The sequence below is a fragment of the Solanum dulcamara genome, chromosome 1 (assembly GCF_947179165.1).
Source record: "Solanum dulcamara chromosome 1, daSolDulc1.2, whole genome shotgun sequence".
Lineage (NCBI taxonomy): Eukaryota > Viridiplantae > Streptophyta > Magnoliopsida > Solanales > Solanaceae > Solanum > Solanum dulcamara.
In genome coordinates, this window is record NC_077237.1 from 5,341,130 (window position 1) to 5,412,769 (window position 71,640).

The window sequence follows — 71,640 nt, forward strand, 5'->3', positions numbered from 1 at the left end:
TTAAATCTGTTTTTAAAACCATTTTTTTAAAATATTTTTTTTTAAAAAAAATCTATTTCGTTTTTTTTATCTATTTTTAAATCTGCTTTTTAATTTATTTTTTAAAATCTATTTTTATGTATTTTTTACAATATGTTTATTTTATTTTATTTTAAATTTGTTTTTAAAATAAATTTGCATTCACAGATTTTAAAAAAATATATTTAAAAAGCAGATTTAAAAATAGATTAAAAATGGATTTAAAAAACATATAAAAATAGATTTTAAAAACAAATTTAAAATAAAAATTTTTAAATCTGTTTTTTATGTATTTTTTACAATATGTTTATTTTATTTTATTTTAAATTTGTTTTTAAAATAAATTTGCATTCACAGATTTTTTTTAAAAATAATTTAAAAAGCAGATTTAAAAATAGATTAAAAATGGATTTAAAAACATATAAAAAAACAGATTTTAAAAACAAATTTAAAATAAAATAAAATAAACTGATTTTAAAAAATAGATAAAAAAACAGATTTAATCTCAAGGGCATATTTGGCCCAAAGTATAATGGTAGGGGTATAATTGGCCCTAAAGTAGAACGAAGGGCATAAATAAACTATTTTTTAAAATTCATGGGTAATTTTGACCCTTTTCCGATTAATAAATATAAAACTATCCGACCCATAGACCGCAACTTGTAGGACCAGCCCACTTTTTGAGTCCAGACCATCCATTTGGGCCTAATGAGAGTTTGCAATTTTGTATCTATTTTGTGCTGATATTTAATTTATGTTTTTTCATAACAAATATGTAAATTTTTCACGAGACATAAGTTTATATTTTGTTATCAAATATGTCACAAATTATGTCCGAACATGACTTTAGTTTCTATTTGAAGGGAAAAAATTAAAAATTAATTCATTTGAAGAAAAAAAACGTGTAATTTTTATGCAGTTGAAGTGAGTTGGAAAAAAGTTTTTGTCTTTTTTAAGACATTCTGGTATTTGAAACATATTGGCCTCATTCATTTACATTTGTATTGTATAGTATTCACTAAAGTGAAATTTTTTCTCTATAAGAATTTCTTTCATTGTCAAGAATCGAATCCGAAGTTTATTTGGGAACGAGGGATATCCTAATCACACTATCACATTCTTTAGTGACTGTAATTTTCATAAATTACGTGCATCAAATTTAAATATATTTTTATAGTAATTTACTCTATAATATGACTCACTTTGGCACACCCTATGTTTCCCAAATGAATCATTTAAACCCATCCTCCATATAATAAAAGTCCTAGATTAGCATAAGAGTTTTACGGATTGTTTGATAGGGTATATAAGAAGAGTACTGAATAAAATATATTAGTTATATTGAGATTATCTGATTTGTTATACATAAAAAGCCAAATTAATCAGGGACATTAATTCGTGTACCAATAATCAAATAATAAATAAATAAATAAATATTTTTCTATATTTTAAGGATGATATTACTCGAGGGGCATGGCAACCTCAAATTTGGATCAGTCAAAGGGTAGCAGTGTGATGTTATTACTTTATGTGGCTCCACTAATTAATTAATTAAATTCCACTTTAAGGGGCAAAATATTTTATTTTTTAAAAAAATAATTCTAAAATAGTATATATTTCTCTCTATCCTTCGGGCGGTATGTGGTTTGGATTTGGAATTTTCATATTGAAGGTCTCAAGTTTGAAATTTCTTGTTAGTGAAAGCAAGAAATTTGTCTTTTGGATCAAGCTTGTTATACTAGACTTATCTAATACGTGTTATCTCTCATGTGTGATTTATAAATTATTATATAGGAGCAAAATTTTTACTATATGCGCACCAAAAAAAATAGAAACTACGAATTTTCATGTTGTCATAAAAAAGTATATATATATCTCTACTTGATTGCTTGAGCAAGAAGAGAACCGTGGACAAAAAAAAGTTGCTTATCTAAGATGCTCTTTACTTTGGTGTTGACTAAACTTCTGCCCAAAAAGACCTATATTTCTCTATTATGTTCATTCAAACCCTTTTTTATTTTGCAACCTTTTTTCCTTTTCCTCACCTTTCTCGTTTTCTACTTTGTGCTCCATATTTTTATGCAAATATTTATGACAAAAGTGTTAAATTATCTTTTGATTAATTCATGAAAAGAGAAAATTAAAAAGATTGAAATATGACTAATGTTTATTATATTGAATTTTTCAAATAATATTCAATTTAGGAACGTCAGATAATTATGAAATGTATTTTTTTCATATAGATTAAGGATGGGTATTTTATTAGAGATTTCTAGTCTATTTTTATAAGATTTCTCATGAGTGGATAATGTATAGTGTTTTTTTTTACACTAGCACTATAATTTGTCTATTATTGTAGATTAATTATTATTTTATCAGATCACTAATTAATGTTCAGCGTGATAATATTCATGAAATTATCAAATAAGTAATTTTATTATGTGAATATTTTTTACACAAAAGTTAGATTTCTTTTCATATTCATTTACTTAAATAATATTTTTGGAGTATCTAGAACGTAACGTTAATTAAGGGTTTGTTTGGTTTTATTCTTTTTGAAGCTTTTGATTTCTTTCTTTTGTTGTTTTCCTTGTATTAGATTCTTCTAACTTTTAAAAACTTGTGCTTTTCATGGAAGATTTTGTAAAGTGGTGGGGATATTGTATTTTCGTGTTATCACCTTTCATTGAGAGCAATACTTTGGAAACTTGGCACACCAATTATTATTATATACTTTGGAAACTTGGCACACCAATTATTATTATTTTTAATTTTAATATTAGCCACTTGAAATTAATTACGTCTAGAAATTGAATTTCCTTTTTGAGATTTTAAGGATTTGGAATTATATTTTGTGTTTGACAAGAAACCTTTGTTACTAATAAAATATTGAGACCCCTAGTTATTGCCTTGCTGGTAGATAAATAAATAAAAAAAAATTATTTATTAGTTAAAGAATATATAGTGAAGTGATAAGAAGTCAGTTTGGTACACTAAACTCGTGTTTTGTGTCAGATTCAAGGAAGGATCGAATACAAAGAGTGATTATACGCAATTTTATTCTGTATTTCTGCAAGATATTATTTTTACAACTCGAAGATGAGATCTTCTGATCACATAACAACAGATTTACCAGTTAAGTTAATTATGTAAAAACTTTGCTTCAAAATAGTGAGGTAATAATGTAAAAGAAGATTAATTACACTACTACTACTAGAATATGATTCAGTTTTGAATAAACTACTTGTATTTTAAAGTCAAATCCCATATACTATGGACTATCTTACCTTTAATCCCCTTATGAGGTTTATCCAAAACTATGTATATTAAAATATAATTATCAAAAGATAAATTAGAATTGAATAAAATTTATCTATTTATTTTATAGGTGGTTAGTGTAATTAACTCCCGAGATTTTTTTTTTTGAATATTTAGGTCTTTAATTTGGAGATATTTGATATTCATGGTTCTGGCCAAGATAGATTTAATTGATGGATATATATAATTAAATACATGCAAATAAAATCAAATTAATGTGTTAAAAGTAAAACAAGTCAACTAATTGCTTGTTACGTATTTGTATTTGCATTCTCCTCTTATATTACCAACAAAATATGCATGTGAAGCATCCTATTTAGTCCAAAAATAGCTTAATTATCTTTCTTTTTATAGAAAATTAACTTTCTTACCATTTTTACAGATAACAACACGACGATTAATTGGAATTTGGAAATCATCTCTTAGTTTATATGATATGGTTTAATTTGACATGGAATTTTTAGAAAAGAGAATACAAAAAAGAATTTGAAATTTTGTATTAAAATAAATCATTATATTTGTGTGATCATTACACTTTTGAAACTTACATATGTTAACATTCATGTCACTGTAAGAAGTTTTCATTAAAAATAAAACGAGAAGTATATAGATAATGTTGAAGAGTCTTTTGACTTATGTTTGGATTTTATCGGTAGGTCATTTCTATGTCTTAGACGATCCTCAATTCTTAAGCTAACTTTTGAGTTGAGTTAAGTCCAATATCAACTTCTTTAATATGATATCAGAACATGCATGGGCTATTTCAATTCTCATTTTTCGATATTGGTCTCTCATCTTTAATTACTCATGATCCTAATTTTTATATATCCTTGAGCGTATGTTAAGGTAAAGTGTTTTGAACAGTCCCACATTGACCTGAATGATCTCTTTATATTGTTAGTGTCACTTCTTGAATTAATTTATGGGGTTAAATTAAACTCAATATTCATTTCTTTTACATTAATTAGATATTTTCAAATATAAAAATATAATGTATCATTCCTTTTAGTATGAACTAATAAGAAAATAATTTCACACGAACTAAAATAATGTTACATACAAGGAAATAACAAGGTTCTGAATTAAAAAGGTCAAAACTTGAACGAAATGAAGTAATAAAATTTTTAAGATTTATTTATAATTATAAATTTTATTCAATATAAAAGTCATTGGAGAAAGATAAAAAAGATGATCAATATTTCATATCGAAACATTTTCTTTAATCATATTATACTAAATTACTATACTTTTGAACATGCTTCTCTACGCATAATTTTTTTATCTTGTGATTAATATTCATTCTAATGCCGACTAATATTTCATATCGAAACAACTTTTTTATCATATTATACTAAATTGCTATACTTTTGAATGTGCTTCTCTTATATTATAATTTATTTATCGTATGTTCGATATTTATTTTAAAATTGACTAAAAAAAAGATTTTTTTTAAGAAGCAATGCCTTTTCTTCATGGAAACACCAAGAAGAAAAGAAAAAATATATATTTTAGGGAATTGGGATGTGTAACAATTAATGGAAGAAACACGAGGCTAAAGAAAGAGAGGTTTCTTAACGGATGGGCAAAAAAGGGTTTACGTTACTTGCACTTCTTTACTTTATTATTCACACACATACCAATGCCCTTCATTTTATTCATACTTACACTTTAATATTGGTAGCGTAGCTGTATTGATTCAAGGGTGATTATTCAAATATTTTTAGTAAAAAATATATTATATATATATATATATATAAAATAATATTATATACATATATTAAAATGATTTTAAGAAAATATATACAAAAATTTTGAATGTCCTTAACAAAACTTCTAACTTTGTCAGTATAAACTATTATTCTCTTCGTCTCAAATTATTTATCGTGTTTTTAAAAATAATATCTAAATTATTTGTATTTTAGAAGTTTAAGATAAGATAAGATTAATTATTTTTTTTCAATTTTATATTTCACAGTAATTATTCTTAAAGGCTATTAACATCTCAGTAGAGTAAATACTTAATAAAAATAAATTTGTCTTAATGTATTATGAGGTTCTAATTAATAAAAAAAAATTGCATGCGTTTAAGAAAAACGATAATTAATTTAAGACTGAGGGAGTATCACTGATTGGGTTACATTGATTTTATTCCTATCCTCAAACATTTTAAAATACACATCTGCATTTATTTATTTATTAAAAAATATAAGTTTTTGGTATCTGTGGGTCCTTATGTATTCTTGCTCAAGCCACTTTGACCCAAAAAAAAAAAACAATTGATCATGCAAATGTCCATTTCAGGAAAAATCCAAAAACTCTCTCTTAAATTAGAAGTTTATTATTATTATTTTTTAAAAAATAGCCAGGTATTGTTTGAGACTTGAGTGATAAGAAAATCATGAGTACGATAATCGATAATTTACATTATTAGCTTATCACACCATTCATGTTTTTTTTTTACATTCCAATTTCAATTGTGTATAATTTACATTATTAGATTATCGCACCATTCATGTTTTTTTTTTTTGCTAGATTCCAATTTCAATTGTGTAATGCATATAATTTAAATTAGCCTTTCTACTTTCTTATGATTTTATTCACTTATTATTTAGCGCCTAAAATTAATGATGTTGATAATATAGTATAATACATACTGATTTTAAACCACGTATTTAGAATTGTGGTGGCATGAAAATAATTTCTCCTCCATAACAAGAAAATTTAGGTTTGGATGCATGACAAGTCATATGGTACATGCACTTTTGTGATTGATTTAGCGTAGCCTTAAGTACAACATACCCGGAGAGAGATTTATACAAACAACATTAATTAAGTTTTAATCTAAATTAACTTATTTATTTTGCAGAAACACAACCAACATTAGGTAATGAAATCTTGAAAATAATTATCAAAATCTCATATTGATGGATAAACCTAGCCTTGTTACATAGGTCACTCAGTATTTCTAAGAAAATCTTAACTGCTCATCATTACAATTTGGCCACAAATCTTGACAAGTCTCAATTGATAGGCAAAACTTGTCTTGACACAAATTCTGACTTCTTGAATTTTGAAGAATCACTAATATTTGTAGTCGAATTTTGACGGAGCGACAATGATGGACATAATCGGGCATTCATTGTCCGTCACTCCTAAATCTACCTGGTATGGACTGCTAAATCGACATATTAACAAGAATGGGATAAAGGAGAATGACTAATATACTTCTTGACAAGCATGCTCTAGAAAAAAATGAGACAAACGATACCTCAGAAAAATTGTACATTAAAAAAGAAAAAGTACTTCATAAAATAAAACATGTATTTCCATGTAATACATACTCTTCTTAATTACCCGATGTGATACAGTCTAGTAGACAAATTCACGAGATTTATGGGGCCAAAATTATCTTATACCATAAACTATATTTTTTTAATACCTTTCTAAGATTCCCTCAATGTTAAATGGAAATTAAAAGTAGAAAAAAAAGAGTAGTAGTAGTAGAAATGAATCATGATGCCAGCTGACTGAAAATGGACTATGTGCACCAATTAATTATGACCGTATTCTCACATGATTTTGAACTGAATTGGGCCCTCTAAACTATTTATTTTTTTAATTTTTAGTTGGATTGTCTTCTTCTGATAAATAATTTCATGTATTTTTCTTTGTTTTGTGTTTGTTGAATAACACTTGGTTAACTTTTTAAAGTTGTAGCATAACTTGTCAAAATTGACAAAACATGTCATTCCTTCAAAAGAAAAGAAAAAATTGTCCTAATGAAACCCTGTATATTTGTGTGGAGTATTTATTATTAATGAAAGATAATCTCAACAAAAAGAAAAAGAAAAAAAAAAGAACTAGCTGAAATGATTATTTTCTTATATACATTATAATAACTTGCCATGCAAATCATATACAATCAATCAACTTTATCTAGGTGGGTAATGATTGTATTGTGTTGCACAATAAGTTGCTTCAAAAAATCACACCTATAAAATAACAATAAATTGTGTAATTTTACCAGTGATTTTTTATTAAAAATAAAATATATTATTTTTGATAAGCTCTACTCAATAAAACTCTCAATAAAAGAAAGAAGAATTCAAACCAAACTATAAATTTTTTTGTTGCTCAGTAAAAGAAAGAAGAATTCAAAGCAAACTATAATTTTTTTTGTTATATACTAGTAATATATTCTCTTTAATTATGAATAATTTTATCACTTTTTCCTTTGTTTCTTTCATTTTTTTGTGAAAATCGTTAGCCTAAACATCTCCCAATTTTCTACTTTAATTTCTAGACGAAAGTTTTTAGGGTCCTTTTAAGTAGTTACACATCGGATAGTCGGAGCTGAACTTCTTTAGAAAAAAAACTTGAATAAATTTATTTTTTTAATTTGAAGGAGTCTTTATTTTCTATCAGCAACAATATGTTATTTGCAATTCTAGCATATTTCGGATACTTGAAGGCTCCACCAACACGAAGTGATTTAAAGGATTCTTCTTTATTATCGATAGTGATCGATCATACTATTTATATCCTTGCTTTTTTTGTTCAAATTCTGATTTCATTTTGCTTCTCCCGATTGTCGAGCTTGATCAACTCGACTCTTCTTTCCTACCTCGACCTTTCATTTTATTTCGTTCTTCTTTTGTACCATCGCTTGAATGAAAAAACCCGACATACATAGTCACTCATTAAAAGTGAATTAACATTTATGAAGTTAAATAACTTTTATGTTCTAACTCTAATAAATCATTCCTAAATCATAACTTTTTGTTGGAAAAAGAATCCATAGAAAGGGAAAATAACAATGACTTTGGTGCCATTCTCAAGTAACCTAAAAAGTTTTAACACCGGCAAATACTTACGCGCACTGAATTATTATTACATAGTTTTCATAATTAAAATTGGTGAAAATGTTTTTTTTTTAACTACAACTATAAAATGATACATGGATTATGAATATGTAAGATATTCCAAATGTATATAAAAGTTATGTTGGAATTTATGAGTTTTATTCCTATTGTATTATATAAATAACAGTATTCTAATACGTTGAATATGTGGTTGCTGATTGCTAATTTTAAAAAGGTTGATCCAAATCAATTGTAAGGTTTAAAATTAAATAAATCTAAAAGACACCTCACAAGGTATGCCTTCTTATATGTAGATATCCAAACACAGTAATTTCTAATTTAACGATGATCGCCAAATTAGAAATACATAATATGTGTGAATAAATTTATAAATAAGGTTATGATCTATGAATCAGATGTGATGTTTTCTTTTTAGCATTCCATCATTGAAAATAATAGAATAACTTATGTCTTTACTTGGAACGTCATTAATCCGTTTTAATGAGCTTAATTAGTATGCGTTTTAAATTATTATTTTTTACGAGGGAAACCGACAGACCCTACTCTTTGGGATGCATAGTGTAAAACTTTGACTCATATGCAATAACTCGCAACGCACACATGAGAGATAACCTAATACGTTTTTGTTTTCAATATTACTTTCTTGATTATTTGATATGATATATAAGTCTTGGAAAAGACGACGAATTTTATTTTTTTAAGTTTTGATTCTCTATATAGATCGTATTTATTATAATTGTGCAAATTGTGGATAAATATTTTATTTCCCAAAGTCCAAACCGAGCACAATTAATCTTTAAAACCTAAAAATTCCCAACCAAACTCTTTTAACATATAGTAGTAAAAACCTTAATCTGTCCCTCTCCCAACTAAAAAGGCTTTTGAAAAATGTCAGTTTGTGAAACCACCTAAGAGCATTCTTCCAAAAGTAAACAAAAACAAAAGAAGAAGAAGAAAAAAAAAACAATAGTGGCAAACAAAACAAAATAAAAGTGAAGTTGTCGTGAAGAACTTCACTTCTTTTATTATATATTTCATTTGTGTTAGTATTTTATTTATTTCAATTTATTTGATTTAATTTAGAATATACGAATTAAATTAATTAATATTTAGTATAAATTCAGATATAGTTTATCTTTATTGTTACAATTAAAAGTGTTAACTAAGTAAAATATTTTTTTGATTTTTCATCAAGTATTCGATATCTTCATTAGCACTCAACTAATCAAGATTTGTGTTGAAATTTTTACTTTTAAAAGTAACGTATTTTTATTAAAATTGAATTCTTTTCTAGGAATTAATTAAGTGAAACATCCGAAGAGAAAGGAATACTTTTGATATTTATTTGTCTATTGCAATGCACCAACATATCCCTAAAAAAGTATATTGATCAAATAATATCAATATTATTAAGTTGTTATATATAATCCACAACTAAGTTCCGCTGTAATTGTTTGTTAAATCTATTTCCTAAGTGGTGTGCAAGAACCGTGTAAGATACTATATAATTTCTCCATTTCAGCTCATGTGATACTATGTATTTTGTTATTATAAAGTATCAATTTTTTTTAATTCAGTGGGAAACTTTTATAGTCACACATTAGTAAATTTTAAAATTACGAGCTTTTAAACATTATTTTATGATAAAAATTTTGTGTCGAATCAAATTAAATTACATAAATTGAAGTAAGAAATAATGTACTTCCTTCCCAATCTATATGATAATGGTTAAATTGAGACAAATTAAAAAAAGAAAGATGTCTATAAAACATATAATTTTTAAAAAAGTTATAAATTTTTGTGTGACTATAAATCATTTCATTAAGAGTAACATATATTTAAAACTTAAATTATTACTCAACATAGAAAAATGTTACTCTCTCCATATTTTTCTTAGATGATTAAAAATATTTTTCTTTGATCATAACTTTTCAAATACTTTTTAAATATTCTGAATCATTAATTATTGCGACTTACAATATATTTCAAGTAATTTCTAAATATGTAAAAATAAAAATATTTCAAATTGTTAACTATTGCAACTTATAATACTTTTTATATAATTTTTAGAAATTTATAAAAAAATTTGAATTATTAACTATAATATGTAAACTCACACCAAACATTAATTAATTTAATGTTTTTACTCCGAATCAAACCAAATAAATTCAAACATAATTTTTTTTCAACATAAAAGAAAAGAAAAAGTAAAAAAAAAAACAAAAAACAAAAAACAAAACAGCTAAGCATTTGGTCACACAATAAGTTGCCTATAAGTCATTAATCTTTGCTTTTTTGTGTTTAGCCTTCCCCCCCCCCCCCCCCGCCAGCCTCTTCCCTGGCCCCCTTTGAATGGCTTTTTCTTGGATTTTCGATTTCCGTGTCAAGCAAGCATCCATTTCTATCTTCCCTTGCTTAACCGATGGGCAATAGCCTTTCTTAGCTTACCTTCAATTCTTTTTCTTTTTTTTCCCACTATTATCCAAGTTATCATCAACACCCCCACCCCCGACCCCCCAACCCCACCCCAACCCCTCTTCTCTTTCTTTTTAAGCTTTGCTTCACTTCTAATCTTCTCAAACCTAACACCCTTTTCCCCTTTCTAAGTAAACCTCTCTGGTTTTTTTGTATGTATTTGTTATTTCTGTGGTGGGTTTCTTGAAAGGAATCCTGATTTTCAATTTCTTGGTTTTTAGGTGGGCTTTGGTTGTTTTGTTCTATTGTATTGTATATATGTATATATATTTGTTTATTTAACAAAAAAAACACTCTGGGTGTGTTTGATTTTTGAATTTTTAGGCCGGAAATGGAGCAAGAAGGTGCACTTGTTCTTGTACCGGCGGTGGGGCCGGTGGTGACGCCGAAGAAGGCGGTGGTGGCAGCACCACCGACGTCTTTAGCACCGGGTTTCAGATTTCATCCGACTGATGAGGAGTTGGTGAGGTACTATTTAAGGCGAAAGGCTTGTGGGAAACCATTTCGGTTTGAAGCTGTTTCTGAAATTGATGTTTACAAATCTGAGCCTTGGGACCTTGCAGGTTTGTTATTATTTGTGAATTTGTTTGAACATTTTTATGCTATACTTTTTTGATGATTTTTTGCTTTTGTTTTTTGCAGCTGATATGAATTTTCATTTCTTTGTACAAGCTGTTACAGTTTTCACAGCTTTGCATGTGATTTCTTTGTTTAATTTTTTCCTTTTATGTTATATGCCTTTTGATTTGTTGGATTTTTGATGAGTTGTTTAGTTTTGTAAATTTTACTACATTTTATCACTTAGGATGAGTTAATTTCAATTGACTGCAACAAAATGGAGCTTGGAGTTCTAATTGATTTTTTTGATAAGTAATAAAAATGTAACTTGAAGGTTTGATTTATCATGCAGATTCGTTTGAAGGATGAGTAATTTTCAATTGATTGCAAAAAATGGAGTTCTGAGTGTTAAAGGATTTTTTTTATAAGAAAAATGTTTCTTTAAGGTTGATTTACCATAAAGATTGATTTTTTATGATATGGATACGAATCTTTGGAGTTTTAATGGATTTTTTTTCATAAAAAAGAAAAATGTATCTTTAAGGTTGATTTACCCTAAGGATTTGTTTGAGTTATGAGTGAATTTCAATTGATTGAAAAAAATGGAGCTCGGAGTTCTAATGGAATTCTTTTTAAATAAGAAAAATGTATCTTTAGGGTTGATTTGCCCTAAAGTTTGAGTTTTTAGTATATGGATACAAATTTTTCTTCTTCATTGCTTCTGAAGAAGAAGGGCCGGAGAAGGAATTGCTGACACATTTTTTTTTAACACTCTAATAAGCTTATGTATGGACAAGATTTATACTATTATCAGTTTAAAGACGTCAGAGAAACTCCCAATGTACATGCAAAACCCAATGAAAAAAATATTTTAATTAACAGTCTAGTGCTCTTAGTCTCTAGGAGGATTTGTGCATTTTTGACTTTTGATTGGTGTCCCTAAAAGTTGTAATGCTGCTACATAAGAATTGCATTTCTTCTCTGTCGGTTGTAACCGCTGTGCTGTTTTTGTTTGGATGTGTTATCAATTTATCACGTCACAAGCACATTTTTCACTTGAATTTGGTAGTTATTAAACTTTGATGAATTGACTTTTTTCTTTCTTGTACAGTATATTCATCTCTGAAGACTAGAGATTTAGAGTGGTACTTTTTCAGTCCTGTAGATAGGAAGTATGGGAATGGATCTAGACTTAACAGAGCCACTGGACAGGGCTACTGGAAAGCTACCGGAAAGGATCGGCCTGTTCGCCACAAGTCTGAGACTATTGGAATGAAGAAAACGCTTGTTTTCCATAGTGGTCGAGCTCCTGATGGTAAGAGAACTAATTGGGTAATGCATGAGTACAGACTCGCTGATGAAGAATTGGAAAAAGCTGGAGTTGTGCAGGTACAAATTTGAATTTGGGGAACGCCTCAATTGTGAACCTACTTTCGATTGAAGTTTTGAATTAATATGTTTTGTTTGTTTGCGAGGAAAAAGGATGCCTTTGTACTCTGTAGAATCTTCCAAAAAAGTGGATTAGGGCCTCCTAACGGCGACAGATATGCGCCATTTATTGAGGAGGAATGGGATGACGACACATCTCTCCTGGTTCCCGGAGGAGAGACAGAGGATGACGTGACCAATGGTGATGAAGCGCGAGTCGAGGGAAACGACCTTGACCAGGTTCATATTCTCGTGATCTTCAATGTGCATGAATTGTTGCGTTTAATCCAAATATTGCCTATTGCTGCTCTCTGCGCCGCTGCTATTAATGCGGATAAATACAACTTACTATTATAGGAAATTATGAATGCGGATAAATACAACTTTCGCGCTTTCTGCCGCTGGTATTAATGTGGATAGATACCACTTACTATTACAAGAAATTATGAACGCTCTTGTCGTTACATGTAGATTCGGTGTTTTTTAATTCCTAAGAATATTTTTTGTTCTTTAAGTCTGTCTTCTCTCCCCTCGTACGACTGATTTTTGGAAACTCAATTCCTTTTAGCTTTTAACCGTGAGTCGTTACGTGTAGATGCAGTGTTTTTCTCGATCGTTGTCTTTCTCGTTGTATGATTATTCTTTGGAAACTCAAACCCTTTTAGCTTTTGATTGTGAGTCGTTACATGCAGATGCAGTGTTTTTCTGTTTGTCGTCTTTCTCCTCGTATGATTATTCTTTGGAAACCTAAACCCTTTTAGTTTTTAATTGCAAGAACATCTGCCACGCTTTAATTTCTCTCGATTCTCTTTGTATTATCGTTCTTCAGGAACAACAGTTTCTGTTAGAATGCGGTTGACTGCTCGTTGGAAACCTAAACCCTTGTAGCGTTTAATTGCAAGAACATCTGCCACGTTTTAATTTCTCTTGATCCTCTTTGTATTACCGTTCTTCTTAGAACACGGTAGTTTCTCCATTAACTTATGTTTAGTAGTCTCATAATTTTTTGTTGCCCCAAGTAGAACGTGAAGAAAACTAGTGTTTCTGAGGTTTCATTTTAGCTCACTTTTGTCCGGTGAAAGGCACAAGGTGGCAGAGTGGTTGTTTTCCGTACTCTATATCCGTCTGAACTGGCTCAACATATTTGTGTATCGGGGACATCTCATTGGCACAGAGATCCTATATATGTCCTTAACTTACTAGAGGGACTAATATTCAGTCTCTCTGCTTCTCTGTCTCCAAGTACAATCCTTTAAAATCAAACTTTCATCAATCTACTGGCCTGCCCATTTCATGCATTAACCTAGATACCAAACCTAGATAAAGGCTTGAAGTGTAGTGGCCCGAGGTGGAGCAAACTTTGTAGGGTAGCTCCAATCATCTGAAAAGGAAAGACGACAGATATAGATGACTTGTGGTGGCTAATGGTATAATCAGTCTGGAATTAGATGGATTGATTTCTTATTTTGTTTGTTCATTTCATATAGTCTAGTCCTTATACGGAATAACTGAAACTGCAGATTTATCTCTTTCAGATTATGTGACAATCACAATTAGTTTTGCCAGATTATTTCGTCACAGGTAAGTGCAGTTGTCACATAGGTAATATGGCTACTTGTGGAATAGAGCTAGCCAATTCCTAGTTTTCTATGCCCTACCTTACAAAAGGAACGAAAAAGCTTTTACTGCCTTTTTGGCAAGGGCTACGCTAGATTTACCAATTGAGTTGTGAATGTGTGATGCACTCGCGTATCTTGAATTACTAGATAATAGATTATTTGTTGAGATGTACAGTGTGTGTACTTTATGCTTTTGTTTACTTTCACCCCCTCTTGTTAGGAGAAAAATTCTAGTAGATAAATACCTTGTTACCAATTCATTGGAAGTTCTAATTTGTTCTTCATTTCAACTGTGATGAACTTCAACTTGCAAAACTGTTATTCATTAGTTTTCTAATATGGTTGGATGCAAGTTTGTTTAGGGATGATTGTAGTTGTGGTTGGAATGGTGCTTTGTTTTTGGTGATTTATTCGTTAGAGCTCATACTTTGTTATTCCTTTTCATCTGTATATCTGTCGTAAATTTCAATCGAGAGAATTTGTCCGTCTTTTTTCAGGTAATACAAGTAAATTAGTAACCAAGTTACAGTGGAATATTTTTTGCAGTAATGAGTGAAAGCTTGTATAGTGGAACTGTAGTTTGAAGTTAAATTGATGTGTCCTAAATTAAAAAGATCTCTTAGTGATGCTCATCACTATTTTGCTTTGTTTTCTTGGGAATTTGATCTTTTAAGACTTTTTTTGCAAGTAAAATACTATGTAGAAATTGCATGTATTCATTTTTTTTTTTTTTTTTGCTTCCCATCTTTTGGGCTATTTCTTCCTAGATTTCCAAGAAATGACCATATGTGCAAGCACGTTGGATATTGTATCTTATGCGTAACTTTGGGCTTTTTCTTCTAATGTATGCTTTGGTATGCTTTAATATGTTCTTGGTAATTCTTTCCTTGCCGTTAACTGTTGTATGTTCAAAGCAGGATGTGTTAGGGAAGGCTCCTCGCCAAAGTGAAAACCTGCTTGAGCCTCGAGCTCTTTCTTTTGTTTGCAAGAGGGAAAGGTCTGAAGAACTTGAACCACTCTCTTTAGCTCAAAGCAAAAGATCCAAGCATGATGATCCTAGCTCTAGCCATGCAAATGGTTCGGAGGATTCAACCACTAGCCAACAGGATCCACCAACAATGATGATGACGACAAATTACTCCCCTACTCTCTTAACATTTCCCTTGTTAGAGCCCCTTGAACCAAAAGAAGTTCAACCTTCCAACTCCCTTAATTTTGACTCTTCCAATCTTGAAAAATCTGTTCCTCCAGGTTACTTGAAGTTCATTAGCAATTTAGAGAACGAGATACTAAATGTCTCCATGGAGAGGGAGACGGCAAAGATTGAAGTGATGAGAGCTCAAGCTATGATCAACATTCTTCAATCTCGTATCGATCTCTTGAACAAGGAGAACGAGGACTTGAGAAAACTCGTCCGAGGGGGTTAGTTGGTAACATCATCTCCAATGTAATTCTAGTTTTGCAGTTGTTGGCGGAGCGGAGGGCCCCCTTGTATTGGAGTCCTCCATTCTTGAAATGTCTTAAGTTAGAGGAAAATGGCTGGCTATGTAATAACTTTATTTACATAGTTTTGCTATAAACTTGTATCTATGCACCATTAGCTATCAACATAACGTTGTCTGTTTAACCGGTTTAAATAAAGTTGAGCATCTTTGGTTGTAATCTGTAGCTTCAATATTTTGGAAAGTATAAACTTGTGCCTCTCATAAAAGTTGTTTGCCTTGTGGAGCAAAAATTAAACTAGTGTTCGATCATATATTTATTTTTGATAACGTTTACTTAATTTATCTTCAAGTATCGATTTGGCAATAGATTTTGGATCATATTTTGAGAAGAGAAATTTCACTTTCACTCAAAGGTGTTTAGTATAATGCTAAAAACTATTAACTAATAAAAGATTTTCCAATGTTTATTAGCAAAGCTAAGTGAAGTATTATGCACGTTAAAAGTAGTTTATTTCTGCAATTTAGTGTATGATATGATGTACGTACACAACCATCATAAAATAGTGTAATTAAATATAATGTTTTTTTCAATAGAACGATTTATTTCATATGAAAAACCTGCAACTGCAAGGTTACACAATAAGAGCTGTCACAAAAAAATCATGTATACTTGTTCCACATCTAATTAATTTTTTTTACTAATAATATAAGCTCTTCTTTTTGTTCTTATCTTATCAGTTATCACTATAAAAAATATCTTATTTTATTTTTCTAGAAAACTTGTCAAAGGGGCAAACCAAAATAGTTACGTCACCATCCCAAAATCAATTATACAAACCGTCAGCTTTTTAATTACAAAGTCATCAAAATTCTGCTTTTCAACCAAGTTCAAAAATGGCTTTTTTCGAAGTCCATTAACATGTCAAAAACCCTAAATCTCAAATTTCTTTTTCTCCGTGTTTAGTATAAGGTCTAGATAATTATTTTATTTGTGAATTTTTTGAAATTTTTAGTGTGGTTGTTGATGGAATCGAGAGGATCGTCGAAATTGTTGGCGCCGGGGTTCAGATTTCATCCGACGGATGAAGAATTGGTTCGATATTATCTCCGCCGTAAAATCTATGGAAGGGCTTTTAAGTCTGATCTTATATCTGAGATTGATATTTACAAGGTTGAACCATGGGACCTTCCTGGTTAGTCCCTTTTAATTAATTTTTTTTTTAAGCTTATGATTGATTGGGAAATTCTTGTTTTTTAATTGATTGTTTGTATAGATCTATCGACTTTGAGATCATGTATTGTTAATGGGTTGGGTTAGTTTAGGTAAGGATTATGATTTAAGGGGTTTATTTTTTGCCCAAAATTTATTGGTTACTTGCTAAGAATTCTGTTAGTTGTTAGAACTTTGAGTTTGGGGATAGAGTTACCTGATACTTGTGTTGGTGTGTGAGGTAGTAGGTATCCGGTGTAATTTGTCGAATAAGGTGGCCCGTACACCACCACCAACATATCTGGTGTAATCTCACACGTGGGGTTTGGGAGGATGGAGGTAGCAGGTATTCGATGTAATTTGTCGAGTAAGGTGGCGTGTACACCACCACCAACATACCTGGTGTAGCCCGTTTAGGGAGGATGGAGGTAACAGGTAATCGGTGTAATATGGCGAGTAAATTGGGCCCGTACACCACCACCACCACCATACCTGATGTAATTACGCAAGTGGGGTCTGAGAAGGATGGTTTATAATTTTGTATGAGATGGAGAGGCTGTTTCTGGTGGACCTTCTGCTCAAAAGAACATCCGGGGAGTGGCCAGTACACCATGTCTATATAAAGCAAGAATTTTATGAGTTGTTCTATCCTCCCTTTTTCTTGGGGATATATTGAAATCATATTGGAACTTGTACTAGATGTGTGGTGAATGTGGTTTAGGGTGATTGCTTGTTCTACTTGTTAATTATTAATTTTTTACTTTCCTGATAAAAAAGAACGTATTCTTGTTCCTTTCGTTCGATTTGAGTCACAGTATAGTTCAATTCTTCATCCAGAACTGCGTGTGCAATCGTGTATATGTATATATTCTGACTGCTACCTATTTTATCATAGTTCTTTTATGTTGCCAAAGTTTAAAGCTTATTTCCATTTAGTAAAAATTGCATTGGCTGAGTTGATTGTTAGATACTTGAGTTATATTGTAAGCTTAGTGTAATGTTATGGTTCCTTAGGCATGTCAAGGTTGAAAACAAGAGATTTGGAGTGGTACTTCTTTAGTGTTCTTGATAAGAAGTATGGTAATGGAGCAAGGACCAACCGAGCGACAGAAAAAGGCTACTGGAAGACAACCGGAAAGGATAGGGCTGTCCATCGTAATAAGTCTCAGGTTGTTGGGATGAAGAAGACTCTAGTTTATCACAGTGGTCGTGCTCCGAAGGGTCAGAGGACTAATTGGGTGATGCATGAGTACAGACTGATTGATGAGGCGTTAGATAGAGCTGGAATTCCTCAGGTGAGGGTTCTTATTTTCGTTTTATCTTTTATTCTGTATTCTTATGAAGGGTGTTTGTATATAATCATGTTTGTTTTTGGAGGTTAGTGACTTTTTTTCAATTTGTGTAAAATTTATAAGCATCTCACGTCCTTATCCTGTTCCCTCAAAGCTACTTCTGGAGGGAAATAGAAAGATGCTGAAGGTAAGTGGTCAAATGGAGAGAGTGAATGCAAATTTTCTTTCTACTCCCTTGCCCTTGTTTGTGAGTGCTTGTGGGGTTATTTTTTCCCCTTTTGGGGGCATATTTTCCTGTTCATGTAATTTGCTACATAGTTTTATTACCTTTTCTGATTTTCTTCTCTTTTTTGGTGGAAGGATGCATTCGTTTTATGCAGAGTTTTCCAGAAGAGTGGTGCAGGGCCGAAGAACGGGGAACAGTATGGGGCACCTTTTATAGAGGAGGAATGGGAGGATGATGATTTACAAGTGCTTCCGAAGGATGAGACTGCTGAGGAATTTGTATTTGGTGATGATATTTATTTAGATGCAAAGGAACTTGACCAGGTATTTGTCACAGATGAATATGGTATTACCCTTTTGATTTCTGCATGTCTTGGTGATGTGGAAAGCCAGTTCACTTTCTTTCTGCCCCCAACTCTCTGTGTCTCTCTCTCATGATCTGCATAAACTGTTCTAGCTTGACAACTTCCATAGTCTTCGTAAGTATTGTATTAGCGGCGAAGCCGACTCTCACTTTGCTATATCTCTATATGTTAATAATCGCTTGTAGTTGTCATTTAGAGTAATCACTCTAAGAAGTTAGCATGCAGCCGCAACCAACAGATGACTGTTACTCTACAAATGTACCAAACATTATTATTTGACAAGGTGTACAGTCCTTGTTTGAAATTTAGTCCGGGTGAAATTTTGTAGAATCCTACAAGAAAGGTATAACCTATTTGTTCTGATTTCTGGTAATTCTTCTCTTGCCCCCAGATTCTTGGGACCGGCACAGCTGAGGCTGGTGCTGGTCTTCCTTTGGACTGTTCTTATGGTGAAAATGGAAGTACGGAGGAGACGAATAACTCCTCTGATACACAAAATTGGCTGCAGCAACCTGATGAGATTAAACCAATTGATCTAGCTGTTAAACAGAATTTTGATGCCGATCAAGTCAATCATGAATATATTGGTGAATCAAGCAAGAACATGTACTCTGAAGATGGGGATTACTTGCTGAATGAACCAATTGTAAATGGGACTGATGACCTCCAATTTAATGGCGAAGCTTTCCTCGAAGCTAATGATCTTTCAAATCCGGTTGAGGTTGACAGCTCTAATTTCGACATGCTTGAGGAATACCTGACTTACTTTGATGCAAATGATGACTTCCAGAATATGGGTTTTGATCCTTCAGTTTTCTTTGGAAATGATGATCAAATTCTGGATCAAGCACTGCTGGGTGATAAGGTACTAGCTTTATTTTCCTGCTTTGTTCTCTCTTAGCTGTCCTAGTGGTCATGCTGAGGCTTACATATTATGCTTTCTATTATGTAGAAGGATATTGGCGACGTAACTAAGCAACCTATTGCGCCCAATGAAGGGCTTGGTGAAGATAAGAATGGTTTTGCATCGTCCTCTAAACTGGTACCAACTAAATTTGGATCAGGTAATGATGAGACTATTTTGACTTGTTACCCATTGGATATTTGCTATTTGTCCTTGCACCAGTAATTTAGTCTTAACTTTTCTGGTAATCGGGCTTCTTTTCCCTTAATATTTGTTATTTGCTTTTCAATATTGCAGATTGCCAGTATCCATTTATGAAGAAGGCAAGCCAGATGTTGGGCAATATTCATGCTCCTCCAGCATTTGCTTCAGAGTTCCCTACAAAAGATGCAATTCTCCGTCTGAATTCATTGTCTAGTTCAGTGCAGGTCACTGCTGATTTAATTCAAATTAGAGACATGTCTGCTGCTGGCAAGCATGGGGATTACAACATTATCCTATCTTTTGGCCTGTCACGGGGTAGTAGTGGTGACTCTGCCATGGAATCATTTAATAGCATTCATCCAGGAAAGACTACTTCGACGATTTTCAAAGGCTGGTTCTATTATATATTTTTTTCGTTCCTAATGCTTTTGATGAGCGTCAGAATTGGAACCATAGTCTGTGCTAGTTAGGATTTTCAGCACTATAGTAGACTTGATCATACTGAAGCTCGAGGTGGATGTTATCACACAAATACTCAGGTCTTTTATTTGGATCTCAATTAAGACTTGATACTGCATATGTGTAGGAGAATAGTTCCGCCCTCCCCCCTTTTTTGCCTTTTTTTTTTGGGTGGTTTAGTTATATAAAAGTAGAGTGTTGCAATCAAGTGATTGGATCATAATAAGATTCCAGCTATGAAGCTTTGAACATGCTATTTGCAACTGTTTGTGAAGTTTTATTTGGAAGCATGAAGGGGAAATTTGCTGCGTCTAACCCTCCTTAGACCCTACTTGTGAGATTGTATATTATTGTGATGGACCAAGTTGAAATCATTGAGTAATTCAACTTTACGTCCATCACTACTATATTTTTTTCTCCTTCAAATTTTGAGTCTTATTCTTCTATAAATAGCCATCAGTGGTCCTGACATATTTTGATTGTGCATAAATTCTTTTCCGATCGAGATGTATAAATCCTATTCATGGAATAAAGAAAATGTGCAAAAACTCTATTTGCCTATGCCATTATATGAGTTTCTTTTTGGGCATCGTCACTGACTAGTAACTCTTTTGGTGAAACTTCTTCTGTGGAGTAGTAGTTCATAAAGGAGCCTGTTCATTCTCATAATGAGAATGTATATAACCCTATAATGGACCACTCCAGTAGTATGGAATGAACTTATAATCATTGAATCGACTCGATTGGTGACTTCAAAAGTGTCTCATTTATTTATTTCCCTTGTTAGGCTGATATCAACGGTACATAAATCACAAACACACTCTCAGTGGTAACACACTTACATTATCGTTTTATCTATGCAAGCTCTTAAACATAATCTGTAATAACACATTCTGCAAAATGGTTTCTTTAGTGGTTTCACATCTCTCCGGGAAGCATTGTATCTCCTGGCAGATCACAGACGGCGATACCCTAAATAAACGAAGAAAAAAAAACCTGACTTGGTCCGTTCCGAGATAAAGAAGCAGCAAAAGCTTTCAAGAGTATATATCTCATTGCTGTTTAATACTTACCTCTCCTGTAAGGTGGGCTACACATCTTTTCTCCGCGAGCAACTCATCTTCTGACTGCAAAATTCAGTAAGTGTTATTATGTCTCAACACGTCCTTTCAACCATGTGTTTAATTATGTGATCATCTCATCTAAAAGTTTAAACGCTCAACGAGCAAAAGTCCTCTTTATGCATTTCAAAAATCCGAAATAAGAGAGCCTGAGTACCTTTTTTATACGGCTCCAAAGGTAATCATCAAATATTACTTCTTTAACTAGTTCATAGTCACCATCTCCCTGCAAATAAAAAGTTTTTAGAGTTTATGATAGTATATGCTTAATGTTAGATCAGATAAAGTAGGAATTTAGGGAGAAAAAGACTTACTTTTGATCTACAAGGCATGCTGAAAACTATATCCTCTGCTACCCCATAAGGATTTCCATTTGTATATACCTACACATTTGTAGCAAAATTATACAACAAGAAACTCCCAAAAACTAACATCGACATGTAAGTGGATATAAAAGACATTTAATTGCACGTTTGTGCTTCAAATGAGTTGGTCTGTAATTTTTACTCTTACAAATGAAACTTATGCCTAGTGAGACATATGTTCTTTAAGGGCACGGGGCATAACTTACTCCAGTAGAAAACCAATCTCCTTCAGGTGTAGGAGTAACTAGAGACCTTATTGCATCAACAATTGATACAGCAGTTGATGCAGCTGAAGATCTTCCCCATTTCTGAATGAGTACACCACCTCTCTGAATAATCGACGTTATCATTAGAGACTTTTTAACGAAAAAACAGATGAAAGGTAACTTACGACATTGAAATTGATGACCGAGTTGGTGCAGTAGGTGTGGTATCCCAAAGGGATGTCCGCGGTGGGGGATATACCCCACCTAGTCTTTCTACTAGAAACAAAGTTTTTCTCCACCGCGAATAAATAAGTGGGAAATATGTGCTTAGAACATGATTTTCCCACTCATTTCCCACCGAACAAGCTCACTGGAAAAATGCATGGTGGGAAACGATTCTCACTAAAGTAGTGGGAAACTTCATAATTTTTCCATATGACAAAATATTTATGGGAGTAGCCACTGAACATTTTTCAGTGGAAAATTCAGTGGGAAAATAGTGATTTTTTTAGTAGCGTCCCTTCTCAGTCGAGCTGGTCGCCTGTGTGCTTGCAAAAAACAACAACAACAACATTGAAATTGATAATTTTTACCTTTTGGACTTTCTCAGTGAACTCTTCCTCCAACCATTCAGTGTCCTTAATCACCTCTTTGACTGGCAAACCATTAATTTTCGCATTTAAAAAGTCTGGAACCTAATAACATATAGATTAAACCACGTTGTTAGTAAAACTAATCATGAAGTGATATAGCTTGAAGAAATTAAATATTGATTATGAAACATAATTACTTGAGTGGTTGAGTGATTTCCCCAAATGGTAACATTAGATACTTTGTCATAAAAGACTCCAGCTTTTAGAGCTAGCTGCACAAACCATGAGACGTTGTCTCAATTACTTCTTTGTTCATCATGAAAAAAGGGAGGTTAATTTCATGTATGGTCGCTGAAACTTTACCTACTATATCTATATTGCTTACTCTTTAGAAATGTTGACCGGTGCGTGTCAGATCCTTAAGTAGTGCATTTCGAAAGATCCGAGACGTGTGCGACAACATTTTTGGAGAGTCTAAGCAACATAGCCTACTCTAGTAATAAAGTCGCGATATTTTTTCTCACATTAAAGTAACTGAACTTTTCTCACTGACCTTCCCAGACCCTGTGTGAAAGCGGGATGCTTTGTGCACTCGGCTGCCCTTTTTTGTTTTTATTTTATTAAAGTGACTGAACTTTATCCACGATAACAATAAAGTCATAACTTTACTTACCATAGCAATAATTCACTTTGATTGGTAGGTTTTGCTGTTGTAGTGGGAATTTTTTGTGACTTTACTGTTATAGTGGATAAAGTTCAGTTACTTCAACGTGAGAAAGAATATACAGTTGTGTGATTTTACTGTAATAGTGGGCACAATTTAGTGATTTTTTCTGTTATAGAGGTAAAGTTCAGATACTATCAAAAGTAGTTTTGCGACTTTACTATTATATTGGATAAAGTTCAACGATCATATGCAAAATGAATCATGGAAAGAGATATTTTACTGTAATATACCTGGCATTTGGCTCTATTTTCATCTAACCTAGTCAAGGCATGAAAGTTCTTTGCTGGTATGTTTGGAGCATTTTTCAAACAAATCAATGCACTAGAAAAGGAACAGAAAAAGATACATTAGAAAATTAACAGAATGAAATAGAAAAAAAGAGAGATGGAATTGAGTGAGATTGTTCATTACTTGGTATTACAAGGGTTTCCCACTACTATCACTTTGACATTGCGAGATGCAACCGCATTGAGAGCTTTCCCCTGTAATCATTTGACAAACAATGCAAAATAGTGACTTGAAATTTTCATCTTTTTGACCACTTCAAAAACCATAAAACTTTAGAGAAAATAATAAAAATAGTTGCTTATGTTTGAGCCGATGGTCTATCCATAACGAACTCTCTACCCCACAAAGGTAGGGGTAAAGTTTGTATACATCCTACCCTCCCCACATACCACTACACATTGAGTATGTTGTTGTTGTTGTTGTTATGTTTGGGGTATTAGTCTTTTAATATATCTCGTACTTCTCACGTGAACTGCTTAAACTGAAGAAACAATCAGGACGGACGTTTTCCAATTCATTCACTCAATTTGTACCTTAAGAAAAACCAGGTCAGCAGTAAAAGCATAGTAGACAGACAGCACCAGAAAACCAGCACTGAAAGGAGACAAAAAAAAACAAAAACAAATAACTGGGGGAAATGAATCGGAAGAAATTTGTCTTGATGTCTTTTCACAGTTTGAAAGGCTCGCTTAAGTGCTTCTCAGGAGCCATTTCGAATAAATATAACTATCATCATGTGTTTTAAATGTGACGAAAACCAACATTGCTCAGTTCTTTTTAAACGTCAAGGACTAACGCTGCTAATTTAGACCAACCCCCAACCATAAAGGACAGCTCTTTGTCATTTTCCCGAAAACGTTATATTTTAGGAGAACAAGAAGAAGAAACCTGTTCAGCAAAGATTTGACCGTTAATGTCCAATAAGCCAGCTCGTTCCATACCGGGCCCTCGCGGCTTTGCACCAATGAGAAGTGCCCATTCTGCATCCTGGAACACCTCATAGGGATCTATACCTATATTCACCTCCCTAAGCAAAGGATACAAAGAGTCCTCTAGTTCCATAGCAACTCCTGCAAATAAACAGCTGATAATAAGCCAAAATTGGAACTCCATAATAGACCCTCGACTCAAGTAAATCAAATCAAAGCAGGTTTGAAAAGTAAATATAGTAGTAAAGAAGTCATTTTGATTTTTAAAACTAATGGAATGAAACTTGATAACGATAATGAATATAAGTGAAAGCAAGTCCAGAATTAAAAGTTACAAAGGTCATTAACACTTAATGCCAGACCACAAGCATGTGTATATCTACTAGGCTATGTTACTCGGGTATAGATGCAAATCTAGAGGTCGAATTCAATGTCACATAAATTTTATGATTGTGGGGTACGGACTAGTGCAATATTTGTTGTTGAAATACAATTTATGTCGTCAACAATGTAATCTAACTCGAGTTCTATTTGATCAAGTTAAATGATCAATGATCGTTGCGTAGTACAAAGTTTTTAGATTACTTGTTACTATTCAATTTCATAGATGCGTTTGAGATACGGCTGCATTCTTGGTAGATACAACACTTTGGAAAATCCAAGCAACATAGCTCCTAGGCGATGAACAACAAAGTCACCGGTTAACTTTTATGCTGTATAAAGAAGGATAAACTAATAAGGTCTTATTCACATGGACTAGAACCTTACATAGAGAGACAAAGATCCTGAAGAGAGAGTAAGGTCGACAGAAAGTGGGGATATACCTTCAAGCGCTTGGATTGACCGCTCAGACCCCAATAACCTTAATGCAATAGGCTGATCTGCCCCAAAAACCTCACCAGATGCAAGCTGAGATATCAAAAACAAATGATGTAACCTTTTCAGTTTCACCTACGATGAACTGGTTAAAAGAACAAGCAAAAAGTCAGAGTTAATGGTCAAAAACACACCTGAACAATCGATTTTTTTTTAAGTTTCATACCCAAACTATCAGTTATTCCCTTTTCTTCCTTGAACTATCACCATCTATGCATTAAAACACAACTCAACTATCACCAACGTTCAGGTGGGAAAAAATGGAACATTTGATAGTTGAAGTGACTTTTAATACATAGATGGTGATAGTTCAAGTAAGAAAAGGGAACAACTGATAGTTAAGGAATGAAGCTCGGAAAAATATGATAGTTCAGATGTGTTTTTAACCATAATGCTCAATAAAATTGTCAAATAATTGATTCATGCTACAATATCATTCAGTGGAAGCATTGTCTTTCAAGGGCCATAACACATGTAATTCTTCAAGAGAGGAACCGAATAGAGCGGTCACATTTTGCAGATATGCCGGTGTATGGGTAGTTACAACATTATAATAGATTCGGTAAACTCTCATAATCAGGACACATGACTATATAACTGTTTACACAAATCAGAAGTACTATCCATATTTTGTTTCCACGAATGTTCCTAAATTATAAAAAAAAATTGTGAATGTATTTTGTTCTTTCCAATGGTTAAGTGCTTCTTACTTTGAAAAGAAGATGATTAGCAATCATCCCAGCAGCACCAGACACAGAAACAGTTATCATTTTCTTCCACGAACACGTCTCTTCTTCCTGGTAACCGGAGAAAAAGAAGAACAAAAGGGAGATTATTCTTGAGACGGAACACTTACATATTAAGGCCAACGATAAATTGAAATATAATCAAGATATTGATGATGACAGTCTATGCCTTAAGATTAATCACCTTTGCACAAGAAAAAAGAAAAGGACATAGATGTATAACTCATAGTTTTCATAAGCCAAGGCAAATCGGGTTTAATTTTCAAGCTAATTTGTTACTATCTCATACTCATTTTCAAGGTTTATTTTACTTTTATCACATTAATTTCAAACACCATTGAACCATATGTTCTAGTTGATCACATGAGGCAGCCCGGTGTACAAAGCATCCCGCATTGGTCAGGGGAAGGGCCGCACCCGCACTGCACCCAAAGGGTTGTGACGTAGACAACCTACCCTAATGCTTAAAAGTTTTTCGTTGGACACTTCTTTAAAAAAAATGTGCACAGGGGAGACTTAATACATGTTAAATAAAATGTTAAGAAGATTTATTTTATGCGGAAACCAATGTACTATGATATATCTACAATCATCTAAAACATAGACTCGGGGCATACCTAAACACAGCTCAAACATTAATCTACTAAAAAAAATACTGCAGAATTCTTAGTATATTACTCCATATGTTATAGGATTCAAATTATAAAAACTGATTTTTTTTTCACACCATCATGTATTATAACTTGTTGTAGCAGGTTACCTGTCTCATTTTTCTCGTTACTTATCGATATATCCTACTTATAATAGACCCCATTACTTGTTCATTAAACTCTTAGATCACGAGTCACGACTTGGCAGTGTTAAAGTTTTTCTGCACATTAAGTTAACTCCAGGGTCGGAGCTACAGTTTTGCTTACGAGTTCGATAGAACACAATCTCAGACCCTATATTTATGTTTGAAAATCTACTAAATATGTATAAATAATTTATCCAAAACCTACTAAGCTTGTCTTTTTTAGAATTCATAACTCATAAATTCAAAATCCTAGCTCCGCCTTTCGGTATATCTATGGAAGAACTTACAGCTTTGAGATCATAAGTGAGACAAAAAACTCCATAGCACTCTGATTTCTTCTTTGGATCATCAGTCTGCACTGCTGTCGGCGCTTGAACTTCCCTGCAACATCAATTAAGGTAACCAAATCAAAAACACAATTGTAAAGTAAATTTATATTCCCTCGTCCCAATTTATTTGTGCGCATGATAGATATTTGTGCGTAAAATGAGAAGTTCAAAGTTAAATTGTTTCTAATAAAGGAAACATCACATTCTTTTCGAGGTATAGTAAAATGAAAAGTAAGTCATATAAATTGACACAGAGTAAATAACAACATACTTGGAAGTAACAGAGCAACATATTTGAGAATAATTATGAGTTCTTGATAAAGGTCTAACGCTTAATCGGCGTTGATGGGAGATTTTAGTTGACACATAAGAAAGTTGTGATGAATAAAAGTTGGCCTTTTTAGTCAATGAAGAAGTAGAAGAAGAAGGAATAAACTCTGCTACTGTCATTGCAGCAGAGAAAAAACAACAACAAATAGTGTACAAGGTACAAGTGAATTGGGCAAAAAAGGTGAAAGAAGAGTTTGAAGGAAAGAAGAAGAAGAAGAAGACAGGGGAAAGGAAAAAAGGGAAAATGGAGTGTGTGGTTTTGGAGGGACAATATTTTGGATCAAAGTGTTGATTTTGAAAATGTTGGTATAAGGCCATAGGGTATGACACTTGTCAACTACTATCCTTATCCATTTTTTTTTAAATTTTTTTTTCGTTAATTATCCTTATCTATTTACCTTGGCTTTATATCACTTTTGGTTTTTTTTCATTCGGTGTTTCGGCTCCCACATTGAAATTTGATTAAATTTAAATTCGCATTGAAAAGTCTCATATTAATGATAAAACATTTTCTAACAAACACGATTTCGTATTCAGGAGAACTTAAACCCAAAATCTCTAATTAAAAATGAATGAGTACTTACGATTCTACCAAAATTACTGTATCTATAAAGAAGTCTCGGGGCTCCCAAGTACACGATTGTTTAAGTGGCCTTTATATCACTTGTTTAACTACTCTTTCATGGTTCAATTTATACAACAGAGTTGAAATCTCAAAATCCAAATCTTTTAAGTTTTGACGTGAATTCGAACATAGAAAAAAAGTAACAAGTACTATAAATTATAATAATTAATAATTTAAAATATTTAATAATATATTAATCATTTTTTTTGATTGATTCTTGAATTTTCAATCATGTCATGTAATTTGGGATCGAGGGAGTACTTTATCACTTACAAAGACAGATACATGATTTGAATTTTATGTGTTTGAAATATTAATATATTTGCTGACAATTTGAGTTATTAGGTTCGAAATTTAATATAGTCAATTTTTTTTCTTATAATATCTTTGTTTAGATTTTTTTGATTGCTATATAATAGAAAACATATACTACAACGTCACATGAAAAATCAATCTAAACAAATAAAATATAATCATTAAAATAAAGTATTGTTACAAAGAATGGCTATTACGGAGGTGTTATATAATGTCTCTGATTATGTACACTCCCTTTTGATAAGGTATAATTTTTTATATATACAAAAAGTAGGGTAACTTTAAGAGATCTTTAAGTAAAATGTACGTCGAAATACTAATTGTTCATATTTTCATTAAAATGGAATGGAATTGAATTAAGTGAAGGACCACAAAGTGTTGTTCTTTTTATTTTGTATTTTTGGAAGAAACATAATTGAAGAATAAAATGTCCAAGGATAGAAGATAAAAAAGGTTTTCATTTCAAATAAAAAACAGTGGAAAAGACGGAAGGACAAAAGTATTTAGGACAAAAAGACCCCATGAAGCTTCACTGTTCCTTGAAATTGGCTTTGGCTTTCTACGCAGCTTAAGTGAAAGGCGAAGATTCTGGAAAAATTGACATCGAACTAGAGCACACTATATTAGAATTTAATTAAAAGAAGGCATGAATGTAGGTATTATAAAATTTCAAATGGAAATAATAATGAGATAATATATAGATAGATATTTTAACTTAGTCTCATTTAATAATTAAATTCTTTAACTTTGAAAATGTACATCTATACATCTTAACTTATTCTCACTTTGTCTCATAGATATCCGACGTTGACGTGACACATAAATTTTAGATCATCTTATAAGTTGGAGTGTTCAACTAACACAGAGAAGACAAGTTGAAGTGCTTGGATGTGGATCCTCAAAGTTGAAGTGTTTAGTTGCATGTTGAAGTCAAGTTAAGATGCGTATCTATCATTTATGTATCATGTCAATAGTAATTATTCTTTTGAATGGCAAGTTTAGAGGTCTATCTATCATTTTTCGATGCGACCATTATGAAATAATAATAAAAGATATAATCTATTCAAACATTATATTCATCAATATAATATATTATCAACAATATATTACGAAGCGATACGAAACAATCATTCATACAATCTGTAAAAGTGGCTACTTGGGGTCATTTCTAGTTACAGCTGTGGGCTTGGGCCTGGACTGGAACTTTTTAGTCAATCAAACTTTCACCATTTTTTTGACATTTCCTCAATCTATCATCTTAATGAAAATAAAACTCTTTAGTTTGACTCTTTAATGGACAAGATGCTTCTTAGAATGGATTAGTTAGACAATAGTACCAAATAAAGTGAAACAAAGGGAGTAGTAAATTATAACATGTATCGTGGAATGATTAAAATTTCTTTATTCTTAATTAGAAGTCTTTAATTTGAGCACAAGAATAAAAGATACTCTTAAAAGTGATCATTTTACCCCCTTAGCTGGTCTACCGATGCAAATATGAATTAGTTGAACTAGTATACTTTCGACACTAAATGGTTATCCAACAAAAAAAATAAAATAAAATAACATGTCATAACATTTTGTACATGGTTTGGCTAACATTGAAACCATTTGTTTAGTAGAAGTATTGTAATTGAAATTAAATATTTTTCATAAATAATAATATTTGTTATTTGGTCATCATTTTTTCCCATAAAAATAAATAAATGAAAACACAACGCTAGAAGGAGGGCTTGAACCTCCGACCTTGTGGTTAACAGCCACACGCTCTAACCAACTGAGCTATTCCAGCTTCTTGTTTGTCAATATTAAACTATAATTTTTGACTGAAATATATTATTTCAAGTGAAATAATATTTGTCACTGCATAACTTCAAAAATTTTTTTCAAGCAAAATTTATGTTCAAATGAAAATTTTATCTATCAAAAACTACTACTAAACTAGTTTTTATAAAAAAATTCAATTATCCAAACGCCTAGCATTCAATGGAGTGACCTAGTTAAGTATCAAAGGTTTTCTCTTCCACAAAGCTACTAATGCTTTATTTAAAATCTTTAGCAGTCAATCGTTGATTTTTCATCCTCAGTGACTTTCAATAATCTGTTATGAAGGAATGAAGAAAATAAGAGAAAAGAGTAATAAAGTAGGTTGAAAATCATGAGATTTCAGATTTAATTTGGTGTAGAAGCAAATATACTAGATGGTTACTTCCATATATACAAATCATAATAAATAGAATTACCTTATACTTATACTACTGAAAGATATTGAATATCCTATAATATTAATCAATCGAGATATTGGACACAAAATAATCCAAACATCACTCTCGTGTGCCATCAAAGTAGACTCTACAAGTCAGCATTAGCGGTTGAAATATAATTATAATTATACTAAATCTTACTCAATTATATTTAAAAAAACAAAATTAAGCTAAGGAAGGAGAGAAGAAGCAACTATTTTTTGATAGTCCATGTTAATAGTTCTTTTCGTATTTATCTATGATTATTTTTTGAATTAATATATGAAAGAACTACTTTTGAAAGACATATTTTTGGAATAATTATACTAAATCTTACCTAATTAATTTATGTATTACTAATTTCTCTGTTACTTCAGCCGGCATCCAAATGACCCCACATTAAATGTGATGAATATAAATTTTGTAACATCTTATTTTCTTGATAATCATCAATATGTTATCTCAATTTTTGTTATAGCTATTGAAGATGCTAGCAAAAATAGCCACTGGACTAACTATTGTTTTATCAATTTACCGTAACAATAAATCAAACTCGTATCAATCAATCAAATTAGTTGAATAATTAGTATTAATCTAATTTATAATAATATCCATATTGAACCAAAAACGAAAATAGAAAACAATATACTATTATTGGATCAACAGAATGAAAGAAATTAGTCCAGCCTTTTTCTCAGATTTCATCGTACTGCTAGTCGTTGTTATTCCCCGCTAACGAGTTTATCTGCAGGCAACTACTTGTCGTGGGGAGGAAGCACTACAACTAAAGTTTGATATGATAATAAATAATGAAAATAAATTGGTCAAGAGAATTTTACGTGAAAGCCTCTCAAACAGATAGAGGGGAAAAACCACGGGTAGAAGGATCTTACTACGATAATATGGGAGTACACTACTCTCAAATACAAGAAGAAAACAACAATTAACACTTCTCTCTTGTAAAAGGAACAACTTACCAAAGAAGATACTCAAGACTACAATATTTATCTTGGTGTATAACTTTCTTTGTGTTCTTACTCTTTTGGATTGTATTTTTTTTTGTGGGATAATCTAAATGAGGGAAAGAGACCCTCTATTTATAGGAAACTAGAAATGCGTAAAATCTGCGTATTGCACCTCCCTTTTTTGACTACGCATTCAAAACTCATTTTGTTCCCTTTTTGACTACGCGTTCAAAACACGTTTTGTTCATTTTTTGACTACGCGTTCAAAACGCGTTTTGTAGTATTTGACTATCTTGCATTCTCCCACTTGAAGATTTAATTGAGAATCAATTAAGTTTTCACACCATTCTTTCTACCCAATTACTGGAGGAGCTCGGGCACCTTCTCCCTTTTAGATCGTTTCTGAATATTTTTGTGAACAATCGTGGCAAACTGCACCGTCACCGAAATTTACTATTCTCGTGAATAGTACTTTTCACCGAATTTTATTATTCACAGATAGTACCTTCGCATAAAACAGACAGAATAACCGAGGGCTCTGATACCATTGTTAGAGGGAGAAAGGATGGTGTGAAGACTTAATTGACAATTAAATCTTCAAGTGGGAGAATGTAAGATAGTCAAATACTACAAAACACGTAGTAAAAAAGGGAACAAAACGCGTTTTGAATGCGTAGTCAAAAAGGGAGGTGCAATACGCAGAATTTATGCGGATTTTACGCGTTTTTAGTTTCTTATAAATAGAGGGCCTCTTGCCTTCATTTAAATTATCCCACAAAAAAAATACAATCCAAAAGAGTAAGAACACAAAGAGAGTTATACACTAAGATAAATATTGTAGTCTTGAGTGTCCTATGTAGTGAGTTGTTCCTTTTACAAGAGAGAAATGTTAATTGTTGTTTTCTCCCTGTATTTGAGAGCAGTGTACTCCCATATTATCATAGTAAGATCCTTCTACCTCGTGGTTTTTCTCCTTTATCTGTTTGAAGGGTTTCCACGTAAAATTCTCGTGTCCAATTTATTTTCATTATTTATTATCATATCAAACTTTAGTTGTAGTGCTTCCTCCTCCAACAGTTAGATACCGGAAGGAAATTGGCTGAGACATTGAATTTGATTGACATTATTGAACGTCTTGGCATAGCCTACCGCTTTGAGAAACAAATTGATGACATTTTGGATCGGATTTACAATGAAAATGCAAACTTAGAGGGTCAGATTATAATGATTTATCCACTTTTGCACTTCAATTTCGATTGCTAAGGCAACACGATTATAATATCTCTCCTAGTAAGTCCAGTCTATCCTCTGTATCTGATCTCACGCTTGTCTATGGTGAAAGGGGCCCTCAAGAACGAGTTTGATGTTGTTTATAATTATTGTCCGTTTGAAACAAGACTAATTATATATTGTCTGTTTGAAAAAAAAACCAAAAATTTTCAGCAAATTCCAAGATGGGAATGGGAAATTCAAGGAGTCATTTTCTAGTGATGTCTTAGGATTATTGAGTTTGTATGAAGCATCACATGTAAGGACTCGTGGTGAAGATATTTTAGAAGATGCACTTGCTTTCTCCACTAATCATCTTGAGTCCGCGTCTCCACATTTGAACTCTCCTCTTAAAGAACAAGTGACACATGCCCTTGAGGAATCTTTGCACAAGGGCATTCCTCGAGTAGAGACTCGATTCTTCATATCCTCAATCTACGAAAAGGAGGAATCAAGGAATGATGTGTTACTTAGATTTGTCAAATTGTATTTCAACTTATTCCAAATGTTGCACAAACAAGAACTTGCTGAAGTATCAAGGTGGTGGAAAGATTTGGACTTCATAACAACACTTCCATATGCTAGAGATCGAGCAGTTGAATGTTACTTTTGGACAATTGGAGTGTATTTTGAGCCTCAATATTTTTAAACTTGCGTCATGCTTTCTAAGACTATTGGTATGATTTCAATTGTTGACGATACCTTTGAAGCTTATGGTATAATTAAAGAACTTGACATGTACACGGATGCCATTCAAAGGTAATAATTAAGGAAAAGCTCCTCCCTATTATTTTTATGAATGTATACACTAACATTGGTTTTTGTTACCTTAATGTAGGTGGAATATCAATGAAATTGACCAACTTCCTGATTACATGAAAATTAGTTATAAAGCTCTTTTAGATCTCTATGAAGATTATGAAAATGAATTGTCAAGCGATGGAAGATCTCAAGTTGTTTATTACGAGAAAGAAAGAGTATGTCTGAGCAATTTAAAATAATGTTAAACCGCACCTTTTATTGATTATAAACAAAATAATCAATTTACGATTTTCTAACAGATGAATTTATATGTTTGGTATTTGTAGATGAAAGAAATAGTGAGGAATTATAACGTGGAGGCCAAATGGTTTATTGAAGGATATATGCCGCCTGTTTCTGAGTACCTAAGCAATGCTTTAGCAACTAGCACTTATTACTTGCTCACAACAACATCAGGGAAGCCTGTTTTATTGCCCATTTCAAATGTCTTGTTGGGCTAGGTTGAATACGAGTTTAAAATATATTGAGTTTTGATATCATCTCAAAGAGATGTTACTATTGAAATTTGAGGTGATTTCGCGAAAAATTGAAGAAGTTGAAAATTTAAAGTTCTTTATATGTTCTTGGTGTTCTTAAAGAAGAAGAAGCAAAAATAGTACATTTGATTCAAAACTTCAATAGAAAAATGTTAAAAGTTGTTTGTGTGATTTTGCAAAATCGGAGTTGAAAAATAATGGAATAGATAAACCTTTATTCAAGCTGCAATGGAATTGATGAAACAAACATTTAACGGATGACATAAAAGATTCTTTTCTCAAAGTTCGGTGACATATTTGAGTTTTTTCCCATTAAAATTTTTAATTAAAATCAAATTGTTTCTTACTCCCTCCGTTAAGTTTTACTCACAAAAAGAAAGTAGAAATACGATGATATTTATTTAGTGACAGTTGAAATAAATGTCGAGAAATAAAGATTTTCTCGATATTTATAACAAATTATCATAAAAACAACGTCATCAAATGTAAACATCGTAAAAACAAGTCCACTTTGGACTTTACACAATCTTGAGAAACAATGTTTTATATGAGTATTATATAGAATACCCATATTAATTGATGTATAATATTAGATCTTGGGAATTGATTTGTCTTTTCTAATTATTATGTAAAGTGAAAATCGATTTTTGGACAACTAGACGTGAACGGAGAAAGTACTAATATTTGATGAAAGGGAAAAGGATATGATATACCCTCAACTTTGTTATTTAGAGTTGATATACCATCGTTATAAAAATGACTCATATATACCCTACTGTTACAAAAGTGACTCACATATACCATTTTACTCAAGTGAAAAAAATTAATTTTAAATTAATTTTTTATTTTAAAAAATAATCCATGTAGGGGTGTATTTGATCGTTCTTATAGATATTTTGTTTTTTAATTCTTTTATTCAATGGCTAGTTTGAATTTATTATTTCGATGGTCAAATTTGTTTTTTCACTATTTTTCTTGTAAATTTTATTATAGATGCCCCAATTTTTATTTTACAAATACAAAAACTAAATTAAAATATAGCTGCAAAAAAAATATTTTAAATTATAATATAGCCAAAATATATTAGTTTTAAGTTTTTTTTGCCTTTTCCATTCACGCTTGTTTCTTTTTCATTTCTCATATTTTTATACCAAAGAATGAAATTAAAAAAATAAAATATGACTAAGAAACTCAAATAGTGATAATCAAAGAAGTCAAAATATAATTCATGTGTGAAAAAAATTATATATACCCCTACATGATTTTTTATTTATTTATTTTAAAAATTAAAATTATTTTTTCACTCCGGTTAGATGAAAAGATATGTCATTTTTGTAATGGACGGGTGTATGTGTGTCACTTTTATAATAATAGAGATATATATGAACTACTTTTATAATAAGAGATATATCAAACTCTAAATAACAAAGTTTAACGGTGTATTATGCCTTTTTCCCAATTGGAAATGTAGTACTTTTCTACACTTGCTTAAAGAGTTTGAAGTTCTATGCATTTTTGGTTATGTGTCTCTTACCACTATAAATACTTGTCCCTTGCCTACCATTTATGTCATCAACTTGAGAGTTTCTTTCATTCTTCCTTAGAACTAAAAAAAAAAATACTCTTATTATTTGTTCCAACAATGGCCTTAGCTATAGTTGAAGAAGAGAAGATCATTCGTCCCGTTGCCAACTTCTCTCCAAGTCTATGGGGCGATCGTTTCCTTTCTTTCTCCATAGACAATCGCGTAATTAATTAATATTCATCATTTTTTTTGTTCATAGTTTCTTCAAAAAAATGTAGTTTGATATTTTTGGCTTTTGAATATATTTATAGGTAGCACAAAAGTATGCTCAAGAGATTGAAGCATTGAAGGAAGAAACAAGGAGTATGTTGTTAGCTAGTGGAAGGAAATTGGTTGAGACATTGAATTTGATTGACGTTATTGAACGTCTTGGCATAGTGTACCACTTTGAGAAAGAAATCGATGATATTTTGGATAGTATTTATAATGAAAATTCAAAATTCGAGGGTGATGATGACTATAATGATTTATGCACTTGTGCTCTTCAATTTCGATTACTAAGGCAACACGGTTACAACATCTCTCCTAGTAAGTCCATCATCATAAATCACGAGTTTCATGTTGTTTATAATTGTTGTATATTTGAAAGAAGCCTAATTATATATTGTCCGTTTGAAAACAAAAACAGAAATTTTCAGCAAATTCCAAGATGGAAATGGCAAATTCAAGGAATCACTTGTTAGTGATGTCTTAGGATTATTGAACTTGTATGAAGCTTCACATGTAAGGACACATGGTGAAGACATTTTAGAAGATGCACTCGCTTTCTCCATTACTTATCTTGAGTCCGTGTCTCCACATTTGAACTCTCCTCTTAAAGAGCAAGTGACACATGCCCTTGAGCAATCTTTGCACAAGGGCATTCCTCGAGTAGAAACTCAATTCTTCATATCCTCAATCTATGAAAAGGAGGAATCAAAGAACGATGTGTTGCTTCGATTTGCCAAATTGGATTTCAACTTACTCCAAATGTTGCATAAACAAGAACTTGCTGAAGTATCAAGGTGGTGGAAAGATTTGGATTTCGCGAAAAAACTTTCATATGCTAGAGATAGAGCAGTTGAATGCTATTTTTGGACAATTGGAGTGTATTTTGAGCCTCAATATTCTCAAGCTCGAGTCATGCTTGCTAAGACTATAGCCATCATTTCAATTGTAGATGACACCTTCGATTCTTATGGTATAGTTAAAGAACTTGACATATACACGGATGCCATACAAAGGTATGAAATTGACAAAACCATGAAAAGTTATATTTACGATCTTTTAAAATGCATAAATATTCCTAAGCTTTGTGATCACCTTGCAGATGGGATATTAACGAAATTGATCGACTCCCTGATTACATGAAAATCAGTTATAAAGCTCTTCTTGATCTTTACAAGGATTATGAAAACGTATTGTCTAGGGATGGAAGATCTCATGTTGTCTATCATGCAAAAGAAAGAGTACGTTTGAGCGGCCTAACTATATAGCAAATATATATATATTCAAATTACTATTTTACTAACACTTACTTTTTTTTGGTGTTATAGATGAAAGAAATAGTGAGGAATTATAACGTGGAGGCCAAATGGTTTATTGAAGGATATATGCCACCTGTTTCTGAGTACCTAAGTAATGCTTTAGCAACTAGCACTTATTACTTGCTCACTACAACATCTTATTTGGGAATGAAGTCTGCTACTGAGCATCATTTCGAATGGTTGGGAAAAAATCCTAAAATTCTTGAAGCTAATGTGACATTATGTCGAGTAATTGATGACATAGCCACATACGAGGTAGGGAATTACGATCGAATTAATTGTTGAAAATAACTATATATTGAAGCAATATTAATTAAAGCTTATAATATTCAAATTTATTTTTCTTTATAGGTAGAGAAAAGTAGGGGTCAAATTGCAACAGGAATCGAGTGTTACATGAGAGACTATGGTGTATCTACTGAAGTAGCAATGGAAAAATTTCAACAAATGGCTGAAACAGCATGGAAGGATGTGAATGAAGGAATTTTTAGACCAATTTGTGTCTCTACAGAGATTTTAACTCGTATTCTTAATCTTGCTCGTATTATTGACGTTACATATAAACACAATCATGATGGATATACTCATCCGGAGAGAGTCTTAAAACCTCATATTATTGCCTTGCTTGTGGACTCCATTGAATTTTAAACTGCCAATTGTTCCTCGTCTTGATAAAACCTTATTTTATAAATCCTTGTAAAGAATAATAAGTTGCAATTTCTTTTAGTTTTGTCATTTGTTATTACAATGAGGATTATTTCCCCCTCTATATAGTCCTAATTATCAAATCAAATTGAATGGCCTATCTCACTCTTTGTTTCTTATTTGTTCTATAGAATATAATAAAAAAAGTACATGTGGGTGCACATGGCCTATCTCACTCTTTGTTTGTTCTATAGAATATAATAAAAAAAGTACATGTAGGTGCACAATTAAAATGTGTAATTTTTTTATAAATTGGCTCTTATATTGTCATTACTATAGAGACTTAGAGAGTGGTAGTTAATTCAATGATACTTTGCACCGCTAATTTAAAATCTTAAATTCATCAATTAAGGGATTTTCTTGTTATATAGAAACTTGGCAATTTTCCTCTAGCTACAAAAGAATAAAAAACTGACAATTCAACCGGAGGAAATCACCAAAAATTATCGTGAGATGGCAAGTAATATTCATTCATTCTACTATTAAAAATAAAGTCTGTCTTTAATAAAAAAATATTTTATCCTTAAAATGAAATCTTCAGGCATGAATTCTAATCAATCAATCTTCAAATAGGTATCTAACCCAAAATGAGAAAAAAAGAAGAATAGTATGGAAAACGAAAGAAAAGGAGCCAAGGGAGTGAATCAAGATTTTTTTTATTTGGATGGAAAATATGTGTCTATGTTTAAAACACTACAGGATTTAGCGGCATAATATAATTGCCTCAATATTGTGTTTAACGATAGTAATAAATGAGTAATTATAATCAATATTCTATATGTATTTAGCAACTCTAAATATAAAATATTAACTCAAGCTAAATGTTTTTGCGCCAAGCCACCTATAAATATTGCCGCTAAAAAATAATTTATTATTACAATATGTCTCGTTTGTTATCTAGTGAAAGATAATTAGCCAAACCAAAATTCTAACCATAGTTAAAATAATATATATTTCCTTATCAATTTTTGAACTTCCAAATAATTCCAACAAGACACAACACTGTGGTAGTGTGTTTTCAATGTTATATCTAAGTTATATAATAGTAATAGTAGCGTAAATAAGATTTTTACTAAGAGAATTAACTTTTAAAAAAAAAGAAGAAGTAAACATAAGAAGTCAATTTTTTTGAACATATAGTATGTTTATATTTAAGAAATATGAATAGTGTAATTTTTCAGCCAATGAATACTAATTGCATCTTTGTAATCTCTTTGGATGCAGTAAAATGATTAGGATCGAAACCTAACCCAACCATAATAGTGGTTTAAACAGAAAAAAAAGAAGGATGGGTTCCAACACTGATTGTCATGAGTCTAAGGAAGTTTTATATCAACAAAATCTTTACTTGTTAATATACGATAACCTATTTTATTTTTAAAATTACAAATCTTATATTTAAAGAAGACTGATTACCAATAAATATCAACAATATATATATAAAACTCAAATTCATTTATTTTACGGTCTTAATTAAAATGGCCTTTTTGTTTCTCGGAAGGCAACAAACTTACAAAAGTAACTTACATAAATACGGATATAAGACATATTTTTTTTGTCTTAATTTATGTTATATTGATGTTTCTTTTTTAGTTAGTCCTAAAAAGAATGACATATTATTTCATGGTATATGTTTTACAGTCTTCTAGTCAGTGGTGGAGCCAGAATATTTAGTAAAGGGGTTCAAAATCTGAAAAATTACACACATGAACTAGCCGAATGGGGTTCAACATCTATTATATAAAAGGGCAGCCCGGTGCACTAAAGCTCCCGCTATGCGCGGGGTCCGGGGAAGGGCCTGACCACAAGGGTCTATTGTACACAGCCTTGCCTTGCATTTCTGCCAGAGGCTGTTTCCAAGGCTTGAACCCGTGACCTCCTGGTCACATGACAGCAACTTTACCAGTTACTTCAAGGCTCCCCTTCTCAACATCTATTATATATACATAAAAAAATATTTTAACTATGTATAAATAGTATAAATTTTCGCCGAAGGAGGTTCACTGTAGGTATAAACAAACAATATCTGATTTTTTTTTAAAAAAAGAAAACAAATTCTTTTTTTCTTCCTTTTTAATTTCTTGTACATTTTAAAAAGGTTGAATACTTACAAAACAGTTAAAATTGACACGATTTTTATTTGGACATTTAAATTTAGGATTGCCCCTATTGACCAGACTTGCCCCTATTGACCAGACCCGAAAATCTAGCTGCCTCGTACGTGTCTTAATAATAATATCTGATTTTTTTAAAAAAAAGAAAACAAATTCTTTTTTTCTTCCTTTTTAATTTCTTGTACATTTTAAAAAGGTTGAATACTTACAAAACACTTAAAATTGACACGATTTTTATTTGGACATTTAAATTTAGGATTGCCCCTATTGACCAGACCCGAAAATCTAGCTGCCTCGTACGTGTCTTAATAATCATCGTCCTTCGCCCTAGTTAATAGTAGATTCACTAATACATTGGCCCAAGTTAATTATCTCCACAAAAAAAACCTTTGAAAATTCTTCTCTAAAAATAGAAGATAAGAAGTTATCATCGATGGATGTGATGCACTGAAGTTATCGCTTTCTTAATTTTATATTCAAATTATTTTCCTTTGCATGTCAAAAAAAAGTAGGGGTCGGAATCAAGTGTTACATGCGAGATTATGATGTATCTACAGAAGTGACAATGAAAAAATTTTAAGAAATGGTTGAAACATCATGAAAGGACGTGAACGAAGTAATTCTTTGGCCAACTCCATTTCTACGAAGATTTTAACTCGTATTCTTTATATTCTTTATATTATTGACATTACATATAAGCAAAATTAAGATGAATTCATTCATCTGAAAAAAGTCTTAAAACTTCACATTATTGCCCTACTTGTGAACTCCATCGAATATTAAAAAACTGTTGATTGTTCCTTTATCTTATTTTATTTGTTGGTTTATCATGTTATGTAAAGTCGCTATTGGGCTGCCTTTTGTTGGAAATTGCTGCAGTTGTAGCGATGTTTTTAATTATTTTTTTTTGTAAAATCGTTGCAATTGCAGGAATGTTTTAAAAAAAGTTAGCGGTGTTAATTTTTTTTACTAAATCGTTATAGTGTCTGCAATTTATTCCTTTTGGTTATTTCAAAATATGAGTGATCCTTTATGCATTTTTGTAGAAAAAATTGTCTTTTTGGCTTCGGACTCAATATAATATTATCCATATTGAACCAAAAACGAAAATAGAAAATAATATAATATTTGTTATAAAATAAACTAACTTAGCAAAATAAGAAGTAGAGAGTAAGAGAAAAAGAAAGGAGAGATGAGAGAATTTTGCTCGTATTTTTTTTTTTGTGTTCTTACATCCCAAAGAATTACCATTTTTATAGCCATAAAAAAAAGAAGCAAGTTGAGCAACTTGTCTGGTGGGTCCATAAAAATGGATATCCACAACTACTTTTCATAATACTCCCCTTTGGATGTTCACGTGAAAAAAGAAATTCTAGTGAAAGAACAAATATATATATAGTTATTTTCAATATCTATAGATGTTGTGGCTCATTAAAAACTTTACTAGGAAAAACCCAATGGAAAAAAGCCTAGTGAAGGAAAAAGAGTACAAACATCTGGTAATATGTTTTGAGTGCTGCCTCATTAAAAACCTTACCAGGAGAACTCAGTGGAACAAAACCTTGGTTAAGGAAAAAAAGTGTAGCACGTATTTTACTCCCCCTGATGAAAACTTCATTTGATATTTTTGAGATGACTCATTCCAACCTTATATCTAAGCTTCTCAAAAGTTGATGTTGTAATGCTTTTGTGAATAAATCTGGAAGATTATCACTAGAACGAACTTGTTGTACATCAATATCACCATTCTTCAGAAGATCATGTGTGAAGAGTAATTTTGATGAAATATATTTCGTTCTGTCTCCTTTTATGAAGCCACATTTCAAATGAGCTATATACGCAACATTGTTTTTGAATATAACTGTGGGTACTTTGACATCATTTTCCAGGCCACATTTTTCTTTGATAAACTGTATCATTGATCTCAACCACACACATTCTCTACTTGCTTAATGAGTTGCTATTATTTCATCATGATTTGAAGAAGTAGCAACAATAAACTGTTTTGTAGATCGCCATGATATAGCAGTTCCTCCGTATGTAAATAGATAGCCTATTTGAAATCGAGCTTTATATAGGTATGATAAATAACCTGCATCTGCATAACCAATAAGGTCTGCACAACCGTTGTTAGTATAAAACAAACGCATATCAATGGTACCCTTTAGGTATCTCAAAATATGTTTGATACCGTTCCAATGCCTTAGCGTTGGAGATGAACTATACATTGCGAGTAAATTAACAGAAAATGTTATATCAAGCCTGGTTGCGTTAGCAAGATACATAAGTGCACCAATAGTACTGAGATATGGTACTTCAGGACCAAGAAGTTCTTCATCCCCTTCGAGAGGTCGAAATGGATCTTTTTTCACTTCAAGTGATCGAACAACCATTGGAGTACTTAATAGATGTGCTTTGTCCCTGTAAAATCATTTTAAGATTTTCTCAGTGTAGGCAAATTGGTGGAAAAAAACTCTGTCTGCTAAATGTTCAATGTGCAGACTTAGACAAAGTTTTTTCTTTCCAAGGTCTTTTATCTCAAGTTCTTTTTTTAGATATTCAATCGCCTTTTGAATCTCTTCAGGGGTTCCAATGAGATTAATGTCATCAACATAAATGGAGAGAATAACAAACTCCGATTCTGTTTTCTTAATAAAAACACATGGACAAATAACATTATTTATATAGCATTCATTTATTAAGTACTTACTAAGGCGATTATACTACATATGCCCTGATTGTTTCAGACTTTATAATGATCTTTGCAATTTCATTGAGTACATCTTTGGAGACTTATTATATGCTTTAGGCAATTTTAATCCTTCTGGAATTTTCATGTAAATTTCATTATCAAGTGAAATATAAAGGTAAGTTGTAACTACATCCATTAGATGTATTTCAAGATTTTTATGTACAGCTAGACTGATGAGATATCGAAATGTTATTCCATCCATAACAAGTGAATATCTTTCTTCATAGTTGACCCCAGGTATTTGAGAGAATCCTTGTGCAACAAGGCGTGCCTTGTATCTTACAATTTCATTTCTCTCATTTCATTTTCGTACAAAACACCCATTTATAGCCAATTGGTTTTACACCTTCAGGGTTTGGACTACAGGTCCAAAAACCTTATGTTTAGCAAGTGAGTCTAATTCTGATTGAATTGCCTTTTACCATTCTGACCAATCACATCTATGTCGACATTCTTCGATAGATTTAGACTCAAGACTTTCACTATCTTGCATGAGGTAAATGAAACATTATATGCAAAAATATTATCCACCGTAATTTTCGATCGATCTAAATTTATCTCATCACCAGTAGAACTTATTGAAAGTTTTTCATTCACTTTAGTCTCGGGTTCACTGATTTCTTTAGGAATATCAGAATTACTCAAATCTTGACCTTCTTCAGGAGGTTCTTGTGTAGTATCATCTTCATTAATCCTCATGCTTCTCTTTCTAGGATTCTTATCCTTTGAACCCAATGGTCTACCACGCTTCAAGCGTTTTTGAGATTTAGAAGCTATGATACTAGTATATGATCCTTTTGGGACATCAATTCGGATAGGCACATTCACTACAGGAATATGTAACTTAGTTATCCATTTCAAATCAGTATATGCATCTGGCATTTGATTTGCTATGTTCTGTAAGTGGATGATCTTCTAGACCTCCTGCTCATATGTGCGAGTACGTGAATCAAAATGAGATAGTGATAAAATTTTCTATGCAATTTCTCTTGCGGGGTCCTTTTTCTCTCCCTATAATGGCGGGAAAGTTGTTTCATCAAACCAACAATCTGCAAATCGAGCAGTGAATAAGTCTCCAGTCAACGATTCAAAGTATCGAATTATAGAGGGAGAGTCAAACACAACATAGTTGTCCAACCTTCGTTGAGGGCCCATTTTTGTACGTTGTGGTGGTGCTAAAAGCACATATACTGTACAAGAAAAAATTCATAGATGGGCTATATTTGGCTCATGACCAAATACTAATTGTGACAGAGAGTATTTATTATAATGTGTCGGTTTGAGACGTACAAGTGCTGCTGCATGTAAGATAGCATGACCCCAATCAATAATTGATAATTTTATTTTCATTAGTAGAGGTCTTGCTATCAATTGTAGGCGCTTAATAAATGACTCTGCAAGGCCATTTTGAGTATGAATATGAGTAACAAGATATTCAATTTTTATCCCAATTCATAAGCAATAATCATCAAAAGCTTGGGATGTAAATTATCAAGCATTATCAAGGAGAATATCCTTAATTGAATAATATGAGAATTGTGCAGTTAATCTTATTAAGGTTGCAAGATGATAATAGGCACACATGAGACCATTTAAACGATGCATCTATTAGGACTATAAAATATCTAAACAATCCACTAGGTGGATGAATAGGTCCACATATATCTTTATGTATACGCTCTAAAAAGTCAGGAGATTCGATGGCAAGCTTCAGGGTCGATGGTCTGGCAATTAATTTGCCTTGATAACAAGCAGCACATGAAAATTCATTATTCGTAAGAATTTTTTAGTTCTTTAATGGATAACCAGTTGAATTTTCAAGGATCGTCTCATCATTATTGATCCAGGATGACCTATTCGATTATGCCATATCACAAATGTATTTAGATCAGTAAATTATTGGTTTACGATCAAATGTGCTTCAATTGCACTAATTTTTGCATAATATAGGCCAGACGACAAAGTTGATTTTTTTCCAAAATTTACATGGATTAGGAAAATACAAACATATCATTTAGTACAGACAAACAAAAAATGAAAATTATTTAAATATTACTAGGCTTATCAATATTCATATTGTCTTCTAAAAAATTAAAAATATCAATTACATCCAGATGCATAAGCTCAATATTATCTTCAGAGATAAAATTTATCTCTGAATTATTTTTTGTCCTCTTCAAGGATGCCTGATATAGCTGAAACAGGCATTTTGATGACTGGCATGTCTATCGAGCATCATAATTATAATTTCTTCTTCGACCATGACCACAACCAAGAACACGACTGGGGCCATGACCTCTTTCTTGTTGGTTATAATTTGCCTGATTTATTTCAGGGAGTGGCAAAGAACCAATGAGCCGATTATCATGATTTTTATTAATAGTTCATCGTGACGTTCAACAATCAGAAGATGAGAAATTAATTTAGAATATTTTTTAAACCTCTTTTCGCGATATTGTTGCTGCAGGAGCATATTCACGGGTGAAGATGCGGAGTATATTTTTTCAAGTTTATCTTGCTCAGTGATTTTTTTTCCGCATAAATTTAACTGAGCTATAATTCTAAACAAGGCAGAATTATATTCAGTTATATTTTTAAAATCCATTAATCTCAGATTTAGCCAATCATGACATGCATGTGGAGGGATGACCAACTTCAGGTGGTCATATCTTTCTTTTAGATTTTTTCACAATTTAAGGAGATCCATTAATGTAAGGTATTGTAATTTTAATCTCTCGTCAAGATGGTGGCGGAAAAATATCATGGCTTTGACACAGTCTTGACTAGATACCATATTGCTGTCTTTGATGGTGTCTGCCAGACCCATCGATTCTAGCTGTATTTCGGCATCTAGTGCCCATGATGAGTAGCCTTTTTCAGATATGTCAAGAGTAACAAATTCAAGTTTAGAAATATTAGATATTTTAAGAAAATAAGATTCTTTCCTCTTTTGTTACCTTCTTAAAAATATAGTTCAAAGTGATAGAGGCTCGTGCTGATAACATGTTATAAAATAAATTAACTTAGCAAAATAAGAAAAAAAGAGTACGAGAAAAAGAAAAGAGAAGATGAGAAAATTTTGCCGTGTATTTCGTATTTTTTTTGTGTGTTCTTACATCCCAAAGAATGACCATTTTTATAGCCATAAAAAAGAAAGCAAGTTGAGCAACTTGGCTAGTGGATTTATAAAAATGGACATCCACTACTACTTTTCATAATAATATTAACATAAGATAAACTAAAGAAATATACTAACATACCACTATTATTGGATCAACAGAATGAAAGAAATTAGTAAAGTAAGGCAACTACTTCCATTTTGGGCATAAAACACAAATTTAATTGTAAAAAAATGAGAGAAGTAAAACAAGATGGCTCTCACCATTATTATAAATACTTATGCATTCACTTCCAGTTTAAGTCATCACTTTTCAACTTAGAGTTTCTTTCTTCACTAGAAGAACTAAAATTGGATTTTAATTTACATCAAATGTTGCATAAACAAGAACTTGCTGAAGTATCAAGGTGGTGGAAGGATTTGGATTTCGTAAAAACACTTTCATATGCTAGAGATCGAGCAGTTGAATGTTATTTTTGGACAATCGGAGTGTATTTTAAGCCTCAATATTCTCAAGCTCGCGTCATGCTTGCTAAGACTATTGCTATGATTTCAATTGTTGATGATACCTTTGATGCTTATGGTATAGTTAAAGAACTTAACACACACACGAATGCCATTCAAAGGTAATAATTAAGAAATTAAAAAGCTCTTCCCTATTATCTGTCTCTCTATATACTCTTTTTATAAATGCATATACTAACATTAGTTTTTGTTACCTTAATGTAGGTGGAATATCAATGAAATTGATCAACTTCCTATAACGACTTTTCTCTGTTGTTAGTAATAGGCCAATGAGAAAAGATTTTGCGCCAGAAAACTTCGGATAGTAACTTCGAAATAACTTAGCCTAGGCTAGACTTAGACGAATTCTGAGTCTGGTGAATTCTAGGGTGATCATGTAAATTATGAGAGGTCAAACCTCTAATTTGATTGGATAGGATGATACAAAGCATTTACAACTTTGCAGAATCGCATTCGGGCGAGTAAAACTCCTGAAATCGAAGTTGGTGTGAAGGGTATATTTTAATACGTCTTTGGAATGGGGTGTGTTGTGAAATGGAGGCTTGTAGCACAAACTACAAGCTCACTATTTTCGTATATCCCACCAAAGCGGAATTATTTCCACCAGAGCGGGGTCGCCAGAGCGGGGCCGCCAAAGTGGGATGTGTCCCAACAAAGCGGGACAGTCGCGACTTAAATCGTGACAAAGTCCAAAAATGGTTTTTTTTCTGTAAAATTAGTTTCTTTGACTTTGAGAGGCGACCTAGGGTGAATTCTATCAAGTTTTCACAGATTTCCACGCTTAAGATAAGGATTTTACTCTTTAAATTCATACTTTAATTCCTAGAACCTAGAAAGTATGGTGGGTAATCATTGAGGGAGGGTTTGAATTGAAAACATATGGTGGAAAATAGTCCTAAGGTGAAGTTAGGATCATGAATTTGGCCTAGAGTGTGAATTGTGTTATATTTCATGATAGTTAGGCCATTGTGTTGATTCTTTATATGTATTTATTATTTTTTAGACCAAGAACGAGAAGAACGATCCCGGAAAGGGAAGGCTCCTGCATAGTAAGGTTGTTGAAGCGTGAATTTGAGGTAGGTGATGGTCTAGTTTCCCGTATGTGTCTCATATACTTGTTAAATTGCTTCATGATATGCGTGTGTGTATATGAATAGGGAAACATGCTAGATTATGTGTGAAATAATCACTTGCTGACCTCCTTTTATGATGAATATGTTCTTGCCCTACTTGTGGACTCCATCGAATATTGAGGAACTACCGATTATTCCTTATCTTATTTTATTTGTTAGTTTATCTTATTATGTATAATAAAGTTCCTATTGGGCTGCCTTTTGTGGAATCTTAGGCCTCTTTTAAATCCCTATAACAAATAATACTACAAATTTTTTTAAGGGAAAACTACACAAAATAGACCTTTTAAACAAATTATTTATCATTCCATACCCCATCTCAAAATAATTTCCTCTAGTTCTCATTCGGCCAAACTAATTACCCCTATACCCCCTTTAATTATTTTTAAATTCAAGCGTTGACGTCATGTTGACGTCAGCACCCACCCTACATGATACTGATAGGGTATCATATACCGATGAAGTATCATAGAAGATTAAGCTTAGTCCTATATGATACCGATATGGTATCAATATACCGACAGAGTATCACAAAGAATATATTTACTAATTAGTTTAATAAATAAGATTATAATTTTAATATTTTTCTCTTAATTATTTTAGTTTTTTTTTTATAAAAAGAGTTCAGTACTATATGATATCGATAAGGTATCAATATATTATTATGGTATCATTGAGGATTTTAAAACCGTCTTATTAAGTATTTTCAATATCATGATAATATACCATAGTAGTATCATTCATGTAATATCGAACGACTTAAGAAAATCTTTATGATACCATCACAGTATATATATATATGTATATATATATGTATGTATCATTCAACATTTGTATGAAACGATCCTTAATGTTTATATGAAACGGTCCTTAATGATACCATGTCAGTATATATATATACTGTGATGGTATCATTCAATATTTATGATCAATCGGTCACCATCAATCGCAATTGATCTGAAAACGCCAATGGAGATGTGGATAGAAAAACCAGCTGATTATTCTCGCTTACATATATTCGGAAGTCCTGCTTATGTTATGTACAACACCCAAGAAAAATCAAAGTTAGATCCAAAATCCAAGAAATGCATTTTCTTAGGGTATGCTGATGGAGTCAAGGGGTATCGCTTGTGGGATCCCACAACCGGCAAGGTGGTAATCAGTAGGGATGTTGTATTTGTTGAAAACAAGATACAAGCAAAAGAAGGTTGCACTTTAAAAGAAAAATTAGAGACTACTACAGTTGAATTTGAAGAAATAGAAGTCCAGCTTTTTCTAAAGCAGCACCAGAGCACGAAGAACAAGAGCAAGCTGAGATCGAAACTCCAAAAGTTCGACGGTCAACTAGGGAGAGAAGAGAACTAGCTTGGTACTCAGATTATTCTATGGAGAGTAATATTGCATACTGTCTACTAACAAAAGATGGAGAACCTTCAAATTTTCACAAGGCTATGAAAGGCCAAGAATCATCTCTGTGGGTGGCAGCAATGCAAGAAGAAATTGAAGCTCTTCATAAAAATAAAACATTGGATCTTGTTCAATTACCACAAGGAAGGAAGACCATTGGAAATAAATGGGTCTACAAGATCAAATGAATGGTAATGATCAAGTGGAGAAGTATCATGCAAGATTGGTGGTGAAAGGATTCGCTCAGAAAGAAGGTATAGACTTCAATGAGATATTTTCTCCGGTGGTTTGACTCACAACAATTCGAGTGATCCTGAAGATGTGTGCTACATTTGACTTGTACTTGGAGCAGTTAGATGTCAAAACTGCATTTCTTCATGGAGAAGTTGAAGAAGAAATTTATATGCTCCAACCAGAAAGTTTTGAAGAACAGGGAAAAGAGAACTTGGTTTGCAAGTTGAAAAAATCTCTATATGGTCTCAAATAGGCGTCGAGATATTGATATAAGAGATTTGATTCCTTCATTATAAGTCTTGGATACAATAGACATAGTTTAGATCCTTGTGTTTATTACAAGAGATTTGATGATGACGATTTTGTTATTTTGCTGTTGTATGTTGATGACATGTTGGTAGCAGGCCCCAACAAAGATCGTTTCACAAATTTAAAGACCCAGTTGGCTAGGGAGTTTGAAATGAAAGACTTAGGACCAACAAACAAGATTCTAGGGATGCAAATTCACTGAGATGGAAATAATAGGAAGATTTGGCTTTTTCAAAAGAACTACTTGAAAAAAATCTTGAGACGCTTCAAGATGGAAGATTGTAAGTCAATTTCTATCCCACTTCCTATTAATTTCAATTTATCCTCAAGTATGAGTCCTAGAAATGAAGCAGAGAGGATGGAGATGTCTCGAGTACCGTATACATCAACAGTGGGAAGTTTAATGTTCGCCATGGTATGTACAAGACCTGACATTTCACAAGCAGTAAAAGTGGTTAGTCGATACATGGCTAATGCTGGTAGAGAGCATTGGAATACTGTTAAGAGGATCCTGAGATACATCAAGGGTACCTCAGATATTGCAATGTGTTATGGAGGATCAAACTTTATTGTTAAAGGTTATGTTGATTTAGATTATGCAGGTGATCTTGATAAAAGTAAGTCCACCACAGGTTATGTGTTTACTCTTGCTGGAGGAGCTGTAAGCTGGGTTTCAAAACTGCAATCTATCATGGCTATATCTATGACGGAAGCAGAATATGTAGCAGCTACACAAGCTAGCAAAGAGGCAATATGGATGCAAATGTTACTGGAGAAACTCGGGCACAAACAAGAGAAGGTTGCTCTGTTTTGTGACAGTCAGAGCGCTTTGCATCTTGCAAAGAATCCAACATTTTATTCAAGGACAAAGCACATACGAATTCAATATCACTTTTTTCATGAGAAGGTGGAAGAAGGCAGTGTGGATATTCAGAAAATTCACACTAATGATAACCTGACAGATATATTTACGACCCCGATCAACAGTAACAAGTTTATATGGTGTCGATCTTCTATTGGCCTAGCAAAAACGTAACATTACAGTAATTGGGTAGAAATGATGGTGTGAAGACTTAATTGATTCTCAATTAAATCTTCAAGTGGGAGAATGAAAGAAGAAAGAAAGTCAAAAAGGAGGTGCTACATGCACCGTCCTTTTGCTTTCTTTAATTTGGAAATTTGGCAAATTAAAAAGGTGATAGAAACAAAACGCCTTTTACGCGTTTTTGTTTGTTATAAATAGAGGGCATTCTGCCCTCATTTAAATCATTCAAAAAAAGTGAGAGTAAAAATACAAAGAGAGTTATACACCAAGATAAATATTGTAGTCTTGAATGTCCTCTTTAGTAGTTGTTCCTTTTACAAGAGAGAAGTGTTAATTATTGTTTTCTCATTGTATTTGAGAGCAGTGTACTCCATATTATAATAGTGAGATGCTTCTACCCCGTGGTTTTTTCCCTTCTATCTGTTAGAGGGGTTTCCACGTAAAATTCTCGTGTCCAATTTATTTTCATATTTATTATCATATCAAACTTTACTTGTGGTGCTTCCTCCCCCTAACATTAATAACTTCTACTCAAATAGTGCATTGTATTGAAAAAATCATTATATTTGTTAAACATAACTTGATAAATTATGAGAGGGATAATGAGCAACATTTGCCAACTCCAAACAAAGGTCTTTAATTCCTCGAGCAGTAAAACATTAAAAATGTGTATATCATTGATGAATATATGGACGTGAATTAGTTCAACAAATGTCATGTGATATTATTAGCCACAAAAATTTAATTTGAATGTCTCGACAAATTACTAGTTGCTGGGAGGATAGGTACAACTCAGACGATGATTGATCAAAGGTAGAAATTAAGTACTATTTAGGTAAGGAGGAGCTTTCTATCTAACATACATTTTAGTCAGGAAAAAAATTTAAAATCGTGTGAGTAGAAAAAAGATTCACTTAAAATCAAAATTAATTTACAACTTTGAAAATTCATCTTTAAAAACTTATATTGAAATCAATCTTAGGTATAACCAAATAATATTTGATTTTTTAAAAAGAAAACAATTCTTCCCCCTCCTTTCTTGTACATTTTAAAATGACTGAATACGTACAGAACACTTGACACTTATGTTTGGATGATTGTTACGTATTGTTTCATAATGTATCATATTGTATTGTATCGTACTGTATTATTTTAATAAATATAATATTTGGACAGATTGTATCGTTCTCCGTCGTTACATAATATCACACCTCCATGATTTGAATGATAAACTTACAAGAAAAGTAGGGTAAGGGATAGAGCTACTCGGAAAACATAAGGTAAAAGATAAAATATAATTATTAAATAATCAATAAAGATAAAATGTGAAGAAAATATTAAGGTAACGACGCGATCACACCAAATCGATCGTTACATAAAATGACTCTTTTTATCATTACCTAAAATGAATTTAAACGATACGATATAATATAATTTAAGTAAAAATTAAAATAAAAATTATATTTAGACTAACATTACAATACAATAGAATACAACGGACAACAACCATCCAAACAGGGGTTAAAGTTGACACAATTTTTTATTTAGACAATTAAATTTAGGAGTGTTCCTAATTGTAACCACTTGCATGACCCAAAAATCTAGCTGCCTCGTGCATGATTTTATACCTATATAAAAAGACTTTTGAATTTTGTGATTTTAAATTGATGATGTGCAGCGACGGATTCACCTTGAATTCAGAAGGTTTATTCGAACCCTCTTTGACGAAAAATTATACTATGTATATATAGTAGATGTCGAACCCCCTTCGACTAATTTGTATGTCTACTCTTCAGATTTTGAACTTCCTTGATGAAAATTCTAGTTGCGCCATTAATAATGTGTACAATATATATAACAAAATAATCTTTAAATTTTGTTATATTAAATTTGTCATATGAATAAAGTTAAAATGAATATATAGCTAAATATTTAAAATATGTGATCAATAGTTGTGTAGGCTCCATTCTTCTTTGGCACTTCGTTGCGACTCATTTTCTTACTCTGCATGTCCTTAAAACACATTTTATGTCAAAATAAATGAAACACTTTTAAAATTATTTTTTTAGTTTTCATCCGGTGTTCGGTGTCCGTTAACCACATTGAAGTCCGACTATTTTGAATTCGCACTGTGTAGGATTCCATTCGAAAGGAAGCGCTCCCTACCAAGAATTTTTTCATACCCAAAACTCAAATCTGAAACCTCTGATTAAGATAGAAGCAACTCTATCCAGTGCACTACATCATTTGGTGGTCGCTTTTAGAACTGTTAACATTAAAAATAAGTTGTTTTTTTTGTAAACTACATTAAAAATAATTTTATTATTCAATACTTTTTAATAAAATAAAATAAAATAAAAAAACAAACTAATTTTGTGTTTGCACTCACTTTAGCATATAAATTGATTAAATGAGATTATTTTTAATAAATATAAATTATTCACTTAAATGACATGTAATAATTAATAAATTTATCACAATTTCAAAAAACAATCTTTTGTAACTACAGATCCTAAGGTACCATGCAAACTCATAGAAATGTCTAATTTAGAATATCTCAAAAATCGGCAAAATAAATTGAGAAATTATACATTTCGGAATGATTATCTTCCTATCCGAGTTATATTTATTTGAATTTTTATCATGTTTTAAATTTTTTCATCATAATCATATTCTAAATTAAGAATGGAGCGGGGCAGCGTGTGACAAATTCAAAAACGTTTTACATAGGGTGACGAGGCAAAATTTGAGTTTTAAACTAAAACTTAAAATGCTTAAGAAAATGACTGCAAATATATGAATTAAAATAGAACAAAAAAAAAGCTAGTAACAAGAAATTGATTTTTTTAAAAAATATATAATAAATTTATTTCAGTTATTTTAACAAAAAAAATCTCAATATTTTTATTAAATTATTCAATCGCAGTGTGGTGCTCTCAAAAAGTTCAATTTTCTAAAGCTGAAACAAATAGATCAGGAATCTGCCATCAACTGCGTAATTATGTATTTGAGAGATGGATATTAATTAGAAATAAGAAGAATAAATAAATGAAATAGGAAGAGGGGTGAGTGAAAGGGGTGGTGATTATATATAAGGCATAATAAGGATAAAATTTTGCATCGCTTTCGTTTTTGTCACTATGATATATATATATTGGTTTTTCTCTCCTATTTGGGGTCGACACTTTTGAGCCGAGGGTCTTCCGAAAACAACATCTCTATCTCTATGAGGTAATGATAAGGTCTATGTACATTTTACCCTTCCAGACGCCACTTATGGAATTTCACTGTGTATATTGTTGTTGTTGTTGTTGTTGTTTGCATAATACATAAATATGCTCTTGACTTGGTTTTAACCTGGCAACTATGTCCTCCAACTTTGGGTGTGCACAATCAGACACTTAAACTTGTATAAAATTGAATAAGTAGACACATGCGTCCTATGTGACATAATACACGTAGAATGCCACATAGGGTACAAAATTTCCATGTAGGATGCCACCTAGGACGATTGTGTCTATTTGTTTAATTTTGTACAAATTTAAGTGTCTACTTATGCACACCTAATTAAAAAGCATAGTAAAAAAGCACGTTAATGTATTATGCCTACATATAAAGCAAGCAAATGGATCCATTATTCAAATGTCAAAAGAAGAAAGTAATTTTACACAACTATTATTAGTTGTGCATCTCCTATTTAATATAGACTCAAAAAATACTATGTTAAAGTTCACTATGTCTATGTTAGAAACTTCAAGTGATTTGAAGTTGTGGAGAAAATTCTACCATTAAAGGAGGTTAAAGTTTTGAAACTTTGAATAAATTTTAAGTGTGTCTTGTTGGGTTAGGCTGAATTCGAGCTTAAAATATATTGAGTTTTGATATCATCTCAGATGGATGTTAATATTGAAATTTGATGTGATTTCGCGAAAAATTGAAGAAGTTGAGAATTTGGAGTACTTTATGTGTTCTTGGTGTTCTTAAAGAAGAAGAACCAAAAAGAGTATATTTGATTCAAAACTTCAATAGAAAAATGTTAAAAATTGTTTGTGTGATTTTGCAAAATCGGAGTTAAAAAACAATGGCATAGATGAACCTTTATTCAAAATGCAATGACATACATGAGACAAACGTTTAATGGATGATATAAAAGATCTTTTTCTCAAAATTCGATAACATATTTGAGTTTTGTCCCATTAAATTTTTTAATTAAAATCAAATTGATTCTTACTCCCTCTGTTAAGTTTTACTCACAAAAAGAAAGTAGAAATACGATGATATTTATTTAGTGACAGTTGAAATAAATATCGAGAAATAAAGATTTTCTCCATATTTATAACAAATTGTCATAAAAACAACGTCATCAATTGTAAACATCGTAAAAACAAGTCCACTTTGGACTTTACACAATCTTGAGAAACAATGTTTAATATGAGTATTATATAGTAATACCTATATTAATTGATGTATAATATTAGATTTTGGGAATTGATTTGTCTTTTCTAATTATTATGTAAAGTGAAAATCGATTTTTGGACAACTAGATGTGAACGGAGAAAGTACTCAAAATTTGATGAAAGGGAAAAAGATTTGGTATACCCTCAACTTTGTTATTCAGAGTTGATATACCCTCGTTATACAAATGACTCATATATACCCTACTGTTACATAAATGACTCACATATACCATTTTCCTCAAGTGAAAAAACATTAATTTTAAATTAATTTTTTATTTAAAAAAATAATCCATGTAGGGGTGTATTTGATCGTTCTTATAGATATTTATTTTTTTTGAATTCTTTTATTCAATGGTTAGTTTGAATTTATTATTTTGATGGTCAAATTTGTTTTTTTACTAATTTTCTTGTAAATTTTATTATAGATGCCCCAATTTTTATTTTACAAATACAAAAACTAAATTAAAATATAGCTTGCAAAAAAATTGTTTTAAATTATAATATAGCCAAAATATATTAGTTTTAAGTTTTTTTTTGCTTTTTCCATTCACGCTTGTTTCTTTTTTATTTCTCATATTTTTATACCAAAGAATGAAATTAAAAAAAATAAAATATGACTAAGAAACTCAAATAGTGATAATCAAAGAAGTCAAAAAATAATTCATGTGTGAAAAAAATTATATATACCCCTACATGATTTATTTATTTTTTTAAAAAAAATTAAAATTATTTTTTCACTCCGGCTAGATGAAAAGATATGTCATTTTTGTAATGGAAAAATATACGTGGATCACTTTTATAACAATAAGGATATATATGAACCACTTTTATAATAATAGATATATCAACACTTTGAACTGTATATCATGACTTTTTCCCAATTGGAGATGTAGTACTTTTCTATGCATTTTTGGCTATGTGTCTCTTGCCACTATAAATACTTGTCCCTTGCCTACCATTTATGTCATCAACTTGAGAGTTTCTTTCATTCTTCCTTAGAACTAAAAAAAAAAATACTCTTATTATTTGTTCCAACAATGGCCTTAGCTATAGTTGAAGAAGAGAAGATCATTCGTCCCGTTGCCAACTTCTCTCCAAGTCTATGGGGCGATCGTTTCCTTTCTTTCTCCATAGACAATCACGTAATTAGTTAATATTCATCATTTTTTTGTTCATAGTTTCTTCAAAAAAATGCAGTTTGATATTTTTGGCTTTTGAATATATTTATAGGTAGCACAAAAGTATGCTCAAGAGATTGAAGCATTGAAGGAAGAAACAAGGAGTATGTTGTTAGCTAATCGAAGGAAATTGGTTGAGACATTGAATTTGATTGACGTAATTGAACGTCTTGGCATAGTGTACCACTTTGAGAAAGAAATCGATGATATTTTGGATCGTATTTATAATGAAAATTCAAAATTTGAGGGTGATGATGACTATAATGATTTATGCACTTGTGCTCTTCAATTTCGATTACTAAGGCAACACGGTTACAACATCTCTCTTAGTAAGTCCATTATCATAAAGTACGAGTTTCATGTTGTTTATAATTGTTGTATGTTTGAAAGAAGCCTAATTATATATTGTCCGTTTAAAAAAAACAGAAATTTTCAGCAAATTCCAAGATGGAAATGGCAAATTCAAGGAATCACTTGTTAGTGATGTGTTAGGATTATTGAACTTGTATGAAGCTTCACATGTAAGGACACATGGTGAAGACATTTTAGAAGATGCACTCTCTTTCTCCATTACTCATCTTGTGTCCGTGTCTCCACATTTGAACTCTCCTCTTAAAGAGCAAGTGACACATGCCCTTGAGCAATCTTTGCACAAGGGCATTCCTCGAGTAGAGACTCGATTCTTCATATCCTCAATCTATGAAAAGGAGGAATCAAAGAACGATTTGTTGCTTCGATTTGCCAAATTGGATTTCAACTTACTCCAAATATTGCATAAACAAGAACTTGCTGAAGTATCAAGGTGGTGGAAAGATTTGGATTTCGCGAAAAAACTTCCATATGCTAGAGATAGAGTAGTTGAATGCTATTTTTGGACAATTGGAGTGTATTTTGAGCCTCAATATTCTCAAGCTCGCGTCATGCTTGCTAAGACTATAGCCATCATTTCAATTGTGGATGACACCTTCGATTCTTATGGTATAGTTAAAGAACTTGACATATACACGGATGCCATACAAAGGTATGAAATTGACAAAACCATGAAAAGTTATATTTATGATCTTTTAAAATGCATAAATATTCCTAAGCTTTGTGATCACCTTGCAGATGGGATATTAACGAAATTGATCGACTCCCTGATTACATGAAAATCAGTTATAAAGCTCTTCTTGATCTTTACAAGGATTATGAAAACGTATTGTCTAGGGATGGAAGATCTCATGTTGTCTATCATGCAAAAGAAAGAGTACGTTTGAGCGGCCTAACTATATAGCAAGTATATATATTCAAATTACTATTTTACTAACACTTACTTTTTTTTGGTGTTATAGATGAAAGAAATAGTGAGGAATTATAACGTGGAGGCAAAATGGTTTATTGAAGGATATATGCCACCTGTTTCTGAGTACCTAAGTAATGCTTTAGCAACTAGCACTTATTACTTGCTCACTACAACATCTTATTTGGGAATGAAGTCTGCTACTGAGCATCATTTCGAATGGTTGGGAAATAATCCTAAAATTCTTGAAGCTAATGCGACATTATGTCGAGTTATTGATGACATAGCCACATACGAGGTAGGAAATTACGATCGAATTAACTGTTGAAAATAACTATATATTGAAGCAATATTAATTAAAGCTTATAATATTCAAATTTATTTTTCTTTATAGGTTGAGAAAAATAGGGGACAAATTGCAACAGGAATCGAGTGTTACAGGAGAGATTATGGTGTATCAACTGAAGAGGCAATGGATAAATTTCGTGAAATGGCTGAGATAGCATGGAAGGATGTTAATGAAGGAATTCTTAGGCCCCTTCCGGTATCCATGAAGTTTTTAACTCGTATTCTTAATCTTGTTCGTCTTATTGACGTTATATATAAACACAATCAAGATGGATACACACATCCACAGAAGGTCTTAAAACCTCATGTTATTGCCCTACTTGTGGACTCCATCAAAATTTGTTGAGCTGCTAATTGTTGGTCATCTTAATTAAGAAATCTTCACTCTCTAATTTGTTGAAAAAGTTGTACTAGATATATATGTTGTATCTTTATGCTGTTGAATAAAGTTGTTAGGGAGCTTCTTTAGCAGTTGTTCTGTGCACTTCCTAACTACGGCCTCCTTAAAACCCTTGTAAGACAATTTGTTTGAAAAAGAATGTCTCTTTTACTTTTTGGCAATTTTTTAATTTCAACTTTCCACATGGTATGTTCTAGACCACAAGATTAAATGACATTTTGGTACATTGTACATATCATTAGTTTTAGACCACAAAATTTGAAAATCTTTTTTACTTTCTTAAACTCCATGGTAAATCAAAAGTGAATAAATAAATTGAAACAGAGGGAGTACACCTTAAGTCAATTATTGAGTTTGTATGAAGCTTCACATGTAAGGACTCATGGTGAAGATATCTTAGAAGATGCACTCGCTTTCTCCACTACTCATCTTGAATCCAAGGCTCCACATTTGAACTCTCCTCTTAAAGGGCAAGTGACACTTGCTCTTGAGCAATCTTTGCACAAGGGCATTTCTTGAGTAGAGACTCGATTCTTCATATCCTCAATCTACGAAAAGGAGGAATCAAAGAACGATGTGTTGCTTCGATTTGCCAAATTGGATTTCAACTTACTCCAAATGATGCACAAACAAGAACTTGCTGAAGTATCAAGGTGGTGGAAAGGTTTGAATTTCGCGACAACACTTCTATATGCTAGAGATCGAGCAGTTGAATATTATTTTTGAACAATTGGAGTGTATTTTGAGACTTAATATTCTCAAGCTCGCGTCATGCTTTCCAAGACTATTGCCATGATTTCAATTGTTGACGACACCTTTGATGCTTATGGTATAGTTAAAGAACTTGAAACATACACAGATGTTATTCAAAGGTATGAATGAACTTCTACTCATTATATATATATTTATATATGTTTGTCACGACCCCGACCCGCCATGACTGGCACCCACTCTAACTCTCTGGTGGGAGAATCATTCTAACAAACCAACAATAATAATTGCAATGTATACACAAGCTTAAAGAGGCGGAAGCAGGTTTAAATCAAAGATAAATGATGAGTTACCATAAACTCAAAAACCAACTAATTATCAACCCAAATTATGCGAAAGTAAACACACCCTAGGAACTGAAAGTCATCGTACCAAAACTCCAAAACTAACAAGTCAAGAACAGGAGTACAACTCCAAATAGAAACCAGTAACAATAAACCATTGTCTGAACTTCTAAGTACTGGAAAAGAAAAGGACTAGAAGTAACGATAGAGTCCACGACAGCCTGAAGGAATAGCTCACCCTTGAACTCGAAAACTCAATCACTCCTCTAGACGAGGTCTCTCCCCAGCCGACTGAATATGCCCTTTACTCAACAAAAATTAGAACAAAAATAGTATCAGTACACAAAAACAACGGTGTACTAGTAGGATCATGTGGTTAGCAAGTAAGCGGTTGATAGATAAGTAAATTCAACACAATATACATATACAGAATAAGTCAACTAATATCAAGTTTAACCAATATAAATATATGTCAGAACGTGACACCCAATCCAAATATATGTCAGAACGTGACACCCGATCTGAAGATACCACAATCACAAATACATTCAGCATTTACAATATTTATATCACCAAGAACAGGTTCATCATAAAAACAAGCCAGCAAGTGACAATTTCACTCATAATCTAGCATGTTTTCCTATTCATATACACACATACATATCATGAAGTAATTTAATAAGTATATGAGACACATACGAAAAGCTAGACCATCACCTACCTCAAATTCACGCTTCAACAACCTTACAATGCAAGAGCCTTCTCTTTCCGAGTTCGTTATTCTTGTTCTTGGTCTAGAAAACAATAAATATATATATAAAGGATCAACACAATGGCCTAACTATCATGAAATATAACACAATCCACACCTTAGGCCAAACCCATGATTCTAACCTCACCCTAGGGATATTTTCTACCATAAGTTTTTAGTTCAAACCCTCCCCCAATGATTATCCACCATACTTTCTAGGTTTTAGGAACCAAAGTATGAATTTAAAGAGTAAAATCTTTACCTTAAGCGTGGAAACCCGTGAAAACTTGATAGAATTCGCCCTAGGTCGCCTCTCAAAGTCCAAGAAATTGATTTTGCAGAAAAAAATCATTCTAGACTTTGTCACAATTTACGTCGCGACTATCCCGCTCTGGCGGGACCCATCCCGCTCTGGCGGAAATAATCTCGCTCCGGTGGATATACGGAAATAGTGAGCTCGGAGTTTGTGATCCAAGCCCCCATTTCACAACACAACCCCTTTTAAAGACGTATTAAAATATACCCTTCACGACAACTTCAATTCCGTGAGTTTTACTCGCCCGAATGCAATTCCGCGAAGCCTTAAATGCTCTGTATTGTCCTAGATATCAGCTTATCCAATCAAATTAGAGGTTTAACCTTCCATCATTCACATGATCACCCTAGACTTCACCTGAATTAGAATTCGTCAAAGTCTGGCCAAGGTTAAGTTTTTTCGAAGTTACTATCGAAGTTTTCTAGCCGAAATCCTTCCCATTGACCTATTCCTAACAACGGGGACAAGTCGTTACAATGTCCTTTCTAAAAAAGCATAATTTACCTCACCTTTGCAGATGGAATATTAGCAAAATTGATAGACTCTCTGATTACATGAAAATCAGTTATAAGGCTCTTCTTGATCTTTACAAGGATTATGGAAACGTATTGTCTAGGGATGGAAGATCTCATGTTTTCTATCATGCAAAAGAAAGAGTACGTCAAATTACCTTTTTCAATTAATCCCTTAAACTTGAAGCAATAGATATTCAAATAATTACTTTTTTTTTTAGTGGTGGTCTATATAGATGAAAGAAATAGTGAGGAACTTTAACGTGGAGGCCAAATGGTTTATTGAAGGATATATGCCACCTGTTTCTGAGTACCTAAGTAATGCTTTAGCAACTAACACTTATTACTTGCTCACAACAACATCTTGTTTGGGGATGAAGTCTGCTACTGAGCATGATTTTGAATGGTTGGTAAAAAATCCTAAAATTCTTGAAGTTACTGCAACATTTTGTTGAGTTATTGATGACATAGCCACATACGAGGTATGAGTCATTGTATATAAACAAGATAAGTCGATGGAAAGTTAAAATTAATACCTCGTGTTATTGTATGATATTTGAAAAAATTAATAACGTGTTTCAACGACTATATATTGAAGGAATATAAAATTTAACCTTTAATGATCTATTTGCATTTCCAGGTTGAGAAAAGTAGGGGACAAATTGGAACAGGAATTGAGTGTTACAGGAGAGATTATGGTGTATCTACTTAAGAAGCAATGGTAAAATTTTGTGAAATGGCTGAGATAGCATGGAAGGATGTTAATGAAGGAATTCTTAGGCTCACTCTTGAATCTATGGGGTTTTTAACACGTATTCTTAATCTTGTTCGTCTTATTGACATTATATATAAAAAAATCAAGATGTATACATACATCCAGAGAAAGTCTTACTGTTATGACGGAAGAACGCAAATCCGAAAACAAAAAAAATAAATAACACCAAATTTAACGTGAGAAAACCCTTCAAATCGAAGATAACAACCACGGAATCTTTGAGACCCGAATTGCTCCACTATAACAATAAGAGGGTTATAAATATTCTTCTAAATGTCTACACAACAATTGTCAAGCAAGGAGAAGCAATAGCTACACCAACAAAAGTAATAAGAAGAAAAAAAAACCCACCCAAAACAGAGCTACTGTCCGGAACCTAATACATGATGTCTTTTACCTCCAAATACGATCTTCACCGTTCAAATCAAACACTAAGATATTAGGAACACTCAGTAAAAATTTCAGCCCGATCCAACAGTTAATGAATTAGCAAACGTAATTTTAAGGTTACTAGTCGGAGAGGCAAAATTGCTACGAAAAACACCCTTTTCTTCTCTCTTCTCTCTTGTTGAAAGCTCTCTCAAAAACCTCTCTTATATGCCTAATGTCTCTCAAAGACACTACCAATGAGAAATTGCAAAATTCTCTCAAATCATCCTATTTATAGAATGATACTTTTTTTAAAAGTCAAAACCAACTCCAAATAGGATTATAATTCTAATTCTTTTCCAAATAGAATTGGAAACTAAATTAGGATAATTATTTCAATCCTTCTACAAATAGGATTAGGCCATGAACCTTTGCTAGAACATGGGCCATAGCCCAACACTTACAACCTCACATTATTGCCCTACTTGTGGACTCCATCAAAATTTGTTGAGCTGCCGATTGTTCCAATCCTTCTAAGGATTAGGCCATGAACCTTAGCCCAACACTTATAACCTCACTTCTATATATTTAATTTAAGACCAAAAGATTCAAAAAATATTGTTTACTTTTTTAAACTCCATGTTAAGTCAAAACATGACAAACAAATTAAAATGACAAACAAATTAAAATGACGGGAGTATCTATCTAATTATGCTCATATATGTTCTTTGACGAAATATTTTTAAAAAAAATCAAGGGACTCCATTAGTTTTCTAAGGTAAAAACTTTTTTATAGTTTTCGTGCATTTTTGCTCGAAAAACTGAAAGACATCCATTGATTTATTTTTAAACTGACAAAGGGCTGGCTGGTTTTTGAACAAATATTCCATGAGCATCGTACCTAAATCTTCGTGTCAATAAGGTATTAAAATGGAACAATGTATGAAATTTGAATTGCTCTTATTTGTTACATAAAAAGACATTTATTCAACAGACAAGCTAGCCCTTGCTAATTGTCGCAATACATTCTTAAATCAATACAATTAAAAAGTTTATACCATTAAGGTTGATAAGGAGTCGCAATCAAATAAAGATCATTTTTTCTAGTGACCGTTAGTCCATCCAATTCAATCAAGTCCAAGTCACTTGGCTCCATGCCATTAGGGAGTTTCCAATCGAAGTGATAAAGCAATTGAGCCAACGGGGAATAAACATTAGCTAAACCAAATGACATCCCGGGACAAGCCCTCTTCCCACCACCAAAGGGAAGAAATTCAAAATTATTACCAATAAAGTCCACAGGGCACTCCTCAAATCTCTCTGGCTTAAAGCTTTCTGCGTCATCCCAATATTTTGGATCTCTTCCTAGTGCCCAAACATTAATCATAACTTTGGTCTTCAGAGGAATAGTGTAGCCGTTTATTTCCGTCTCTTCGTTACATTCTCTTAGGACTGAAAGTGGAACTGGTGGATGAAGTCTTAGAGTTTCTTTAACGACTAACTTTAAGTATTTCAACTCCACAACATCATCATATTTATCTGTAAAGGCTTTTCTCACTTCTGCTTGTGCTTTGGCAAATATACTTGGATTTCTCATCATTTCAGTCATAGCCCATACAGCTGTTGTTGATGAAGTATCTGTTCCACCAATAAACATGTCCTGCATTTTATTTCCATTGTACAATTGGAATTAGATACGGAATTTATCGATAATTCATCCAAAGCATAATAATATTGAATACTTACAACAATAATAGCTTTGATATTGCGGTTGGTGATGGGAAATTGAAGAGTTTCATCCTTCATAAGTCTTAGTAGGATATCAATTAGGTCTTCACCACCATCATCACTAGTACGGTTGTGAGTTGAAAAACTCTTTTTATGCTCATGGATGACATCTTCAACAATTTCATCTACTTTAGTGTGAACCTCTTTCATTTTTTGCTTAACTCCACCAAGACCATGAAGAAACTTGTATGAAGGGAAGATGTCAGCCACATCAAAGCCTTCTGCTAATCTTAAAACTTGTCTAATTGAATTTATAAATATGTCTTGATCCTTTAGTACTTTCCCGAAGGCTGATCTACATATCATGGAGCTCGCGAACCAAACCATCATTTCTGTAAAATTGACGGGTTCTCCACAAGATGAAGATGATCGGATTGAATCGATGAGATGAACAACTTCATCATGTCTCATCGAGTTGAATGATCGGACATTCTTTGCACTCAACAATTCCATCACACAAATCTTACGCATCTGTCTCCAGTAATCACCTGTTGTTAAGGTAGAAATTATCAGGTGTCATAAATATGCAAAACCTAACAAAACAAATCTTGGACAAGGGCGGATCCAAGATTTTTAACTTGTGGTGCTCACTTTTTTAATAGAAAATTACTATAAGTCACATAATATAAGTGCACAATTATTTAATCGCGATATTTAAAACATTAATGAGCAAAATAAGATTAATACTACCATTACAAAAAAAAGGAAAAAAATTAGCTTGAAGGATGTCTTAACAGATAAGTGTCAAAAATACACCTGAACTATCCCCTTTTTTGAGCTTCATACTTAAACTATTGGGAGTGTGAGTTTCATACCTAAACTATCACTTATTAGTTTGAGAAACACATCTCTTTTTTATTTCACTCTAATCATAGTGTGTGATACTCTCTTTTTTATTTAAAAAAAATTGCGACATCACACTCCATACGGACAAAAATAAAAATTAAATAAATTATTAAAATTTATTAAAATTAAAGATTAAATTATTACTATTTTTCGCCCAAAAAAATTATAAAATAAAATATCCACCACTTTCTCTCACCATACCCCCCACCCCAATTTTTTATTTTTATTTAATTTATTTTATAAAACTTTTTAAAATTTTTTTACCTCATCCCCCTCAAATAATAATTTAGATATTTTTATTTTTTAAAAAAAATCTACCCCGCCCACCTAACCCTACGCTTAAAAAAATCATTTTGTGTTAGATATATACATTTGATTTTAGAAAAGTAATTTTTACTTCCCGCAAGACTTTTCTTCAAATAAATTTTTTATTTCTGTTATATTAGGTACGCAAATAGAAAAAAATATTTCTCTAAAAATATATGTACATATCTAACACAAAATGAGAAAAATATTTTTTTAAAAATAAGAGCGGAGGGTTAGATAAGGTGTGTATAATTTTATTTTTTTAAAAAATAAAAATAATAACATTTTTTAGGAAGGAGTGGAGGAGATGGTGAAGTAGGGGGAGGTGGTGGAATGCGGAGCAAAATATTTTGATTTTAAAAAAAAATCTTTTTTAAAAAACATTCCTTTTTTTTGGATAGAAATATTTTAGTTTTTAACTAATAGTTTATTTAATTGTTGTCAAGGTAGAATATTTTATCCATGTGACAAGGTTTTTTTCAAAAAATAGAGAGAGTGTATTACAGACACCAATGAGGTGTGTTTCTCAAACTAATAAGTGATAGTTTAAGTATGAAACTCACACTTTCAATAGTTTAGGTATAAAACTCAAAAAAGAAGGATAGTTTAAGTGTGTTTTTGACACTTAAATTTCTCAAGAAAAATAAGAAAGGTGATTGGACATAATTTTTTAAATTTTATCATGTCACAAGAAATTCATAAAACGTAAAAGAAATTAAAACTAAAAGTTAAGTATACAAAAAAAGTAAAAAGAGAAGAAAATGTGAGAGTTTATACAGAGAAGAGAAAAATAGAAAATGTATAAATAAAGCACCCAATAGGAGATTTGTTCATTGGGTGCTGAACGTTTGATATAAAAATAATTTTACGTCGAGATTAATAGGTGCTCGAGCACTTGAAAAGGTGTATGTGGATCCGCCCCTGATTTTGGATGTCGATAAATAAGACAATGAAAAAGAGAGAGAGTTTATTTTAATAAAAACGAACGTGCTAGAAATTAAACTGTGTGTAAGACTGACCGTAGGGGCTAAAGACGATGTCAGAACCATTATAAGTGATAATGTCGGTGGCCAAGAGTTTAGGCCTAGACGAAAAGGCGAGGGCATGAGTTTTTAGTATTTGTTTAGCCATCTCAGGAGAAGTAACAACAACAGTAGAAACTTCACCAAGTTGAAGGTGCATAAGAGGACCATATTTTTTGGCTAAATTTCTAAAGATGTGGTGTGGATTTTCACCAATAATGTGATGCATGCTTCCTATTAAAGGAAGTTTCCATGGACCTGGAGGCAATCTTTTGGTTTCCTTATTGGAATTTTTCAATTTCCTTAGCAAAAAAAGGAAATATAGAAAAAGGAAAATGGAAGCTAGATTGAAGATTTGCATTTTGGGAGTACTGCGTTTGGTGATTGTTTAATTCAAAGTTACATATTTAAAGCGGTGAGTGACACACACATTTGCGTATTAAAAAATGAATAAAGTCTTACATGGATGGCAGACATGATCACTTTGACTTGTTTCCACAAAATACTTTAAAAATGAATAAAGTCTCGTATGGATGGTCGGCATGATCATATTTAATTTGTTTCCACCAGAAAACGATGAAAATTCTAGAATAACAGAGAGAAAAAAAGTATCTTACAATTAAGCTTTTATGCAATAAATACAATATTTATGCAAGTAAACATAAACAAATGTTATTATTTTGATCTCGTGGTTAACTTATTATTGTGCATGATATGGGTATTGCATGTTGATTCAAAATTGGAGTCTTAACTTTTTATACATGTGTAGGTGTTGCACATTCTATCCGAATAAATATAAATATAATCTATTACTGTTATAAAATAAACTAACTTGATAAAAATAAAAAGGAGAAAGTAAGGAAAAAAGATCAGAAGAGAAAAAGCAATGTATTTGTGTTTGTATGTCTCACCATTTTCGTTGACAAAGTTGGCATTATATAGGTAAGAAAAGGTGGGCAAATTGCCCAAGTGGACATCCACTTGCGTAATACTCCCCCTTGAATGTCCACGTGTAATAAAAAAATTACAAGAAATAATATGCATCGTAATTCTGAACCCCCATAGATGTTGTGCCTTGTTAAAACCTTACTAAGAAAAATCTAGTGGGAAAAAGCCTAATGAAGGAAAAAGAGTACACACATCTGGCAATACGTCTTGATTGCTGCCTCATTAAAAACATTATTAGGAAAATCCAATGGGACAAAATCTTAGTTAAGGAAAAAAGAGTGCAGCGCGTATTTTACTCCCCCTGAAAAAAACTTCATTTGATATTTTGGATACGACGCATTCCAATCTTATATCTTAGCTTCTCAAAAGTTGATGTTGGTAATGCTTTTGTGAATAAATCTCAAGATTATCACTCGAACGAACTTGTTGTACATCAATATCATCATTCTTCTGTAGATCATGTGTGAAGAATAATTTTGGTGAAATATATTTCGTTTTGTCTCCTTTTATGAAGTCACATTTCAATTGAGCTATGCACGCGACATTCTCTTCGAATATAATTGTGGGTACTTTGACATCATTTTCTAGGCCGCATTTTTTTAATGAATTGTATCATCGATCTCAACCACACAAATTCTTTACTTGCTTCATGAATTGTTATTATTTCAGCATGATTTGAAGAAGCAGCAACAATAGACTGTTTTGTAGATCGCCATGATATAGTAGTTCCTTCGTGTGTAAAGAGATAGCCTGTCTGAGATCGAGTTTTATGTGGATCTGATAAATAACCTGCATCTGCATAACCAATAAGGTCTGCACAACGTTTGTTAGTATAAAACAAACTCATATCAATGGTACCCCTTAGGTATCACAAAATATGTTTGATACCGTTCTAATGTCTTCGAGTTGGGATGAACTATACCTTGCTAGTAAATTACCAAAAAATATTATATCAGGCCTCGTTGCGTTAGCAAGATTCATAAGTGCACCAATAGCACTGAGATATGGTACTTCAGGACCAAGAAGTTCTTTATCCTCTTTTGGAGGTCGAAATGGATATTTTTTCACTTTAAGTGATCGAACAACCATTGGATTACTTAATGAATGTGCTTAGTCCATGTAAAATCGTTTTAAGATTTTCTCAGTGTAGGCAGATTAGTGGACAAAGACCCCATCTGCTAAATATTTAATTTGCAGACCTAGACAAAGTTTTGTCTTTCCAAGATCTTTCATCTCAAATTCTTTCTTTAAATACTCTATCGCCTTTTGGACCTCTTCAGAGGTTCCAATGAGATTTATGTCATCAATATAATCGGCGAGTATAACAAACTCTGATTCTGTTTTCTTAATAAAAACACATGGATAAATAACACCATTTATATAACTTTCATTTGTCAAGTACTCACTAAGTCGATTATACCACATCCACCCTGATTGTTTCAAATCATATAATGATCTTTGCGATTTTATTGAGTACATCTCCCGAGGTTTAGTATATGTTTTAGGCAATTTTAATCCTTCTGGAATATTCATTTAATTTCATTATCAAGTGAACCATAAAGTTAAGATGTAACTACATACATTAGATGTATTTCAAAAATTTTATGTACAGCTAGACTGATAAGATATCGAAGTATTATTCCATCCATAACAGGAGAATATTTTTCTTCATAGTTGACCCCGGGTCTTTGAGAGAATCTTTGTGTAACAAGGCGCGCCTTGTATCGTACAATTTCATTTCTCTCATTTCGTTTTCAAACAAAATACCCATTTATATCCAACTGGTTTTACACCTTCAGGAGTTTGGACAATAGGTCCAAAAACCTCACATTTAGCAAGTGAGTATAATTCTGATTGAATTGCCTTTTGTCATTCTGGCCAATCACATCTACGTCGACATTCTTCGATGGATTTAGTCTCAAGACTTTCACTATCTTGCATGAGGTTAAGTACAACATTATATGCAAAAATATTATCCACCGTAATTTTTGTTCGATCTAAATTTATCTCATCACCAGTAGAGATCTTGTTTTTTTAGTAGAGATCTTGCTATCAATTATAGGCGCTTAATAAATGACTTTTGCAAGGTCATTTTGAGTATGAACATAAGCAATAGGATGTTCAATTTTTTATCTTAATTGATAAGCAATAATCATCAAAAGTTTGGGATGTAAATTCACTAGTATTATCAAGGAGAATTTTCTTAATTGGATAATCTAGGAATTGTGCCCTTAATCTTATTATTTGTGTTAACAACTTTGGAAATGTCAGGTTGCAAAATGATAAGAGGCACACATGAGACCATCTAGATGATATATCTATTAGAACCATAAAATATCTAAACAATCCACTAGGTGGATGAATAGGTTCACATATATCTCCATACAGATGCTCTAAAAAGTAGGAGATTCGATGCCAACCTTCAAGGTCGATGGTCTGGCAATTAATTTGCCTTGATAACAAGCAACACATGAAAATTCATCATTCGTAAGAATCTTCTAGTTCTTTAATGGATGTCCAGTTGAATTTTCAAGGATTCGTCTCATCATTATTGATCCAGGATGACCTATTCGATCATGACATAGCACAAATGTATTTTGATCACTAAACTTCTGATTTACGATCATATGTGATTCAATTGCACTAATTTTTGCATAATATAGGCCAGACGATAAAGTTGGTATTTTTTTCAAAATATATTTCTGCCTTGAGACACTCTTGGTTATACCAAGATATTCAGTATTCATTTCATTTAGTGTCTCAACATGATATCCATTTCTGCGGATATCTTTAAAATTTAACAAGTTTCTTGGGAATTTAGAAGAGAAAAGTACATCTTCTATAACATTTTTTGTCCCCTTAGGCAAAAATATAGTAGCTCTTCCAGAGCCTTCAATCATTTTTGAATTACCAGAAATTGTAGTAACATTTGCTTTTCCTCTAAGCAAGCTGAAAAAATATTTTTCGTCTTTAAAAATAACATGAGTTGTTCCACTATAAATTACATAAATATCATCGTGATTGATAATTGATCCAAACAAAATTTGAGGCATATCCATATTTTTCTTCAAAAAAAATAAAATAAATATTATAATTAATACATGACTCACAAATTTTATTTATTTACATGGACTAGAAATATCATTTAGTACACATAAATAAAAAAAGAAAATTATTTAAATATTATTAGGTTTATCAATATTCATATTGTCTTCTGAAAAAAATTAAAGAAATCAGCTACATCCAGATGCATAAGCTCAATATTATCTTCAGAGATAAACTTTGTCTCTGGATTATTTTTTTCCCATTTCAAGGATGTCTGATATAGCTGAACCAGGCATTTTGATCACCGACATATCCGTGACTAGGGCCCCATACCTCCACATCTATGACATATACTTTCTGAATTTTTCTTTGGTAAAACTTCTGGTTTTTCACTCTTCTTTTTGTACTGCTGATCATTTCTCGGTGTCAGTCGAGTATCATGATTATAATTTCTTCTTCGACCATAACCACGACCACGACTGGGGCCATGACCTCTTGTTATGCCCCATACTTTTGTACTTCAGAATGCTTTCTTAAGATTCTTAAAAGTTGCCACGTGACCTAGATTATCTATCATGCTATCAAATAACCTTAAGGAAAAGAAAATGAGATACCCCATAATAAGGAAGATTGAAAATAGGGTCATAAGAATCCGAAAGGAGTTGGAGGCCAAGTAATGAGTCGTAGGACTCGACTTACTTGCGTAAGCTACCGACTTGGACGTCTTGCATAATTAAGCTCCTGGAGCACACGTCGAGCTTAAGTAGCAAGGAATACATAGGCTCTTAAAGTAAGCCGAGATTATGAACCCAAGGAAATGAAGCAAGCAGGTAACAAGTAGGTGACCCACCTACTTGGGGTGGACCCCACACTGCCACGTGGCAGCATGTGGGTGGTCGCATGAATGAGGTGGCACCCTAGGGGGCTGCCACATGTCACCCCTAGGGGGATGCCATATGTCACCTCCTAGGTAGGTGTATATATTTGAGTTTTGATGACTAAGAAGTCATTCTTCATCAAATTTCACTTTGAAAAAGAAAAAGAAACCCTAGGAGACTAAGAGAGAGTACCTACGGCCCTAGCCTCTACAAGGTAAGTTCTTCAATTTTTATTTGTGAATTAATTATATAAGGTATTCCTCAACTAAGTGGGGGTGTCTAACGACGGAAATTGATAGTTGGGGCAGCAAGATAGGGCTGCAAACAGTCACCAAAGCTCAGTCGCGTCAAGGAGTTTCCGAAGTTAATTTTCGGCAAGTTTGGGAAGTCGTTTGTTAAGGTATGGCTTGATTCTCTTCTCCCACATTTTGGTACAGGTTTAAGCATGTTATGGGTGTGTAAACATGAGTCGGAGACGTGAACATATGTG

General features: G+C 32.2%; 6 protein-coding genes, 1 non-coding gene and 2 pseudogenes across 9 annotated transcripts; 6 read left to right on the forward strand and 3 right to left on the reverse strand.

The window, feature by feature from the left end:
- The first annotated feature begins 10,589 nt into the window (after positions 1–10,589).
- Positions 10,590–15,961, forward strand: LOC129899383 (NAC domain containing protein 52-like). The gene is made up of 5 exons (XM_055974336.1): positions 10,590–10,915; positions 11,019–11,257; positions 12,364–12,641; positions 12,735–12,920; positions 15,217–15,961. Exons 2-5 carry the CDS (start codon positions 11,026–11,028, stop codon positions 15,724–15,726), a joined length of 1,206 nt encoding a protein of 401 aa, XP_055830311.1. The 5' UTR covers positions 10,590–10,915; positions 11,019–11,025; the 3' UTR covers positions 15,727–15,961.
- Positions 15,962–16,518: 557 nt separating this feature from the next.
- LOC129899361 (NAC domain-containing protein 53-like) lies at positions 16,519–20,718 on the forward strand. 2 transcript variants are annotated; one of them, XM_055974313.1, is made up of 6 exons: positions 16,519–16,937; positions 17,969–18,249; positions 18,607–18,795; positions 19,228–19,701; positions 19,792–19,900; positions 20,038–20,718. In XM_055974313.1, exons 1-6 carry the CDS (start codon positions 16,769–16,771, stop codon positions 20,412–20,414), a joined length of 1,599 nt encoding a protein of 532 aa, XP_055830288.1. In that variant the 5' UTR covers positions 16,519–16,768; the 3' UTR covers positions 20,415–20,718. The 2 variants fall into 2 exon arrangements, with proteins under 2 accessions (XP_055830288.1, XP_055830281.1); XM_055974306.1 differs by having other exon boundaries at positions 16,522–16,937; positions 19,789–19,900.
- Positions 20,719–21,111: 393 nt separating this feature from the next.
- LOC129899373 (malate dehydrogenase [NADP], chloroplastic) lies at positions 21,112–28,023 on the reverse strand. Its single transcript, XM_055974325.1, has 14 exons — positions 27,651–28,023; positions 27,338–27,431; positions 26,219–26,305; positions 25,457–25,541; positions 24,592–24,773; positions 23,827–23,897; positions 23,646–23,736; positions 22,886–22,960; positions 22,689–22,790; positions 22,096–22,218; positions 21,839–21,907; positions 21,682–21,750; positions 21,477–21,530; positions 21,112–21,375 (listed from the first exon to the last, which is right to left on the reverse strand). The coding sequence occupies exons 1-14, from the start codon at positions 27,827–27,829 to the stop codon at positions 21,322–21,324; spliced, it is 1,335 nt and encodes a 444-aa protein (XP_055830300.1). The 5' UTR covers positions 27,830–28,023; the 3' UTR covers positions 21,112–21,321.
- A 2,344-nt stretch (positions 28,024–30,367) lies between these two features.
- TRNAN-GUU (transfer RNA asparagine (anticodon GUU)) lies at positions 30,368–30,441 on the reverse strand. The gene has a single exon. It is a non-coding gene; the product is annotated as a tRNA-Asn (tRNA).
- A 1,564-nt stretch (positions 30,442–32,005) lies between these two features.
- Positions 32,006–34,388, forward strand: LOC129885265 (5-epi-aristolochene synthase 3-like; annotated as a pseudogene).
- A 1,613-nt stretch (positions 34,389–36,001) lies between these two features.
- LOC129886310 (vetispiradiene synthase 3-like) lies at positions 36,002–38,308 on the forward strand. Of its 2 annotated transcripts, none has more exons than XM_055960955.1 (6): positions 36,002–36,171; positions 36,261–36,537; positions 36,638–37,232; positions 37,319–37,457; positions 37,545–37,790; positions 37,887–38,308. In XM_055960955.1, exons 1-6 carry the CDS (start codon positions 36,067–36,069, stop codon positions 38,181–38,183), a joined length of 1,659 nt encoding a protein of 552 aa, XP_055816930.1. In that variant the 5' UTR covers positions 36,002–36,066; the 3' UTR covers positions 38,184–38,308. The 2 variants fall into 2 exon arrangements, with proteins under 2 accessions (XP_055816930.1, XP_055816939.1); XM_055960964.1 differs by having other exon boundaries at positions 37,891–38,070.
- Positions 38,309–56,311: 18,003 nt separating this feature from the next.
- LOC129886325 (vetispiradiene synthase 3-like) lies at positions 56,312–58,694 on the forward strand. Its single transcript, XM_055960974.1, has 6 exons — positions 56,312–56,476; positions 56,565–56,841; positions 56,939–57,533; positions 57,620–57,758; positions 57,844–58,089; positions 58,186–58,694. The coding sequence occupies exons 1-6, from the start codon at positions 56,372–56,374 to the stop codon at positions 58,483–58,485; spliced, it is 1,662 nt and encodes a 553-aa protein (XP_055816949.1). The 5' UTR covers positions 56,312–56,371; the 3' UTR covers positions 58,486–58,694.
- Positions 58,695–58,851: 157 nt separating this feature from the next.
- Positions 58,852–62,073, forward strand: LOC129885274 (vetispiradiene synthase 1-like; annotated as a pseudogene).
- A 1,175-nt stretch (positions 62,074–63,248) lies between these two features.
- On the reverse strand, positions 63,249–66,645 carry LOC129886334 (5-epiaristolochene 1,3-dihydroxylase-like). The gene is made up of 3 exons (XM_055960986.1): positions 66,277–66,645; positions 64,064–64,593; positions 63,249–63,977 (listed from the first exon to the last, which is right to left on the reverse strand). Exons 1-3 carry the CDS (start codon positions 66,638–66,640, stop codon positions 63,378–63,380), a joined length of 1,494 nt encoding a protein of 497 aa, XP_055816961.1. The 5' UTR covers positions 66,641–66,645; the 3' UTR covers positions 63,249–63,377.
- Between the last annotated feature and the right edge of the window lie 4,995 nt (positions 66,646–71,640).

Bases quoted from the DNA above. Each gene is read 5' to 3' on its own strand.
- LOC129886325 (XM_055960974.1), top strand. From the start codon at position 56,372: ATGGCCTTAGCTATAGTTGAAGAAGAGAAGATCATTCGTCCCGTTGCC. The intron at 57,534-57,619 runs GTATGAAATTGA...ATCACCTTGCAG, and splicing joins TACACGGATGCCATACAAAG to ATGGGATATTAACGAAATTG. The intron at 57,759-57,843 runs GTACGTTTGAGC...TTGGTGTTATAG, and splicing joins TCTATCATGCAAAAGAAAGA to ATGAAAGAAATAGTGAGGAA.
- LOC129886334 (XM_055960986.1), bottom strand. From the start codon at position 66,640: ATGCAAATCTTCAATCTAGCTTCCATTTTCCTTTTTCTATATTTCCTT. The intron at 64,594-66,276 runs GTCAGTCTTACA...CCTTAACAACAG, and splicing joins CATCGTCTTTAGCCCCTACG to GTGATTACTGGAGACAGATG. The intron at 63,978-64,063 runs GTAAGTATTCAA...AATAAAATGCAG, and splicing joins ATATCAAAGCTATTATTGTT to GACATGTTTATTGGTGGAAC.
- LOC129899373 (XM_055974325.1), bottom strand. From the start codon at position 27,829: ATGACAGTAGCAGAGTTTATTCCTTCTTCTTCTACTTCTTCATTGACT. The intron at 26,306-27,337 runs GTAAGTTCTTCC...TCCGGTTACCAG, and splicing joins TCACTTATGATCTCAAAGCT to GAAGAAGAGACGTGTTCGTG. The intron at 21,531-21,681 runs GTACTCAGGCTC...TGAATTTTGCAG, and splicing joins TTTGGAGCCGTATAAAAAAG to TCAGAAGATGAGTTGCTCGC.
- LOC129899361 (XM_055974306.1), top strand. From the start codon at position 16,769: ATGGAATCGAGAGGATCGTCGAAATTGTTGGCGCCGGGGTTCAGATTT. The intron at 16,938-17,968 runs GTTAGTCCCTTT...ATGGTTCCTTAG, and splicing joins TGAACCATGGGACCTTCCTG to GCATGTCAAGGTTGAAAACA. The intron at 19,901-20,037 runs GTAATGATGAGA...TCAATATTGCAG, and splicing joins ACCAACTAAATTTGGATCAG to ATTGCCAGTATCCATTTATG.
- LOC129899383 (XM_055974336.1), top strand. From the start codon at position 11,026: ATGGAGCAAGAAGGTGCACTTGTTCTTGTACCGGCGGTGGGGCCGGTG. The intron at 11,258-12,363 runs GTTTGTTATTAT...TTTCTTGTACAG, and splicing joins TGAGCCTTGGGACCTTGCAG to TATATTCATCTCTGAAGACT. The intron at 12,921-15,216 runs GTTCATATTCTC...TGTTCAAAGCAG, and splicing joins AGGGAAACGACCTTGACCAG to GATGTGTTAGGGAAGGCTCC.
- LOC129886310 (XM_055960955.1), top strand. From the start codon at position 36,067: ATGGCCTTAGCTATAGTTGAAGAAGAGAAGATCATTCGTCCCGTTGCC. The intron at 36,172-36,260 runs GTAATTAATTAA...ATATATTTATAG, and splicing joins CTTTCTCCATAGACAATCGC to GTAGCACAAAAGTATGCTCA. The intron at 36,538-36,637 runs GTAAGTCCATCA...AAACAAAAACAG, and splicing joins CGGTTACAACATCTCTCCTA to AAATTTTCAGCAAATTCCAA.